This window comes from Neoarius graeffei, chromosome 5 (genome assembly GCF_027579695.1).
Source record: "Neoarius graeffei isolate fNeoGra1 chromosome 5, fNeoGra1.pri, whole genome shotgun sequence".
NCBI lineage: Eukaryota > Metazoa > Chordata > Actinopteri > Siluriformes > Ariidae > Neoarius > Neoarius graeffei.
Genome location: NC_083573.1, coordinates 10,568,331 through 10,640,419, shown reverse-complemented (window position 1 = coordinate 10,640,419; position 72,089 = coordinate 10,568,331). Strand labels below are relative to the sequence as shown.

Here is a 72,089-nt window from a genome sequence, read left to right as displayed (position 1 = left end):
GCTCCTCGGTGGCAAGGCACCGGGGGTGGATGAGATCCGCCCTGAGTATCTCAAGTCTCTGGATGTTGTGGGGTTGTCTTGGTTGACATGCCTCTGCAACATCGCATGGCGGTTGGGGACAGTGCCTCTGGAGTGGCAGACTGGGGCGGTGGTCCCTTTTTTTAAGAAAGGGGACCAGAGAGTGTGCTCCAATTATAGGGGAATCACACTTCTCAGCCTCCCAGGGAAGGTTTACTCCAGGGTACTGGAGAGGAGAATTCGACCAATAGTCGAACCTCGAATCCAGGAGGAATAATGCGGTTTTCATCCTAGTCGTGGAACACTGGACCAGCTCTATACCCTTCATAGGGTGCTCGAGGGTTCATGGGAGTTTGCCCAACCAGTCCACATGTGCTTTGTGGATCTGGAGAAGGCATTCGATCATGTCCCCCGTGGTATTCTGTGGGGGGTGCTTCAGGAGTATGGGGTTCGGGGCTCTTTGCTAAGGGCTGTCTGGTCCCTGTACGAATGGAGCAGGAGTCTGGTTCGCATTGCCGGCAGTAAGTCAGACCTGTTCCCAGTGCATGTTGGACTCCGGCAGGGCTGCTCTTTGTCACCGGTTCTGTTCATAATTTTTATGGACAGAATTTCTAGGTGCAGCCAGGGGCCAGAAGGAATCCTGTTTGGGAACCACAGGATTTCATCTCTGCTTTTTGCGGATGATGTTGTCCTGTTGGCTTCTTCAAACCAGGACCTTCAGCATGCACTGGGGCGGTTTGCAGTCGAGTGTGAAGCGGCTGGGATGAGAATCAACACCTCCAAGTCCGAGGCCATGGTTCTCGACCGGAAAAGGGTGGCTTGCCCTCTCCAGGTTGGTGGAGAAGTCCTGCCTCAAGTGGAGGAGTTTAAGTATCTTGAGATCTTGTTCACGAGTGAGGGAAGGATGGAGCGTGAGATCGACAGGCGGATCGGTGCAGCCTCCGCAGTGATGCGGTCGCTTTACTGGTCCGTCGTGGTGAAGAAGGAACTGAGCCAAAAGGCAAACCTCTCAATTTACCAGTCGATCTACGTTCCGACTCTCACCTATGGTCATGAGCTTTGGGTAATGACCGAAAGAACAAGATCGCGGATACAAGCGGCCGAAATGAGTTTCCTTCGCAGGGTGGCTGGGCGCTCCCTTAGAGATAGGGTGAGAAGCACAGTCACTCGGGAGGAGCTCGGAGTAGAGCTGCTGCTCCTCCACATCGAGAAGATTCAGCTGAGGTGGCTCGGGCATCTTTTTCGGATGCCTCCTGGATGCCTCCCTGAGGAGGTGTTCCAGGCATGTCCCCCTGGGAGGAGGCCCCGGGGAAGACCCAGGACACGCTGGAGGGACTATGTCTCTCGGCTGGTCTGGGAACGCCTCGGTGTTCTTCCCGAGGAGCTGGCTGAGGTGTCTGGGGAAAGGGAAGTTTGGGCTTCCATGCTTAGACTGCTGCCTCTGCGACCCGGTGCCGGATAAAGCGGAAGAAGATGAGACGAGACGAGACTCACACTTGCATAGTTTCTGTGCAATAAAAGCATTTAAGGCAACGTCTTTCATGTTAATATAATTTTTGGCTACTTGTGAGGTACAGACTGACTGAGACATACTGAGTCAATATTATGTGTCAGTCAGTAAAAGACTGTGAAACAACAAGAAGCCTGTTGCTCGCAGGTATATTATCTTAATTCTTTTTTGGATGGTAGGGGAGAATGCAGAGACTTGGGACAATGTTTCACCTTTTGTTGATGGTGTGAAATTCTTTGCAGGTATTGTCATTCACGTTGTAGTAGAGAGTATTTACTATACTCTCTTGCCACAACATTAGTTTCTCAGCTTGTCACATATACTGGCCTTCAGGCTTCACTTTTTCTGTCATTATTTTGTGCAGGGAGACATGAGACATTGAGGGCAGAAATGGGACAGTATGTTGGGGGACTTGGGACAAAGTGGGGAGACATGAAACAAAAATGAAACACCTAGGCCTACAACGTAGAGCCCTGCACTCCCGCGGGAGTCCCGCGGGACTCCCGCGGGACCCACTGCAAAGCAGTGCGGCGCGGGACAAATTTTGAAAGCTCATTTCGGGCGCGGGCGGGACCGGAAGTGCACATATACGCACGCGGGCGGGAGTGCACATATGCGGCGCGGGTGGGAGCAGTGATAAGCTGCAGTCCCGCTAACTAAAAACGTGCTTGAAATAAAATTTATAAATTATTAATTTATGTTTATCATATATAATTTGTGCTGGATATTTTATTTGGCATTAATAAAAACCTTTTAAGATGCCTAAATTTGCAGAGAAAGTCAGATTGCCAGATTGAGTGAGAAATAGCATCTTAAACATGCCATTGATCACCCTAAGGAGAAATTCTTTGATCACTCTAATGACTCACAATTCACACCCAGCTAGCAAGAGAACCATAAGTGAATTGATTTACTTGTTGCGTTAGTCTACAACTTTAATCAGAGAGACAGGTTACACAGTGACGGTAGGCTTGACTCAATGCTATCCCAGAAATCCTTCCTGTAATATGCAAATTTGGCTGTCCAATCAGAGGCGGTCAAATTTGCATATTACAGGAAGGATTTCTGGGATAGCATTGAGTCAAGCCTACCGTCACTGTGTAACATGTCTCTCTGATTAAAGTTGTAGACTAACGCAACAAGTAAATCAATTCACTTCTTTTATTAGCTCTATTTTGCAATAAAAAAATAAAAAAAACATTGGTACAAAACAAGCCCATTCACTTTTTTATGCTGATCAGAGAATTACACTGGTTTCTCATGTGATAAAAATTTGCAATTAAATATTTTAATTGTTTGACAGCACTAATTATTATTATTAGAGATACTACATGCTGAATTCAGAAACAAGGTAAACAATAACAAACGTGAGCTGTAGATATTTATGCTCAAATCCACTCAAAGCAGGGGGCAGGGCACCATCACGCTGTGTCAAAACAAGAACTTTCCTGAGAAATAATGCAAACGTCTGCATCATGCGGGATTTGCGGGCGGGAGCGGGACAAAATATGGCAGGCGGGGGCGGGAGCGGGACGGAAAATCATAATTTTTTTGTGGGCGCGGGCAGGAGCGGGACTGAAAATCATAATTCTTTGCGGTCGCGGGCGGGAGTGGGACTGCACAATGCGGGCGCGGGCGGGAGCGGGACTGAAAAATCTGACCCGCGCAGACCTCTACTACAACGTACATGTTTAATTTTTATTTATTATCAAAACTTGTAACATCTAAAATGTATGAACACAGTGCTGGTACAGCAATAGAAAAATGTCAGCTTACCAAACCCTGACAATACAAAAGAGTTCTGTTCTCAAGAAAGAATGAAATAAGCTTAATCTTCATCCAGGTTCACTCCCATATTTTTAACACAACATGTTTAAGCTATTTTGTTTGTAAACCACAAGAAAAAAAAATGTAACATGAATTCTCCGGACTTGCCCCATCTGGCCATTTAAAAAAAAAATAAATAAATATATAAATAAATCCTTCAATGTTTTCCCCAGAATTTCAGTTTAATAAATGATACTATATATGGTAACTCTAGATTCACCAGCATAAATTATAACAGGCTGGAGGTGAATTGTGACAGAGAAAATACAAGTTTTGGTTGAAACAAATATTTCACGGCAAATACATTGCTGCAGTGTCCGGCTTCATGGCTGCAAAGGATGTAGGTTACTCTAAGGGGCAACACTTCACTTCTGATGAAATCTAAAACCCAACTGTTTGAAAATACTTTTTGGGAATACAAACTGTTCCAAATCTCCATGCTCTCTGCTACCTGCCCCAACATGTACAGACCAGTGAGGTGGAAATTATTAATCTGAATGACCCTGTGGCAGCGGTGGCGTGGCCAAGCGTCGGTCTGTGAATGGAGGGCGGAGTCAGGGAAGGTAAGTGGTGGAATCATTGCACCTGATGGGGATTAACCTGTGTTTGTGTGTCTTCCCCAGTGACCGCACCCTTTAAAAGGAGAGGAGAGCAGAGAAAGGGGGCTCTTCCCAACCAGAACACGTGTGTGTGTGTGTGTGTGTGTGTGTGTGCACATGTGGCTGGGAAATGAGTGAATGAGCTGAAAAGCCACACATATTGTTAAAAATAAATAGTTCATTGAGAACTCAGTTCTGGCCTGCCGTGCTTCTGTGCTCCACCCAACTGGTCCATTACCACAGTGGTGCCGAAACCCAGGAAAGTGCAGAAGGGAATGGCCACATGGAGTCCTCCACCTTCCAGGACCTGGTCCATGCCCTCGCCACGGCCCAACAGAGCCAGCACCAGGCGCTGATCGCCCTCCGGAAGGAGCAAGAATAACGCTTCGAAGCCCTGGTGCTTGCGCAACAGGAAGATCGCCAGGCATTCCGGCACCTGCTCATGTCGGCGGGGGCCCCGATCACTACCACTGCGGACCCTCCCCACCTCACCCTAATGAAGATGGGTCCGCAGGATGACCCCGAAGCCTTCCTTGCTCTTTTCGAGCAGGCAGCCGAGGCGTGGGGTTGGCCGGTGGTACAGCGCGTGGAGCGCCTCCTCCCCCTGCTAATGGGCAAGGCGCAGCTGGCTGCACTACAGCTCCCCACTGACAGCTGGCTGGTCTACGTGGACCTCTGCAGGGCCGTCCTCCAGCGCGTGGGTCACACCCTGGAGCAGCAGCGGCAGCGCTTCCGTGCGCTGCGCCTGGAAGAGGTCGGCCGGCCGTTCGCATTTGGCCAGCAACTCTGGGCCGCCTGCCAGTGGCGGCTGAGGGCCGACAACCACGACGCCGAGGGAATCATCGATCTGGTGGCGCCGGAGCAATTCGTCGCCCGACTTCCGGAAGAAACCATGGAGTGGGTCCAGTGCCATCGCCCGGCGTCACTGGATCAGGCCATCGAGCTGGTGGAGGACCATATGGTGGCCGTTCCGATGGCAGGACAGCATGTCTCCCCTTCTCCCCTCTCCTCTCTCTCTCTCTCTCTCTCTCCCCCCTTCTGTTCCTCGCCCTCCGCCCATTCCCCCACCACGGAGGCGGGGACCAGCTCCACCCCAGCCGGCCCGCCACACCCGTGGTGTCCTACCGTTTCCTACTTCCGTGTCTGTGTCTTACCCCCTCAGGTGAGTGATCTCCGGAACACCGGTGCAGAGAGACAGCCTGGGCCGGTATGGGGTCATTTCACCGAGAAATCTTCCCGGAAGACCGAGCTGCGATCTCAGAGCATGGCTTGGTCGCTGCAGGTCATGCACAGTCAACAGTTGACCGAGGGTTGGTCACGCCTTGGTCTTCTGTGGTTGCACGTGGTCGAGGATTGGTCTCCCCGACAAAGAGATTGCAGCTCGGTTTTTTGACGTCAAAAAACTGAGCCTTGACCTAAAAGTTGCACAGAGAGCATCGAAAGAGCGAACAAGGTTGAGGAAAGGATGCATTGGTCGAGAGACAATCGAGGCTAGAACGGGGATGAGCGATGCTCAGTCTTCTCGAGCGAAAACTGATTGCACGCATGGTTGTGCTGCTCGGCCCGTCCTCGACACTCACACAATCTGTGCGATCTTGCTTCACTTTTGCGATCAAGCCTAGCTCCATGCAACCTGTCCCAGACCTTCCCTAGACCTGTACGCTCCCTATTCTTCCCATGGGCACGATTGGATTCTAAAGAGGATTAAGGTGTGACCTACTTCAACCAATAAAGATCGACCATCGCTTAAGTTGTGACCTATCTTTGCCTAATCTGATTAAGCTACGCCTACTGAACGTCATATAAATAGGGCACAATAGCATGATGCAGAGCGATTGGGTCCATGTTGTCTCTTCGGAGGCTGGTCAAAAACTGATGGTCCGCTACCGATCACTGGGCCTTTTTATACGGTCACAGTGGGTCGCATGCAAATCCGGGCGACCGTGACAAATTTGCGCGTAGCTCAGGCAAGAATCTGTCTCGAAAAGATCTAGAATTGAGCATACAGAGCAAGGCTAGAACGTTTATATCGCAGGCTAAATCGTATTGATCGAGGGTATGTTGCAACTCGTACGTAGCTAGATTGGCCAAGATTGAGCCTTGATCGGCCAAGGTCGTGCACTTGCGAGGATAGATCGCTGAGAGATCGACGCTACATCACAGACTGGTCGAACAGAACAAGCCTTGGTCGTGTTAAGATTGTATCAGTTTGAGTGGATAGACGCAAGTAGAGCGTATGTAAAGCATCTACATAGCATATAGGATGCAGGTAGAGCATACACATTGAAGGTTGAACGAGATAACATCGAACATAGAGCATACACAGAAAATAATGGGTTTAAGTTGCACGGATTTTGACCGCGACTATGGGGAAAAAATAGCTGCGATCATAGTCGCACATGGTCACATGCAATTTTTCCAGATCGTACTCAGTGAAATGAGGGGCTATGCTGGCAGTGCGGGGAACTGGAGCACCTCCAGCATCAATGCTCGGCGATGGAGCTGGACGCGGTGGTCCGGATCCCCAACGCGCCGGAGACCGCCCTCGATCGGGCTGGAGCGTATCACATACCAGTGAGAGTATCGAAGGGGATACGCATCAGGCTTTGGTGGACTCTGGCTGTAATCAGACCTCAATCCACCAAAGCCTGGTGCAAGACGAGGCACTAGGAAGAGCACAGTTGGTGAAGGTGTTGTGTGTGCACAGGGATGTTCACAACTACCCTTTAGTGTTGGTCCACATTCTGTTTCAAGGGGAGAAATTTAGAGTACAGGCGGCGGTTAATCCTCGCCTTACCCACTCGATCATTTTGGGGACTGATTGGCCGGGATTTCAGGAATTAATGATGCACTTAGTGAAGAGTGGGGCTTGCCATAGTTCAGCAGGGGGAGGTCCCGGAGTGGCATTGGTGGGAGCAGCTGTCACAGAGCCATCTACGTCATCACCGCGTCAGAGTGAGGAGCAACAGGCTCCTCCTCCCTCTCTCGGGGATCCCCTCATGGATTTTCCATTAGAGCAGTCGCGAGACGAGACTCTGTGGCATGCATTTGACCAAGTGAGAGTAATCGATGGTCAAACGCTCCAGCCAAACGCCACCCCGTCCTTCCCCTATTTTTCCATTCTTAAGGATAGATTATACCAAGTGACACAGGACACTCAGACTAAGGAACAAATAACCCAACTTTTAATCCCAAAGAGCCACCGGGAATTTATATTCCAGGTGGCTCACTTTAATCCCATGGCTGTACACTTAGGGCAGGAAAAGACACTAGCCCGAATAATGGCCCGGTTCTTTTGGCCAGGGATTCGCGGTGATGTCCGTAGGTGGTGTACGGCATGCCGCGAATGCCAGTTAGTAAATCCCACAGCCATTCCAAAAGCGCCTTTGTACCCTCTGCCCTTAATCGAGACCCTGTTCGAAAGAATTGGGAAGGATCTCGTCGGGCCATTAGATCGGTCAACATGAGGATATCGCTTTATTTTAGTTCTGGTAGACTATGCAACGCGATATCCAGAAGCAGTGCCTCTTTGCAATATCTCAGCACGTATTATTGATGAAGCACTCTTCTGTGTCATCTCCCGGGTCAGAATCCCCAAAGAGATTCTGACTGATCAAGGCACTACGTTTATGTCACGTACACTGCGCAAACTGTATGGGTTACTGGGAATTAAACTTATCCGCACCACCGTTTATCACCCACAAACAGATGGCTTAGTTGAACGGTTTAATTGCACCCTCAAAAACATAAATAGAAAATTCATAAGCGAGGACACACGCAACTGGGATAAATGGCTCGAGCCCCTGTTATTCACAGTGCGAGAGGTGCCACAAGCCTCCACGAGGTTCTCACCCGTTCGAATTACTATACGGGCGTAAGCCGCATGGCATTCTGGATGTGCTATGGGAAAATTGGGAGGAGGGACCTTCAACCAGTAAAAACGAAATTCAATACATTATTGACCTGCGTGCCAAACTCCACACACTCATGCACCTAACCCTGGAGAATTTGCGGCAGGCCCAAGAACATCAAGTCCGGCTGTACGACAGGGGTATGCGCCTTAGGGAATTCAACCCAGGAGATAAAGTATTCGTGTTGCTGCCCATGTCGGGCTCCAAATTGATCGCCAGGTGGCAAGGACCCTTTGAGGTCACACAGTGAGTCGGGGATGTGGACTATGAGGTGAGGCGAACGGACAGGGGTGGGGCATTACAGATATACCACCTCAACCTACTAAAACTTTGGAATGAGGAGGTCCCCGTGGCATTGGTGTTGGTGGTTCCAGAGAAGGCGGAGCTGGGGCTGGAGGTTCAAAAAGGGAAACTGACATTGCCCACCACTCCGGTCCCCTGTGGAGACCACCTCTCCCCAACCCAGCTCATGGAGGTCGCCCAGTTGAAAACAGAATTTTCTGACATGTTCTCACTGCTGCCCGGCCGCACCCACCTCATAGAACACCACATTGAGACACCCCCGGGGTTAGTAGTGCACAGCCACCCTTACAGACTGCCCGAACACAAAAAAAAGGTGGTTCGGGAAGAGCTCGAGGCCATGCTCGAAATGGGCATTGTCGAGGAGTCCCACAGCGACTGGAGCAGCCCGGTGGTCTTGGTTCCCAAGGCCGACGGGTCGGTCCGGTTCTGCGTGGACTATAGGAAAGTCAACATGGTGTCTAAGTTTGATGCGTACCCAATGCCTTGTATTGACGAGTTGCTCGATCAACGAGGCACGGCTCGTTTTTATTCGACACTGGATTTGACAAAGGGATACTGGCAGATCCCCTTGACTCCACTATCCCAAGAGAAAACGGCTTTTTCCACACCGTTTGGCGAACACCAGTTCGTCACACTTCCTTTTGGGCTGTTTGGGGTGCCCGCTACGTTCCAGGGGCTTATGGATAGGGTCCTCTGCCCCCATGCCGCCTACGTGGCCGCCTACTTGGACGACATTATTATTTATAGTAATGATTGGCCAGGCCACGGCATGTGGAACACCTAAAGCCTAGGTCACAACTGGATGTACAATTTTTTGGCCATGCGATATTTGGCGTTTTCCAAATTGCTGCGGTTTTTTTTGTTCATGGAAAAAGACGCACGTTGGCCGTAAGTTTGTCTTGCAACCTGAAAAAAACATAAGCGCCCGTAGACTTTGTTTGACATGACAAAGAACCTCTGCGGCCAGTCTGCAGCCAGTCTACGGCTCGAAAATCAGCACATCACACGCGCGCCCTCCGTGCATTTCTTGATTTTTGTGCACGTAGACCGGCCATAGGAGCACGTACAGCCGGTTGTGACCGAGGCTTAAGGGCATTCCTTAGGTTGCTGGTCTCACAGCCAACCTGAAGAAGTGTGCGATTGGGCGGGTGGAAGTACAGTTTCTGGGTTTCCACTTGGGCAATGGGCAGGTGCGTCCCCAAATTAATAAGACAGCAGTGATTGCGGCCTGCCCGAGGCCCAAGACCAAAAAGGGGGTGAGACAATTCCTGGGGCTGGCTGGCTACTATTATAGGTTTATACCTAATTATTCAGACGTCCCCAGCCTGCTGACTGATCTCACTAAAAAGGGAGCACCAGATCCGGTCCAGTGGATGGAGCAATGCCAGCAGGCTTTCTTGGAGGTAAAGGCTGCACTGTGTGGGGGGCCACTGTTACACTCCCCTGACTTTTCTCTCCCCTTTATTTTGCAGACGGATGCGTCGGACAGGGGGCTGGGGGCTGTTCTGTCCCAAGAAGTGTGGGGGGGGAGGACCACCCAGTGCTGTCCATCAGCCGGAAGCTGTTGGTCCGTGAGGGCAGGTACAGTACGATCGAAAAGGAGTGCCTTGCCATCAAATGGGCGGTCCTTGCCCTCTGCTACTACCTGCTGGGGCACCCTTTCACCCTCTGTTCAGACCACGCGCCCCTGCAGTGGCTCCACCACATGAAGGATGCCAATGCGCAGATGTGGCACTCCAGCCATTTAAGTTCAAGGTGGTCCACAGGCCGGGGGCACAGATGGTCGTGGCGGATTTCCTCTCCTGTCGGGGGGGGGGGGAGTCAGCTACAGGCCGGACAGCTCCCCGGCCTGAGTCGGGCAGTGGGGGTATGTGGCAGCGGGGGCATGGCCAAGCGTTGGTCTGTGAATGGAGGGCGGAGTAAGGGAAGGTAAGTGGTGGAATCATTGCACCTGATGGGGATTAACCTGTGTTTGTATGTTTTCCCCAGTGACTGTGCCCTTTAAAAGGAGAGGAGAGCAGAGAAAGGGGGCTCTCCCCAACCAGAACACTTGTGTGTGTGTGCGCGCATGGCTGGGAAATGAGTGAATGAGCTGAAAAGCCACACATATTGTTAAAAATAAATAGTTCATTGAGAACTCAGTTCTGGCCTGCCATGCTCTACCCACCTGGTTCATTACCACAGGCCCTCACCCATAACTCCATCATTGGTTGTTTACTGAAATACATTATGGGTGATATTTGGGGTCAGCTCTGCGATATTGTTTATATCACCTTTGTTAAACACCACTTTGCTCTGCCAAACCGGTTTTAACCATGCCTAAAGTGAATTGCTGCGTGCCTAACTACAACCCCGATTCCAAAAAAGTTGGGACAAAGTACAAATTGTAAATAAAAACAGAATGTAATGATGTGGAAGTTTCAAAATTCCATATTTTATTCAGAATAGACCATAGGTGACATATCAAATGTTTAAACTGAGAAAATGTATCATTTAAAGAGAAAAATTAGGTAATTTTAAATTTCATGACAACAGCACTTCTCAAAAAAGTTGGGACAAGGCCATGTTTACCACTGTGAGACATCCCCTTTTCTCTTTACAACAGTCTGTAAACGTCTGGGGACTGAGAAGACAAGTTGCTCAAGTTTAGGGATTGGAATGTTAACCCATTCTTGTCTAATGTAGGATTCTAGTTGCTCAACTGTCTTAGGTCTTTTTTGTCATATCTTCTGTTTTATGATGCACCAAATGTTTTCTATGGGTGAAAGATCTGGACTGCAGGCTGGCCAGTTCAGTATCCGAACCCTTCTTCTACGCAGCCATGATGCTGTAATTGATGCAGTATGTGGTTTGGCATTGTCATATTGGAAAATGCAAGGTCTTCCCTGAAAGAGACGTCATCTGGATGGGAGCATATGTTGCTCTAGAACCTGGATATACCTTTCAGCATTGATGGTGTCTTTCCAGATGTGTAAGCTGCCCATGCCACACGCACTAATGCAACCCCATACCATCAGAGATGCAGGCTTCTGAAATGAGTGCTGATAACAACTTGGGTCGTCCTTCTCCTCTTTAGTCCGAATGACACGGCGTCCCTGATTTCCAAAAAGAACTTTAAATTTTGATTCGTCTGACCACAGAACAGTTTTCCACTTTGCCACAGTCCATTTTAAATGAGCCTTGGCCCAGAGAAGTCGTCTGCACTTCTGGATCATGCTTAGATACGGCTTCTTCTTTGAACTATAGAGTTTTAGCTGGCAACAGCGGATGGCACGGTGAATTGTCTCGTCTCGTCTTCTTCCGCTTTATCCGGGACCGGGTCGCAGAGGCAGCAGTCTAAGCAGGGAAGCCCAAACTTCCCTTTCCCCAGACACCTCGGCCAGCTCCTCGGGAAGAACACCGAGGCGTTCCCAGGCCAGCCGAGAGACATAGTCCCTCCAGCATGTCCTGGGTCTTCCCCGGGGCCTCCTCCCGGGGGGACATTCCTGGAACACCTCCCCAGGGAGGTGTCCAGGAGGCATCCGAAAAAGATGCCCGAGCCACCTCAGCTGATTCCTCTCGATGTGGAGCAGCAGCGGCTCTACTCCGAGCTCCTCCCGAGTGACTGTGCTTCTCACCCTATCTCTAAGGGAGCGCCCAGCCACCCTGCGAAGGAAACTCATTTCGGCCGCTTGTGTCCGCGATCTTGTCCTTTTGGTCATTACCCAAAGCTCATGACCATAGGTGAGAGTCGGAACGTAGATCGACCAGTAAATTGAGAGCTTCGCCTTTTGGCTCAGCTCCTTCTTCACCACGATGGACCTGTAAAGCGACCGCATCACTGTGGAGGCTGCACCGATCCGCCTGTCGATCTCACGCTCCATCCTTCCCTCACTCGTGAACAAGATCCCGAGATACTTAAACTCCTCCACTTAAGGCAGAACTTCTCCACCAACCTGGAGAGGGCAAGCCACCCTTTTCCGGTCGAGAACCATGGACTCGGACTTGGAGGTGCTGATTCTCATCCCAGCCGCTTCACACTCGACTGCAAACCACCCCAGTGCATGCTGAAGGTCCTGGTTTGAAGAAGCCAACAGGACAACATCATCCGCAAAAAGCAGAGATGAAATCCTGTGGTTCCCAAACAGGATTCCTTCTGGCCCCTGGCTGCACCTAGAAATTCTGTCCATAAAAATTATGAACAGAACCGGTGACAAAGGGCAGCCCTGCCGGAGTCCAACATGCACTGGGAACAGGTCTGACTTACTGCCGGCAATGCGAACCAGACTCCTGCTCCGTTCGTACAGGGACCGGACAGCCCTTAGCAAAGAGCCCCGAACCCCATACTCCCCAAGTACCCCCCACAGAATACTACGGGGGACATGGTCGAATGCCTTCTACAGATCCACAAAGCACATGTGGACTGGTTGGGCAAACTCCCATGAACCCTCGAGCAGCCTATGAAGGGTATAGAGCTGGTCCAGTGTTCCGCGACCAGGACGAAAACCGCATTGTTCCTCCTGGATCCGAGGTTCGACTATTGGTCGAATTCTCCTCTCCAGTACCCTGGAGTAAACCTTCCCTGGGAGGCTGAGAAGTGTGATTCCCCTATAATTGGAGCACACTCTCCGGTCCCCTTTCTTAAAAAAAGGGACCACCACCCCAGTCTGCCACTCCAGAGGCACTGTCCCTGACTGCCACACGATGTTGCAGAGGTGTGTCAACCAAGACAGCCCCACAACATCCAGAGACTTGAGATACTCAGGGCGGATCTCATCCACCCCCGGTGCCTTGCCACCGAGGAGCTTGCAAACCACCTCAGTGACTTCGGCTTGGGTAATGGATGAGTCCACCTCTGAGTCATCAGCCTCAGTCTCCTCAGTGGAAGACATGATGGTAGGATTGAGGAGATCCTCAAAGTATTCCTTCCACCGCCCGACAATGTCCCCAGTCGAGGTCAACAGCTCCCCACCCGCACTGTAAACAGTGTTGGCAGAGTACTGCTTCCCCCTCCTGAGGCGCCGGACGGTTTGCCAGAATTTCTTCGAGGCCGACCGATAGTCCTTCTCCATGGCCTCCCCGAACTCCTCCCAGTTCCGAGTTTTTGCCTCCGCAACTGCCCGAGCTGCAGCACGCCTGGCCTGCCGATACCCATCAGCTGCCTCGGGAGTCCTGGAGGTTAACATGGCCCGATAGGACTCCTTCTTCAGCTTGACGGCATCCCTTACTTCTGGTGTCCACCACCGGGTTCGGGGATTGCCGCCACGACTCTGAACAGCTGCGTCCACAATGGAGGTAGAGAACATGGTCCACTCAGACTCAATGTCCCCCGCCTCCCTCGGAAGCTGGGAAAAGCTCTCCCGGAGGTGGGAGTTAAAGACCTCCCCAACAGAGTGCTCGGCCAGACGTTCCCAGCAGACCCTCACCATACGTTTGGGCCTGCCAGGTCTGTCCAGCTTCCTCCTCCGCCAGCGGATCCAACTCACCACCAGGTGGTGATCAGTTGACAGCTCAGCCCCTCTCTTCACCCGAGTGTCCAAGACATAGGGCCGGAGATCAGATGAAACGACTACAAAGTCTATCATCAACCTCTGACCTAAGGTGTCCTGGTGCCACGTGCACTTATGGACACCCCTATGCTCGAACATGGTGTTCGTTATGGACAAACCGTGACTAGCACAGAAGTCCAATAACAAAACACCACTCGGGTTCAGATCGGGGAGGCCGTTCCTCCCAACCACGCCCCTCCAGGTGTCACTGTCATCGCCCACATGAGCATTGAAGTCCCCCAGTAGCACAATGGAGTCCCCAGTCTGAGCACTCCTCACAGTACCTCTCCCAGGGACTCCAAGAAGGCCGGATACTCTATACTGCTATTTGGGCCGTAGGCACAAACAACAGCAAGAGCCCTCTCCCCAATCCGAAGGCGCAGAGAGGCGACCCTCTCGTTCACTGGGGTAAACTCCAACACATGGCGGCTGAGCTGGGGAGCTATAAGCAAGCCCACACCAGCCCGCCGCCGCTCACCACGGGCGACTCCAGAGAAGTGGAGAGTCCAGCCCCTCTCGAGCTCGGTCACCTCGATTCTCGGTGAATTCTCAGTGAATTGTGTTCACAGATAATGTTCTTTGGAAATATTACTAAACCCATTTTGTGATTTCCAATTCAGAAGCATGCCTGTATGTGATGCAGTGCCGTCTAAAGGCCCGAAGCTCATGGGCACCCGGTATGGTTTTCCGGCCTTGACCCTTATGCACAGAGATTCTTCCAGATTCTCTGAATCTTTTGATGATATTATGCACTGTAGGTGATATGTTCAAACTCTTTGCAATTTGACATTGTCGAACTCCTTTCTGATATTGCTCCACTATTTGTCAGCGCAGAATTAGGGGGATTGGTGATCCTCTTCCCATCTTTACTTCTGAGAGTTGTTGCCACTCCAAGATGCTCTTTTTATACCCAGTCATGTTAATGACCTATTGCCAATTGACCTAATGAGTTGCAATTTGGTCCTCCAGCTGCCTCAAAAATATCCAAAAAATTTAGTGTATTGTGCATCAGGATTGCTGGATCACCATGACATCTCATCAGAATACTTTTCGTGTCGAGGAACCATCAGGGCTGCACCGGCAGAGGATGAGGGGCATGTCAGGATGACCTGCAAAACAGCCATTAACTGCGACATTCTGGGGTTATGTTCCTTTATCATTTGCTGATGTTCTTCTAACAGTCGCCCCTGAGCATTGAGAGCAGTTTACTTCACTTCCTCTGCTGCATTCATTGCTGGCAAAGTATCCTGTCAGGGTGCAGGCACTTACGGATGCAAGCACAGGGGAGAGCGGGTGCATCGCAAACTCATAACCAAACCCAATACAGCAACCTGAAGACATAATCTGGCATGGGCAAGGGTCAGTCAATTCACAAACGAAATGGCAAAGGGCAGGCCATTTGAATGGCAACAGAATGGCAAATGAAGTCAGAAATAAACAACGTCGAAAGCATGAGAAGTCAGGCAGACTGTCAGAAGGCTCAGTATGATCAGGCATGGGGACACAGAACGATACTTTGCGGTGAGCGTTTGTGAATGCTGGGCTTATATAGGGAAGTAATTCTAGGGAAATGGGAAACAGGTGTACTTCCTAGAATTCTGGAGAATAAGGGTGCTGTGGTGCTTGGGAATTGTAGTGCGGAGTGGCCATGTTTGGAGGCTACTCTGAACTCAGTTTTTCAGTGCTATTACTGACTGTCAGATATATACAAACAGGGTTTTGCTGACAGGTAAATTTCAACAGTTTGTTGAAACACGTTTTCTGAAATAAGCAGCCCAAAATAATCTGACTTCAGAGTTTGTGGGTTGGTAGGCACTCCAGATACAAAATTGTTGTAAACAAGCATGGAAAAAGTAAGTTTTTCATAATACTTTCAAGCATCTATCTCAATTTAAAAATCTTTAAATCTTTATGTTGAAGGACTTCAAAGTATCTTTAAATAATCCACTTTCAGCATCAAATTTTCATATCAATAGTTTTATTTCCAAAAAGCTCATCATGTTTTGCACCTTGTTCCTATTATATGTTCAGGTTCAGGTTTATTATAAAGCCCTTTAAAAAGAACAACAGTTGACCGAAGTGCTGAACAGTCCAACTAAATAAAGAGTCATACATATGGCCTAAAAGCAGATCAAGGACATAAAAAGGGATACACACTACAAAGAACAACACAACAAAACACCACTTATACAGCGTCAAAAGCCAGGGAGAAAAAATGTGTCTTCAGGAGGGATTTGAAAATAGGCACTGAAGGGGCAAACCTTACATGTAAGGGGAGTTTATTCCACAGTTTAGGACCAATGACTGCAAAGGCACGATCCCCCCTACTCTTTAATTTTGAGGGAGGGATGGTTAACAGTAGTTGATCAGAAGACCTCAGTAATCTCGTGGATGTGTGCAGATGTAAGAGATCTGCTATGTAGGGTGGAGCCAGTCCTTTCAGAGATTTAAAAACAAATAACAGAATTTTAAAATGTATCCTAAAGTGCACAGGGAGCCAATGAAGAGACTTAAGAACAGGAGTGATGTGCTCTCGCTTGCATGTTCTGGTCAGGAACCGTGCCGCAGCATTTTGAACTAGTCTGTGTGCTCTCAATTAACAATCCTAATTGAGGCCAGGTCATGTGACTGCATTTAAGCCTCACCTGTGACTAATAAACAGATTCTGCTCATTTTCACCCAAACTTGTGTTGGTGCCTGTTCATTTTCCTTTTTGTTGCCAGCTAGTAGTTCAGTTTGTAACAGGGACCCTGGTCACTGACAATGTCCTCTGGGATTCCTGAATAATGGAAAATATGGTTGAACAGTAGTCCGGTGGTTTCTAATGCTGTAGGGAAAACTGGTAGTGGGATGAGTTTGAAGGTTTTGGAGAACCTGCCAATTACGACCAAGATGACCGTGTGACCTTGAAACTGAAGGGAGGTCGGTGAGAAAGTCCAGGGCAATGTGTGACCAGGGTTGTTGAGGTACTGAGAGAGGACATAGTTTCCCAGCCGGAGGAACTCTGGGGATCTTGGCTTGGGCACAGGCTGAGCAAGATGAGACATACTGGTTAAGATCTGATGTCATATTCTCCCACTAGTACCTGTGTTGGAGGATTTGGTAGGTGCATTGGCTGCTGGGATGTCTGGTGGCAGGAGAGGAGTGTGGCCAGGTGATCAGTTTGCCTCCAAGTTTGGATGGAACGTGCAAATGACCCGGAGGGCAGTTTTCAGGTGGGCTGGTGGGTTGAGCTTGTCTGATCGCTCTGTCAACATCCCAAGTGATGGCTTGCAGAAAACCTTCGGGGCGGAAGATCATTAGTTGGTTTAAACAGGTTGGGTGAGGATGTGCGAATTCTGGAGAGTGCGTCAGCCTTGAGGTTACTGGAACCTGGACGATAGGAAATGGTGAATTGAAACCTGGTGAAGAATAGGGCCCATCTGGCCTGACAGGTGTTTAGCTTGCTCAGATATTCCAGGTTTTTATGGTCTGTCAGGATTGTGAATGGGTGTGCTACGCCCTCCAACCAGTGTCTCCACTCCTCCAGGGCCAGCTTGACAGCCAGGAGCTCTCGATTCCCAATATCAGTTTCGCTTGGCAAGTGTGACTTTCTTTGAGTAGAAAGTGATTGGATGCAACTTGGGCCATTCTCCAAGGCACTGTGATAGAACCCCTCCAAATCCTGTTTCAGATGTATCCACCTCCACTACAAGCGGCTGAGAAGGATCAGGGTGTTGAAGGATAGGGGCTGTGGTGAAAGCATCCTTCAGCTGGCTGAAAGCCTGATCAGCCACTTGACTCCAGTGGAGGTGACGGGGTCCCTTCTTCAAAAGACTAATGAGAGGAACTGCGACAGAGCTGAACAGATGAAGTGGTGGTAGAAGTTGGTGAACCCTAGAAAGCATTGAAGCTCCTTGATGGAGGTGGGAGTGGGCCATGATGTTACTGCAGCGACCTTGGTTTGATCCATACTCACTCACTCCAAGCTGATGACGTATCCTAGGAATGAGATTTGGTGGACATGGAACTTGCATTTCTCAGCTTTAACATATAGATGGTGTTGGAGCAGGTGAGAGAGGATGAACCTGACATGCTCATGGTTGGTGCTTTCGTCTGGGGAGTAGATCAGGAGGTCATTGGTGTAGCTGATTACAAACCTCCCCATCATGTCCCTGAGCACGTCATTGATGAGACACTGAAAGACACTGGGCATGCAAGAGAGGCCATAAGGCATGACCAAATATTCGAAGTGACCCACCATGGTGCTAAAAGCAGTCTTTCACTCATCACCCTCACAGATCCTGACCAGATTGTAAACACTGTGAAGGTTGAGCTTGGAGAATATTTTAGCTGATCAGAGTTGTTCTAGAGCTGAAGGTACGAAAGGAAGAGGATAGGGATACTTTACTGTGATCTGGTCCAGGCTGTGATAGTCTATACATGGCTGGAGACCCCCTCCTTTCTTCCAGATGAAGAAAAACCCCGCTGAGGCTGGAGATGTTGAACATTGGATGTACCCCTGCTGCAGAGCTTCTTGCACGTACTCCTCCATCGCTGCTTGTTCCACTAATGACAAAGGGTAGGTGCGGTTCTGTGGACAAGTCATGCATGGGAGGAGGTCGATAGCACAGTCACAGGAGCAGTGAGGAAGCAGACTACAGGCTTTCCCTTTGCTAAACACCTTCTTTAAATCCAGGTAACAGGCTGGGACATTGTCAAGGGAATCAGGCTGTGGGCTCTTTACTGAGGTGGAGGAAAGTGTGATCTGGGGAAGTTTCAGGCAGTTTTGCTGACAGGAGGCTGACCACTGAAGGACATCCTGTTGTTGGCATGAGATCAGAGGGTCGTGTAGTTGTCGCCATGGATATCCTCGTATTATGTCATGATTGGAAGTTCAGGTGACAAGGAGAGTTACTGTATGTGGTCTGTATGGATCGCTCCTGCTTGAATCTCGAGGGGAGTTGTTTGTGTTGAGACTAGTCCTTCCCCCATGGGTCTCCCTTCAATGGCTTTTAGCTTGATATGTTGTAGGGGAGGGTGAGTGGAGAGTTGATACCTCTGTGCAAGCACACTGTTTATGAAGTTTCTCTCAGCCCCTGAGTCAATGAAGGCAGAAAGTACATGGGTCGAGTCTGGTAGCTTTAATAACACTGGTATTTGGAAAGATTGTGAGCTGCGAGACATTTCTGGACTCACCAGGTTAACAGAGCTTGCTTGGCTGACGATCCCGTGGGGGCCAAGTAGGGCACCTTGAGATCTGATGACCTGTCTCTTCACAGTAGAAGCAGAGGCCCTCTTTTCTTCTTCTTCTTCTTCTTCTTCTTCTTCTTCTCTCCCTCTCTGACTTCTGTAGTCATGTGCAGGAGATCTACATGGGAGTTCCCAAGTTTGTGCTGGGAGAGGAGGTTGGAGGCAGTTGGAATGAGGGTTGTTTGCAGAGGAGGCAATCCAAATGGATGGCCAGATCAATGAGAGAGTCTAGTGAGAGTCATGGCAGTCTAGTCATGGCAGGCTAGCTCACTGAACACTTCTGGATGCAACCCTTGTTGAAACGTGGCTTTTAAGGCAGGCTCGTCCCACCCGCTACCGGTGGCTAGGGTGTGGAAATCCAGTGTATATTTGGCAAAGCTCCTTTCTCCCCGTCAGTTTGTCAGTAGGCTCTCTCTGACATCTATACCCTCAGGTTGATGATCAAACCCTCTCGTGAACAACTCCAGAAAATGGTCATAGGATGTAGTGTGTTCACCCCTGTGCATCCATACAGTGTTTGCCCACTGAAGAGCCTTACCGGTGAGAAGACTGATGAACTGGGAGATCTTGTGCTCATCAGCGACTCCAGTGAGTGCAGAGACACACAGGGCATGTGAGGACGGCCTGCGACATCACAGCAGTGAGTTGCGACATCCTGGTGTTGAGATCGCTGATCATCTGCTGGTGCTCTCCTCACAGATGGCCCTGTGTGTGAATTGCAGTCTGCTTTGCTTCCTCTGCTGCATCTATGACGGTGAAGTATCCTGTCAGATCGCAGACACTTACAGATGCAAATGCAGGGGAGAGCAGGTGCGGTGCAAATTGCAGACAAAATGTGAATCAGGAATCGTAGTCAGGAAACAGGCGTGGGTTGATTGATCAGCCAACAGCGCAGTGCAGGGCAGAAGAGAAGACAATGTTGGGAGAAAACAGGAACAGAGGTCTTAACAGGAAGTCGGTCAGATAAACAGAAGGCTTGGTAAAGTCAGGTATGAGACATAGAACAATACCTCACGAGAAGTGCTTGTGACTGCTGAGCTTATATGGAATTGGTGATTGTGGAGTAATTGGCTACAGGTGAAGTGATTAGAATTCCAGTGATGGGGGGGGTGCTGTTGCTCTTGGGAAGTGTAGTCCAGAGCAGCCATGTTTGGGGGCTGCTCTGAGCTCTGGTTTTCAGCATTGTTACTGACAGGTTGTTTATATCCTCTGCTTACATCGTGGTTTTGCTAGTAGAGTTCGAACGAATCATCTAATGAGACGCTTTCATCTCCCAACAAAGAACAATGGATAATCTTGTTTTCGAAGACAAACTGCCTCTGTTTGGATTTCAACACTAACTGGTTCATCTGATTGCACAGCAATATCCCTCTTTCCAGTCAATTCTTGTTCCTAGCACATAAATAAAAATGAAAATGAAACTACCATGAAATAAAACTGAGGAAATTTCGAATGAGTGAGTTTCATGGAAAATGTTTGTGGAGGAAAAGTGAATAAATTGACACCTTCAGACCAGAAGAAAGCAGACAGAAATCTGACTTTATTATACTTTTGTGAAAGCAGGCTTCTAAGCAGTGAATACCAGCATTTTACCCAGGAAAGAAGTGCTTCCTGTTTACACGTGCACACTTTTAATACAGTCTCGGCATGCCAGATGTTTTTCCTTCTTCCCTTCATAGATGGTGGTCGGAGCATTTTGCTCTGCGGTTGTTGTCCTGCAGCTGCTTCTTTGGGGGTGTGTCAATAATAACAAGACTATCTCTACACACACGTACTTGTAATAACATTCCTTACCTTATATAGACTGTGTTTTCCTAAAACTTGCTTCTCTAAAAATCACTACTTTGCAAATTTCCTCTACATGTTCTGAGGAATTCTCTTAATTGGAGTATTAAGAGAATACTCCAATACCTGACCATACCTGAAGCTCAATCAAATGTGCCATCTCTTGATCCGTCAGGAATTATTCTTTAACATCAGTGATTTCTTTTTTCCCACATTTTCTTCCAGTATATGCTAAAGAGTCTGCAACGAATCAGAATACCAATTCCAATTCACCAGGTAAGACACCAATAATATACCAGGGATGGATCCAGACCGATGCAACCAATACACATGCATTGGTCAGAAATATATGTGCACCACTTAGCACTGGTCACGGGGCATTTGTTTACTGCTAGCCAGCTACATGGGCTATAGCCATGCTCAACCAACACACCAATGGTTCAGGATCTGACCACCTTTGGCAAGCGGTGATGCTTACCTGATGTAATTACCTGTATTCTCACAATGCTTTGTATAGCGTGACCTGAGACAAAGAATCTAAGTCAAACCAATAAAATGCTCCAGAAAGAGGTCAAAATTCAAAATTTGCCATGAAGAATGGGCAGAGCCACAGTCATAGCGGGCCGTGCCTGGGCTATTTCGAAAGGTCTCGGGGAGAGGGAGGTGCTTGTAAAGTTTGGCAGGGCTGGGACTTTCGGTGGCCAAGTTATGGATTTTTAAACCCCCTGTGCAAGAGCGGCTGGAACCAGGGCTCATATTAAAGTTTTCGGCAAGTCGCACTTGCGCGGGGGTTTCGGGGGCAAATAATGGACCAGGCTGCCCTCTTTGGAAAGAGCACAGCATGCGCCTATGAAAATCCATGTTGATCTGGTAAAATGAGTGAAAATATTTCTGCAAATGTGCATTTGTCAGATTCTTGGGCTGGATCTGTCCCTGTGTACTACAAACAATCATGGTAGAACAAAGTCGAAACTAACTTTGCTTGTGTTGTTGTCTCTGTTGCTGCTCAACACTGCATCAGTGGACTTTTGGAGTGGAACGATGGGCAAATATTGTTGGCATGGTGTCGTCTTTTATCTTTCTTTTTTATTCTGGAAGCACCCATTAATCTTGCTTTTAATTCTGTCGATTCATTGAAACAGGATGATTCAAAATGTTCGGAGCATAAGTAGGGCCCCGCAGGCAGATTGTTTTGAGGTCTTCCAAAGGCGTGAATCAATTTCTTGTGAATCGTCAGATGATTCCGGCCAGGCAAATGGTGAAAAGATATCTTCTCGTCCTTCTTTTTAGCATCATTTTGGCATTTATATGCTGCGCAATGAGGCACAACTTTACTTATTTAAAAACCTATAAATTCAGTAAAAATACTTGTAAAACTAGCAAAATCATATTGCAAGCAGAGGATATAAACAGCCGAGTTGCTACAAGCTTCCACTATGCCACCTCATCACACACGTCACTTCCGCGGGAGGCCCATCTGGTATTTTATTAAAAATAAATTTTTCTGGAAGACTATTTGGTCACCAAAAATGAATGTTTGACTGTTGAAATCTACAAATACTTTTACTTAACATGAGCTTAAGAGTAAATCCGCTGGAGGATCCCATTAAAACAACACAGCAACTACAACATCACCAACAGTAACAACCTCCACTTTTGACTCATGTCTTCTGAATTTCTTATTGAATAATTTTTTTTTCTGTTCACTTAAAATAGAACTGAACCTAAAAGATATTATTTGACTCCTTAGTCTGGGAATAGCCCTCGAAGGCTTCTCAGGAAGTTAAAAACAATGGTAAGCAGTGTCCAGAAATGAAGAAGAGTGCAATCTGATAACAGTAACTTGCTTACTTTTTGGAATGACCAAAAATAAATATAAAGAAGAAAGAAAACATAATTGTTGACTCAAGCCTTTTGTTAATTACTTTTTATTAGGTCAAGCACATTACACAGGTAGCTTGCACATCTGGGAAGGCTCCAATAATGATGAATGATATATACGGTACAGGTTTTGGAGCAACATGCTGCCATCCAGATGATGAGTTTTTCAGGGAAGGCCTTGTTTATTTCAGCAAGACAATGACGAACAACATTCTGCACGTAGCACAACTGCATTGCTCCATAATAAGAGAGCCTGGGTGCAAAACTGGCCTGCCTATAGTTCAGACCTATCTCCCATTGAAAATATTTGGTCCATTATGAAACGCAAAATATGACAAAGGAGACCCCAAACTGTTGAGCAACTGAAACTGTATATCAGGAAAGAATGGGACATTTCACTCTCAAAACGATAGTACTTGGTCTCCTCAGTTCCCAGTTTAGTGTGTTGTTAAAAGTCGAGGTGGTGCAACCCAGTGGTAAACATGCCCCGTCCCAACTTTTTTTTTTTGAAACGTGTTGCTGAGATCAAATTCAAAATAAGCATATATTTTTCAAAAAACAATAAAATTTCTCAGTTACAATATTTGATATGTTGTCTTTGTATTATTTTCAATGAAATATAGGGTTTCCATGATTTGCAAATCTTCACATTCTATTTTTATTTACAACCCCGATTCCAAAAAAGTTGGGACAAAGTAAAATTGTAAATAAAAACGGAATGCAATGATGTGGAAGTTTCAAAATTCCATATTTTATTCAGAATAGAACATGGATGACATATCAAATGTTTAAACTGAGAAAATGTATCATTTAAAGAGAAAAATAGGTGATTTTAAATTTCATGACAACACCACATCTCAAAAAAGTTGGGACAAGGCCATGTTTACCACTGTGAGACATCCCCTTTTCTATTTAAAACAGTCTGTCTCCTGGGGACTGAGGAGACAGACTTTACAACAGTCAGTCTCCTGGGGACTGAGGAGACAAGGTGCTCAAGTTTAGGGATAGGAATGTTAACCTAGTCTTGTCTAATGTAGGATTCTAGTTGCTCAACTGTCTTAGGTCTTTTTTGTCGTATCTTCCGTTTTATGATGCGCCAAATGTTTTCTATGGGTGAAAGATCTGGACTGCAGGCTGGCCAGTTCAGTACCCAGACCCTTCTTCTACACAGCCATCATGCTGTAATTGATGCAGTACATGGATTGGCATTGTCACGTTGGAAAATGCAAGGTCTTCTCTGAAAGAGATGTCGTCTGGATGGGAGCATATGTTGCTCTAGAACCTGGATATGCCTTTCAGCATTGATGGTGTCTTTCCAGATGTGCAAGCTGCCCATGCCACACACACTAATGCAACCCCATACCATCAGAGACACAGGCTTCTGAACTGAGCACTGATAACAACTTGGGTCGTCCTTCTCCTCTTTAGTCTGAATGACACGGCGTCCCTGATTTCCATAAAGAACTTCAAATTTTGATTCGTCTGACCACAGAACAGTTTTCCACTTTGCCACAGTCCATTTTAAATGAGCCTTGGCCCAGAGAAGATGTCTGCGCTTCTGGATCATGTTTAGTTACGGCTTCTTCTTTGAACTATAGAGTTTTATCTGGCAACGGCGGATGGCACGGTGAATTGTGTTCACAGATAATGTTCTCTGGAAATATTCCTGAGCCCATTTTGTGATTTCCAATGCAGAAGCATGCCTGTATGTGATGAAGTGCCGTCTAAGGGCCCAAAGATCACAGGCACCCAGTATGGTTTTCCGGCCTTGACCCTTACGCACAGAGATTCTTCCAGATTCCAGGTTAGGTTAACTGGTGACTCTAAATTGACTGTAGGTGTGAATGGTTGTCTGTGTCTATGTGTCAGCCCTGTGATGACCTGGTGACTTGTCCAGCATGTACCCCACCTTTCGCCTGTAGTCAGCTGGGATAGGCTCCAGCTTGCCCGCGACCCTGTAGAACAGGATAAAGCGGCTAGAGATAATGAGAGGAGATGAAATTAAATCTCACAAAGTTTTACCTTTCAGACAATGTATTTCTGAGTCAGTTCAGCAACATGAAAACAGGGCTGTCGTGGAGGCTAAATGCAGGTGTGGCAGCGGGGGCGTGGTCAAGCACCGGTCTGTGACAGGAGGGCGGAGTTGGGGAAGGTAAGTGGCAGAATCGCTTCACCTGAGTGTCATTAACCTGTGTTTTGTGTGTTCTCCCCAGTAAACCGCCCTATTTAAGGAGGGAGAGCGAGAGCAGAGGGAAAACCGGACGAGACGCTGTGTGTGTGTGTGTGTCTCTCGCGCTAGTGAAAACAGTGTTTGCAACTCTGAAAAGTGTGGCAATAAAGCCGGTTAACAAACCTGATCTCTGTCCTGCTGTCCTCTGTGCTCCACCCACACGCGATTCACGCTACAGCAGGTAAATGGCATTTACCCAAATCACATTTTTAAAATAGCGTGTACTCGCTTATAAATAACATTTTACACACCTTTAAATAGTGTTTAAAAGTGTTTAAAATTTAGACGTCGAAACAAGACCTAACTTAGACTACTTTTGCCATATTCCAGCAGGCCAGAAAGAAATATAAAGAAAAAAAAGAAAATATATTTGTTGAGTCAATGGACTCCTGAGTCAAGGGACACCCCAGCTGAGCTAAAGAAGGGTGGAGGATGGCCTCATATGCACAGTCAAAAAATTCACTTCGAAGATGCCTCTGTGCATTTATCGTTTTGCTATGATGGCTTCAGACTACAATTGCCATGATAATTTTCAGACTGCAGTTGTCATGAACAGTCTTGCACTCATGTCTCCATCAATGAACAGCTGATAACTTCAACAAAACAGACTTAATGTTAAAACTGTAATACATTTCCTGGTTACACAATTGCACTTGGCGGCACGGTGGTGTAGTGGTTAGCGCTGTCGCCTCACAGCAAGAAGGTCCGGGTTCGAGCCCTGTGGCCGGCGAGGGCCTTTCTGTGTGGAGTTTGCATGTTCTCCCCGTGTCCGCGTGGGTTTCCTCCGGGTGCTCCGGTTTCCCCCACAGTCCAAAAACATGCAGGTTAGGTTAACTGGTGACTCTAAATTGACCGTAGGTGTGAGTGTGAATGGTTGTCTGTGTCTATGTGTCAGCCCTGTGATGACCTGGCGACTTGTCCAGGGTGTACCCCGCCTTTCGCCCGTAGTCAGCTGGGATAGGCTCCAGCTTGCCTGCGACCCTGTAGGACAGGATAAAGCGGCTAGAGATAATGAGATGAGATGAGACAATTGCACTTTTTGACCATATGAACACCCACAGAAGTGAGTTATTTATTATCACATTATCTGTTGTCACCCAAATGAGGCTGCAAGTTATGTTAATTGGTGGCTCAAAATTGACCGTGGGTGTGAATGGTTGTTTGTCTCTATGTGTCAGCCCTGCGATGATCTGGCGACTTGTCCAGGGTGTACCCTGCCTCTTGCCCATAGTCAGCTGGGATAGGCTCCAGCTTGCCCATGACCCTGTGCAAGATAACCATGTCTTTGGACATGGGAAGAACCTGGAGCACCTGGAAGAAACCCACATAGGAATGGGGAAAACATGTAAACTCCACACATTGAGGCCCCAGTCAGCCAGGAGTTTTGAACCCAGAACTTTCTTCCTGTGAGACAACAGTGCTAACCACTGCATCACAACCCATCCTTCATGACAATTAGTTCGGTAATATGAAAAGACCATGTGACTGGACCTGCATTCCCTCCCACTGTCAAAGCTTGTTCCATAAAACACAAAACAAATAAGATAGACATGCAAATAAAGAAATCAAAGCATTGTGACAGTGTGACAAGTAATAATCTAAAAAGAACACTGAAATAGCACAATCTGATCCCAGCTTTTACAAATAAGTCTTTATCGCAGCTGGACACTGAGACTTGTTGTTTTGACATTTTAGTTGGATCAACTGATTCATTTCCTTTGAACATGTTCCTCCTTTCCTAGACTATCTTCTTCCTCTTCCCATAGCCAATAAGGACTGTACGGGCCTCACTGATGACATTTAACAGTCCATCATCGGTGTCTCTTGGGCATTTAAACTTGGTGGAGCCCATCCCTCTCCGAGCTTGATGAATGGACAGTTTAGAGTAGCCATTTAGCCTAACTGCATGTCTTTGGACTGTGGAGAAACCAGAGCACCTGGAGGAAACCCACAGCGACACAAGGAGAACATGCCAACTCCATGCAGAAAGGCCCCTCTTCAGCCATGAGGTTTGAACCCAAAAACCTCTTGTTGTGAGGCAACAGTGCTACCCACTGCACCACCATGCGGCCCCACCTATAGGACTATTAGTTTTATGTGAGCAAAGTGATTTGTGCAATATTACTCCAAAATAAACAGTGTCATTGATTTTTTTTTTTCCTGGCAAGATTTGAATCCAGACTCATGATTCTAAAAGCCTTCACCGTGGCAGGTTTGGAGAACATCCAATGCTTAAATCAGTTTTGGGTTTTTGTGAGAGAACAAGCCTGTACAAGTGCTGTCTGTTATTCTGTCTATAACATACTTCAAGTGTACTGGGTGTGAAATCTAGATGGTATTTCAGATTAGTAAGTTCCTCCGAACTCTAATGTACTCCATGTTGGAGCAGGTACACGCCAAACAATAATAAATATAATAATACCTGCCAACATTGTCCTTTGAGGTGAACCTGTCAAGCAATAATTTTTTTCCGTTGTGTCAGTCTTTCTTCCGTTGTGTCACATATATGAATCATACGACAAAAAAATGCAGCCAAAGAATAAAACTGAGCCATGGTTGAATGATGTCACTCGAGCATATACGTAGGTGTGAATGCAGAAGTGCTGAATGCAAGTGGAAGAAAGATAAACTGCAAATTTCTGTTGATATCTTAAAAGACTGCTGGGTCAAATATCAAAAAATGTTAAAAATGAAAAAAAACTAAATATTTTCTAATGTTGTCCAACAGAACTGCAACAATCCACACACATTATTTAACACCATTGATACTGCCCTAAATGCACCCCAGTCTACCTGGAGTGATGCTACTCCCTCTAGCTGTGAAAATTTTTTACTGTTTTTTGTGGATACAATTTCAAGCATTAGAGCTCTTATATCTCCCCCTTGGATGATCCATCCATCTCTGTTATGTGCCCCACAGTGTTGAGCAACTTTGAGCCTGTGTCCCTGTCTCTCCTCTTGGAAACCATTGGGCAGCTGAAACCTTCAACTGGGCTTACAGACACCATCCCTCCTCGTCTCATTCAAGACACTATTGATGTCATTGGAGCCAGTATTTTAGCCATCATAAACAGCAGTCTTACATCAGGCATTGTGCCCAAGCATTTTAAGCATGCTATTGTCCAGCCTTTAATTAAGAAGCTTAACCTGGACACTTCAGTCTACTCTAATCATAGGCCTATATCCAAGCTCTAAGGCCCTATCCTGTTTTCCCTTTACCTTCTGCCATTGGGTTCCAGACTATACCCAGATCTACATGCCACTGAAGCTCACAGACTCCCAGTCAGTTATAAAGCTCTTAGACTGTCTTGAGGACATTAAAGCTTGGATGTCTTTCAATTTTTTAAATCGAAATGAAAATAAAACAGAGGTTTTACTCTGCAAACCTAGTAAGGCCTGTAAAAATAGTTTGGACCTGGGCCCTCTGAGTTCTTTTGTTAAAGACTCTGTAAGAAATCTAGGTGTGATTTTTGAGTGGATATTTGCATCTGAAAAGAGCAAAATAAAAACAGTTTGGAACTTTATTCTGGCCTGCCGTCTTTCTGTGCTCCTCCCTGTCCTATAAATGGCTACACAAATCTTCATGTGGCAGCGGGGGCGTGGTCAAGCGCCGGTCTGTGACAGGAGGGCGGAGTCAGGGAAGGTAAGTGGCAGAATCACTACACCTGACTGCAATTAACCTGTTTGTGTGTGTCTTCCCAGTGACCGCGCCCTATTTAGGGAGGGAGAGCAGAGAGCAGGGGAGCTCTTCCTGAACCAGACGCTGAGTGTGTGTGTGTCTGAAAAGTGCATACCTAATTGTTATGCTGAAAAGTGTGGCAATAAAACGTTCTGTCAAACCTGATCTCTGTCCTGCCGTCCTCTGTGCTCCACTCACAAACACAGAACCATTACAGTGGTGCCGAAACCCGGGACCTGGAGCACAGCAGCCTAACAGCCCCATGGAGTCCTCCCCGTTTGCTGAACTGGTCCACGCCCTAGCCACGGCCCAGCAAAGCCAGCACCAGGCGCTACTCACCCTCCGAAAGGAGCAAGAACAGCGGTTCGAGGCCCTGGTGTTGGCCCAACAAGAAGATCGAGAGGTGTTCCGGCACCTCCTCGCGTCGGCAGGGTCCACCAGCGCTCCTACCGCGGGCCCGTCTCCCCTCACCGTCACCAAGATGAGCCCACAGGATGACCCTGAGGCGTTCATCATGCTCTTCGAGCAAGTTGCCGAAGCCTCGGGGTGGCCGATGGAGCAGCGCGCGGCGTGCCTCCTCCCCCTGCTAACGGGAGAGGCACAGCTGGCCACGCTACAGCTCCCTGCCGACTGTCAGCTGGCCTATGCAGACCTCTGCTGGGCCGTCCTCCAGCGCGTGGGGCGCACCCCAGAACGCTTCCGCGCGTTGCGCTTGGAGGAAGTCGGCCAGCCGTTCGCGTTTGGCCAGCAGCTCCGGGACGCCTGCTGGTGGTGGCTGAGGGCCGACAACCGCGACACCGAGGGAATCATCGACCAGGTGGTGCTGGAATAGTTCATCGCTCACTTGCCAGCAGGAACTGCGGAGTGGGTCCAGTGCCACCGCCCGGCGTCACTGGATCAGGCAGTCGAGCTGGCAGAGGACCATTTGGCAGCTGTCCTGGTGGCAGGACAGCAGATGGCATCTTCTCTTCTCTCCTCTTCTCTCTCTCTCTCTCTCTCCCCCTCCTCCTGTGTCCTGTCCTCGCCCCATTCCCCCACCGCGGAGGCGGGGGCCGGCACCACCCGAGCCGGCCCGCCGCACCCGTGGTGCCCTCCCGTTTCTCCCTTCTGTGTCTGTCTCTCCCCCCCTCAGGTAAGTGAGCCCCAGATCACTGGTGCAGAGGGAAAGCCCGGGCTGGTTTGCTGGCGCTGCGGGGACCCGGGCCACTTTCAACAGTAGTGCACGGCGATGGAGGTGGGCGCAGTGGTTCAGATCCCCGATGTGCCAGAGGTCGCCCTCGATTGGGCCGGAGCGTATCGCATACCGGTGAGTATCCAAGGGGATACATATCAGGCGTTGGTGGATTCTGGCTGTAATCAGACCTCAATTCACCAAAGTCTGGTGCAGAACGAGGCATTGGGGAGAGCACAGGGGGTGAAGGTGTTGTGTGTGCACGGGGATGTTCACAGCTACCCTTTGGTGTCAGTCCACATTTTTTTTCCGAGGGGAAAAATTTATAATGAAGGCGGCGGTTAATCCTCGCCTTACCAACTCTCTGATTTTGGGGACAGATTGGCCAGGATTTCGGCGTTTGTTGACACGCTTAGTTTGAGAGTGGGTCCTGCCATTTAGCAGGGGGAGGTCCCGGTGTCGCTTTGGCGGGAGCAGCTGTCACAGAGCCGTCTACGTCATCTCCGCGTCAGAGTGAGGAGCCCCAGGCTCCTTCTCACTCTCTCAGGGAATCCCTCGCGGATTTCCCATTAGAACAATCACGAGACGAGATTCTGCGACATGCGTTTGACCAAGTGAGAGTAATCGATGGTCAAACGCTCCCGCCGAATGCCACCCCGTCCTTCCCCTATTTCTCTATTATGAGGGATAGATTATACCGAGTGACGCAGGACACTCAGACGAAAGAGCAAATCATGCAGCTTTTAATTCTGAAGAACCGCCAGGAATTGGTATTCCAGGCGGCTCACTTTAATCCCATGGCTGGACACCAAGAGCAGGACAAGACACTAGCCCGAATAATGGCCCAATTCTATTGGACGGGGATTCATGGTGATGTCCGTAGGTGGTGTACGGCGTGCCGCAAATGCCAGTTAGTAAATCCAGCGGCCATTCCAAAAGCGCCTTTGCACCCTCTTCCATTGATCGAGACCCTGTTTGAGAGAATTGGGATGGATCTCGGCGGGCCATTAGATCGGTCAGCACGAGGGTACCGCTTTATATTAGTTCTGGTGGACTATGCAACGCGATACCCAGAAGCAGTGCCTCTGCGCAATATCTCAGCACGCAGTATTGCAGAGACACTCTTCCGCGTCATCTCCCGAGTCGGAATCCCGAAAGAGATTCTGATTGATCAAGGCACTACATTTATGTCACGGACACTGCGCGAACTGTATGGGTTATTGGGGATTAAGCCGATCCGCACCAGTGTGTATCACCCACAAATGGACGGTTTAGTGGAACGGTTCAATTGCACCCTCAAAAATATCATTAAAAAAATTCGTAAGTGAGGGCGCACGTAAATGGGATAAGTGGCTCGAAACCTTGTTGTTCTCAGTGCGAGAGGTTCCCCAAGCCTCCACGGGGTTCTCCCCATTCGAATTATTATATAGGCGTAAGCCGCGTGGCATCCTAGACGTGCTGCAGGAAAATTGGGAGGAGGGACCTTCACAAAGCAAGAATGAAATTCAATACGTTATGGACCTGCGCGCAAAACTCCATACGCTCACCCACCTAACCCAGGAGAATTTGCGGCAGGCCCAGGAACGGCAAGCCCGCCTGTACAACAAGGGCCTTAGGGAGTTCACCCAGGGAGATAAAGTACTCGTACTGTTGCCCACTTCGAGCTCCAAATTGATCGCCAAGTGGCAAGGTCCCTTTGAGGTCACACGGTGAGTCGGGGACGTCGACTATGAGGTGAGGTGAACGGACAGGGGTGGGGCGCTACAAATTTACCACCTCAATCTCCTTAAACTCTGGAAGGAGGAGGTCCCCGTGGCATTGGTGTCGGTGGTTCCGGAGAAGGCAGAGCTGGGGCCGGAGGTTCAAAAAGGGGCATTGACATCACGTACCCCCCTGGTCCCCTGTGGAGACCACCTCTCCCCAACCCAGCTCACGGAGGTCGCCCAGTTGCAGGCCGAGTTTTCGGATGTGTTCTCGCCCCTGCCCGGTCGCACTAACCTCATAGAGCACCACATAGAGATGCCCCCAGGGGTAGTAGTGTGTAGCCGCCCTTACAGACTACCCGAACACAAAAAAAAGGTGGTTCGGGAAGAACTTGAGACCATGCTCGAAATGGGCATCGTCAAGGAGTCCCACAGTGACTGGAGCAGCCCGGTGGTCTTGGTACCCAAGGCTGACAGGTCAGTCCGGTTCTGTGTGGACTACAGAAAAGTCAACACGGTGTCTAAATTTGATGCGTACCCAATGCCTCGTATTGATGAGCTGCTCGATCGACTCGGCACTGCTCGCTTTTATTCGACGCTGGATTTGATGAAGGGATATTTGCAGATCCCCTTGACTCCACTATCCTGAGAAAAAACGGCCTTTTCCACACCGTTTTTTTTTACAACAATTCGTCACCCTTCTGTTTGGGCTGTTTGGGGCGCCCGCTACGTTTCAGCGGCTGATGGACAGAGTCCTCCGCCCTCACGCCACTTATGCGGCCGCTTATCTAGATGATATCACCATCTATAGTAATGACTGGCAGCGGCACCTCGCACATCTGAGGGCTGTCCTTAGGTCGCTGAGGCGAGCGGGGCTCACAGCCAACCCAAAGAAGTGTGCAATTGGGTGGGTGGAAGTACGGTATCTGGGCTTCCACTTGGGCAACGGGCAGGTGCGTCCCCAAATTAATAAGACGGCAGCAATTGCGGCCTGCCCGAGGCCCAAGACCAAAAAGGGGGTGAGACAGTTCCTGGGGCTGGCTGGCTATTACCGTAGGTTTATACCTAATTATTCAGACGTCACCAGCCCGCTGACTGATCTCACTAAAAAGGGAGCACCAGATCCGGTCCAGTGGACAGAGCAATGCCAGCGGGCTTTTTCGGAGGTAAAGGCTGCACTGTGTGGGGGGCCACTTTTACACTCCCCTGACTTTTCTCTCCCCATTGTGTTGCAGACTGATGTGTCGGACAGAGGCCTGGGGGCGGTTTTGTCCCAGGAGGTGGAGGGGGAGGACCGCCCCGTCCTGTACATCAGCAGGAAGCTGTCAGTGCGTGAGGGGCACTACAGCACGATAGAGAGTGTCTGGTGATCAAGTGGGCGGTCCTCGCCCTCCGTTACTACCTGCTGGGGCACCCTTTCACCCTCTGTTCGGACCACGCGCCCCTCCATAGGCTCCACCGCATGAAAGATGCCAATGTGCGGATCACCCATTGGTATCTGGCACTCCAACCCTTCAATTTTAAGGTGGTCCACAGGCCGGGGATGCAGATGGTCGTGGCGGACTTCCTCTCCCATCGGGGGGGGGGGGGGGGGAAGTCGGCTGCAGGCCGGACGGCCGCCCGGCCTGAGTCGGGTGGTGGGGGTATGTGGCAGCGGGGGCGTGGTCAAGCGCTGGTCTGTGACAGGAGGGCGGAGTCAGGGAAGGTAAGTGGCAGAATCATTACACCTGACTGCAATTAACTTGTTTGTGTGTGTCTTCCCAGTGACCGCGCCCTATTTAGGGAGGGAGAGCAGGGGAGCTCTTCCTGAACCAGACGCTGAGTGTGTGTGTGTCTGAAAAGTGCATACCTAATTGTTATGCTGAAAAGTGTGGCAATAAAACGTTCTGTCAAACCTGATCTCTGTCCTGCCATCCTCTGTGCTCCACCCACAAACACAGAACCGTTACAGTCATCAGCTTGGAGTGAGTGAGTATGGATCAAACCAAGGTCGCTGCAGTAACATCATGGCCCACTCCCGCCTCCATCAAGGAGCTTCAACGCTTTCTAGGGTTCACCGACTTCTACCACCACTTCATCCGTTCAGTTCTGTCGCAGTTCCTCTCATTAGTCTTTTGAAGAAGGGACCCCGTCACCTCCACTGGAGTCAAGTGGCTGATCAGGCTTTCAGCCAGCTGAAGGATGCTTTCACCACAGCCCCTATCCTTCAACACCCTGATCCTTCTCAGCCGCTTGTAGTGGAGGTGGATACATCTGAAACAGGATTCGGAGGGGTTCTATCACAGTGCCTTGGAGAATGTTAAAACTGTAATAAATTTCCTGGTTACACAATTGCACTTTTTGACCATAGGAACACCCACACAAGTGAGTTATTTATAATCACATTATCTGTTGTCACCCAAATGAGGATGGGTTCCCTTTTGAGTCTGGCTCCTCTCAAGGTTTCTTCCTCATGCCATCTCAGGGAGTTTTTCTTTTCCACCGTCGTCTCAGGCTTGCTCATTTGGAATAAATATATTCAGGATAAATTTATTAATTCAAATGTTTAAACATTTATTTTTCTGTCAAGCTGCTTTGTGACAATGTTTCTTGTTAAAAACACTATACAAATAAATTTACTTCATATGTTTTCCCCCAGATGGCACGGTGATGTAGTGGTTAGCACTGTTACCTCACAGCAAGAAGGTTCTGGGTTCGAGCCCAGCGACTTACGGGGGACATCCTGTGTGGAGTTTGCATGTTCTCCCTGTGTCTGCATGGATTTCCTCTGGGTGCTCTGGTTTCCCCCACAGTCCAAAGAACTGCAAGTTATGTTAATTGGTGGCTCAAAATTGACCGTGGGTGTGAATGGTTGTTTGTCTCTATTGCCGCTTTTCCACTACAAACGCGGCTGAGCCGTGCCGTGCTGAGTCGAGCTGAGCGGGGCTGTTGGAGTTGCATTTCGACTACAACCGCGCTGAACCGTGCTGGCTGGAAGTGGGTGGACACATTGGGTGGAGTTAGCGAAAGTGGGTGGACGTCACGTGATGTCGTTAAGCAGCGCAAACAGTGACATCAGTGACAGTGGCGGAACAAGTCAGAGTCGGGCCGGGGGCGGGGCAAATGACTGGGCCCTTTATTAAAGCTTATCATAACATCATTTTAGGCTACAAAATGTCCGCAACTGCGGTGTTTACCAATTTCAACACTACCGGGTGCAACTATGTTATTTAGTACATCAAGTCCTTCAAACGAACATGTAACTCAGAAACAAAAAACATTAGGATACTGTACATGGCTCATAATAAAACATCAATAGCCTATACTGTGCACATTATTTGAAGGGCATACGAATGAGCGCTCAGAGGTTGCAACGGTGACAGGAAGAGTCAGAAATAAAAGGAGGGCAGTGCAAACCTCACTGAATGCACTGTGTTTACCAATTTCAACACTACAGGGTGCAACTATATGTTATTTTGTACATTAAGTCCTTCAAACGAACATGTAACTCAGAAACAAAAAAACATTAGGTGACATACTGTACATGGCTCATAATAAAACATCAGTAGCCTACTGCGTGCATTATTTGAAGGGCATACGACGAGCCTTGCGCTCCGCGAACTCGTCCACGATGCTCTGTATGTCACTGATTCAGTGAGCTTTTAAGCGGTAGTCTCACGACCCGAATAGTAAACAATAAACATGGAGGACATGGAGTCGTTAGTGTTGCTGGTCTTGGTGCTGTGGCTTGTTGTCACCGACAACGCCAACAGATACTGGGAAGAGCGTATAGATGAGGCGAGGCGCATAAGGCTTCAGAAATTCTCCTAATTCGTAATTCTTATTCTTCTGGGTTTGCGGTGTTTACAGATCCCAGCGTGCTCGCGGGGCGTGTGTGGGCATGTGAGGACACTCCTCCTCACCAATCAGTGCACAGGGGAGTGTCTGCTCACGCCCCCAGCCTCACTCGGCACGGCTTGGCTCGCTTCAGCCCCACTCCAAAACGGTGCGAGTTTTAGGGTCTAAGCAGGGCTGAAACGAGCCGAGTCGTGCTGGTTTTTGGTAGTTGAAACGCGAGCCGTGTCGGGCTGAAGTGAGCTGAAGCGAGCTGAAGTGAGCTGAAAAAGGGTAGTGGAAAAGGGCCATATGTGTCAGCCCTGTGATGATCTGGCGACTTGTCCAGGGTGTACCCTGCCTCTTGCCCATAGTCAGCTGGGATAGGCTCCAGCTTGCCCATGACCCTGTACAAGATAACCATGTCTTTGGACATGGGAAGAAGCTGGAGCACCTGGAAGAAACCCACATAGGAATGGGGAAAACATGTAAACTCCACATATTGAGGCCCCAGTCAGCCAGGAGTTTTGAACCCAGAACTTTCTTCCTGTGAGACAACAGTGCTAACCACTGCATCACAACCCATCCTTCATGACAATTAGTTCGGTAATATGAAAAGACCATGTGACTGGACCTGCATTCCCTCCCACTGTCAAAGCTTGTTCCATAAAACACAAAACAAATAAGATAGACATGCAAATAAAGAAATCAAAGCATTGTGACAGTGTGACAAGTAATAATCTAAAAAGAACACTGAAATAGCACAATCTGATCCCAGCTTTTACAAATAAGTCTTTATCGCAGCTGGACACTGAGACTTGTTGTTTTGACATTTTAGTTGGATCAACTGATTCATTTCCTTTGAACATGTTCCTCCTTTCCTAGACTATCTTCTTCCTCTTCCCATAGCCAATAAGGACTGTACGGGCCTCACTGATGACATTTAACAGTCCATCATCGGTGTCTCTTGGGCATTTAAACTTGGCGGAGCCCATCCCTCTCCAAGCTTGATGAATGAACAGTTTAGAGTAGCCATTTAGCCTAACTGCATGTCTTTGGACTGTGGGGAAACCAGAGCACCTGGAGGAAACCCACAGCGACACAAGGAGAACATGCCAACTCCATGCAGAAAGGCCCCTCTTCAGCCATGAGGTTCGAACCCAAAAACTTCTTGTTGTTAGGCAACAGTGCTACCCACTGCACCACCGTGTGGCCCCAACCTATAGAACTATTAGTTTTATGTGAGCAAAGTGTATGGGGCGCCGTTTGTAAAGCATGTCTGTGCTGAAAATTTCATGTCCGTGCTGAAAATTTCAGCAACATTTTGTCACATTTAGCTTAAAACAGTGTTTTAAAAACGGTGTGAATTTTTCAGACTCCCCTTTTTGCACTTATCACAATATTTGTCATCTTAGAGATATTTTAAATAGTTATATCTAAATGTTAAATGTTACAAATAAATGTTAAATGTTAAACCTAAATGTAAAAATATATGTTAAATTTAAATATAAATATAAAAATTAAATCTAAATGTTAAAAGTAAATGTTAAATCTAAATGTTAAATCTAAATATAAATGTTAAATCTAAATATTAAATCTAAATGTTAAATCTAAATGTTAACTCTAAATCTAAATGTTAAATCTAAATGTTAAATCTAAATCTATATTCTAAATGTTAAATCTAAATCTAAATGTTATATCTAAATGTTAAATGTAAATGTTGAATCTAAATGTTTCTGCTGAAACTAAATATTTAGCTAATATGCAAATAATTTAATATGCATAATAACTAATGTGCAAATTCCAGATGACCACAACAACCAGCCACAAGGGGGCACACTATTACCGACTTTGACCCAAGAGTTCTTCTCTCTCTCCAGTCCGCTGGTCTGGAAACAGAATCTAGCAACTCAACTGTTCGTGTGCACATGGACATGGTCAAGTGTGGTCGGTTGCGGGGGCGTGTCTACGGGGGGGGGGGGGGGCAGTGCCCACCCTGAGATAAGCCTTGCCCACCCTGATAAATTGGTTGCCCATCCTATAAAAAACGCCTGTGAATATCATCACAATATGCGCGATTTTGCTCGGAGGTGGCGTCTTGTGTTCTCCTTTAAATCCATTTTGCACTCTACTGCTTTCTCATTGGCCATTTCGAAAGGGAAGGGGAGGGGGGGGTGCCCTGCCCACCCTATATATAAAAAAGCTGCGTGCGTGCTCGCTCTACGCACATGCGGTAGTAGCAAAGTCAGTGTGTACGGCAGTACTGTAGATTCCGAGTTAATAGTTAACAGTAATACATTGCTTACTTTCCCTTCTGATAGTCATGCATAGGTTTCTCATTAAAAAGCAGACACCCTCACCCCCCGTGCCCAGCACTTCCTCCGATACTGAGGACGTTTCTCAGCCCAGCACCTCTGCCCTCAACCAAAGTTGCCTCAACACCGTGCTAAGCGCTGCATCTTTGTTGGCGGATGCTAACATCGTACATGTCTCTGTTCCCGTTGACGCTAGCACCTCTGCTACAACAGATATTATCGATAAAGATGCATTGCTCTGCACAAACGTTACAGGCATACAGTCTTCCGTTCCCCTTGATTTAAACACGGATAGCCCATCTCAGCCCATTCTAAAAATTTATCCAAAATGCCTTTTTGGCCAAACCTACCAGTCATTTATTGCAGGCTGGTTTCAGTCACGGCCATGGTTGGAATATTCAGTCTTGCAAGATGCCAGCTTTTGCTTTGCCTGTCGCAAATTTAGTTTAAATTCGGACAACATATCACCAAACGTGGGTACACTAATTAGAAAAAGGCTCTGGAAAAAGATGGTGGCTTTAACAAGCACGCTTCCAGCCTTGTGCACATTAGGGCGATGTCCGCCTGGCAGGAGTGTCAACGCCGTGGAGAGACAGGAGAAAGTATCGTTCACCTTCTCGGTCAAACTCAGATTGAAAAGAACAGATACTATGTGAAAAGTGTAGGTGAAGTCATACAATTCCTCACAGTAAATGAACTGGCTTTTCGGGGGCACACTCACGGGGCTGAGAATGAGGAAGGGCTTTTAATCCGGCTGTTCGAGTATACACTCATCAAAGATCAAAAACTGAAGGATATCGCAAAATGCATCCCTGAAAATGCTAAATACACGTCTAACACCATCCAAAATGAGATAATTGAAACTCTGGCAAAAATGGTTCTAAAAGAAATCAAAAGGAAATATGATGAGGCTGACACCCCTGGCATGAGCATCAAGTGTGATGGCACCAGGGACCGCTGTAACATTGAGAACCTGTCAATAATAATTCGATTTGTCCGGAATTCCATTCCAGAGGAACATTTAATTGGCTTAGTTGAATTGGACCAGCTTAATGCTGAATATATGTGCAATCAAATCCTTTCACATTTGTCTGATCGGGGTTACAGTGCAAATAATTTGGTCTCCCAATGCTATGATGGTGCTTCTGTTATGTCAGGAGTGAGGGGTGGTGTCCAGGCCTTGCTACAGAGCAAAGTTGGCAAAGACATCCCTTATGTCCACTGTTACAATCACCAACTACATCTGGCAGTGGTACATGCAATGCAGTCTGAGCCTCTAGCAAAGAAGTTCTTTGACTGGTCTGGTGCAATGAACACATTTTGTCACAGACATTATGTTGTACATAGATATGACACCCCCACACTGAAAAGACTCCTTGAAATCCGATGGACCAGTCATCATGATGTCACAAAATCAATTGTTGACAATGAGGATGCCATCAGGCAGCTTCTGTCTGAGGTAGCAGACGATAACACTGCTCCTTTTGACCTCTGTACAGAAGCGTGTGGTCTTCTGACCCAGCTGAACTGCCTGAACTTCTTTGACACTGGTAGATTTCTCCTTTGTGTGCTTGGTGCGCTGAAGCCAGACAATTCAATTCTCCAGTCACAAACAGTAGATTTATGCACTGCAGGAGAGGTGGTGGCAGCCTCACTGAGTACACTGAAGGAGTTACGTTGCGACTCCTTCTGGGAGGAGCATTTCTCTCACTGTGGAAGCACTCCTAATCCACCTAAAAGGAGACGGACAGTTAACTCCCAGCTTGATGGTAGCATTATTTTGTCAAGTATAGGGCATGGTGGGCGGCACGGTGGTGTAGTGGTTAGCGCTGTCGCCTCACAGCAAGAAGGTCCTGGGTTTGAGCCCCGGGGCCAGCGAGGGCCCTCCTGTGCGGAGTTTGCATGTTCTCCCCGTGTCCGCGTGGGTTTCCTCCGGGTGCTCCGGTTTCCCCCACAGTCCAAAGACATGCAGGTTAGGCTAACTGGCGACTCTAAATTGACCGTAGGTGTGAATGTGAGTGTGAATGGTTGTCTGTGTCTATGTGTCAGCCCTGTGATGACCTGGCGACTTGTCCAGGGTGTACCCCGCCTTTCGCCCATAGTCAGCTGGGATAGGCTCCAGCTTGCCTGCGACCCTGTAGAAGGATAAAGCGGCTAGAGATAATGAGATGAGATGAGATAGGGCATGGTGACTCCAACAACCTAGCAAGTGCTCCTAATCAGGCATTTAAAAGGGCCATGTACAACATTCTTGACAGAGCTATTGTGGAAATGGAGACAAGGTTCTGTCAAAAAAATGTTGACTTAATGAAGGTGACATCATTCCTCCTGCCCAAATCTGTGTCTTTTCTTGACCCCTCTCTCCTACAGCCACTTCAAGTGCTTGCAGGCCAGGAACTTAATGATGTGGGCTTACAAAATGAAATTGCTGTGGCAAAAACACTGTTAGTCAATAATCTAAGCACAGATGCTAACCTCTCTGAAGTGTGCAAATGCATCCAGCAGTACAAGGAGGCCTTCCCCATGCTGCATAAACTGTATGTCACCGCACTCATCATTGGTGTGTCATCAGCTGCATGTGAAAGCTCTTCTTCTACTCTGACTCGCATTCTCACACCTCTCCGAAGAACAATGCTGCATTCAAGGAAGACACATTTAGTCATTCTGGCACATGAAAACCAAATAACAAAGAATTTGGATATGAATGAATTTGTTTTAGAATTTTCCAAATCTAACCGCAGACTAATACTGTAGATATTCCAGGTTATACACTAGAAACTGATCACTTATCTAACTAGACTGAGAGCAATTTTCCACTATTCTTGTTCTCTAGTAGGTATAGTTCTTTAATACACCTATATTGCAGCCTATAAGTTCTGTTTGTATTCATAAAAAAGGGAAAAAATATTGATATAAAAATGTTCCATTGCTTCTATTAATCACACAAGTCTGTTAGGACTAGGACTGTTTTGGCCTCTAGAGGCCGCTGTTATTTCCTTTTCATGTCGTGTTTATTTTGGCCTCTAGAGGCCGCCACTGTTCCTGTGTTTTGTGTTTGTGTTAATTGCCTAATTATCTTCACCTGTGTCCTTAATTAGTTTGTCTATTTATACCCCTGAGTTCAGTCCTCTTGTCACGGAGTCTTTGTGCTGTTATGTTTATCTCCAGTTTCCTTTGTACTGTGTTTTTTGATCATCTTAGCTTTTGAATTTTTGCACTTTGCTTTTCTTTTGGATTATACTCTTTGGGTTTTTTTTGTCTTTTGTTTTGCCCTGTATATAGTGTATATAGTTTAAATAAACCTTTTGATTCTTTTTCTACTTCCGCCTCACGCCTCTGCATTTGAGTCATCCCCCTGGTGGCCTAGTGGGGGTTTGCTGGATTATCACACCTACGAACCAGGTTCGAATCCCAGCAAAACCCTAACAGAAAGACTCCGTCATGACCGACTCAGCAGAGGCTGCTTCAACTGTCTACCCGGCCAACCTTCAGGGAATTATGGCAGCTTTGACACGCTTCGGAGCGACCATGGACGCTCATGGACGTACGCTCACCAGCCAACGTGAGGCCCTCGCTCGCCACGAGGAACTGCTTCAGCAAATTGGGAAAACCCTGGCACAGCTGACATCTCTGCCTGCATCTCCTGCTCCTGATCCAGCTCCCACTCCTGCTCCAGTGCCTCCTGCAATGCTGCCTTCTTCACCTCGTGAACCCAGCCTTCCTGCACCACAGAGGTATGACGGCAAGCACAGTGAGTGCCGAGAGTTCCTTACCCAGTGTCAACTCACCTTTGAGCTTCAGCCTACCACCTACACTACGGATCGCCGCAAGATTGCCTTTGTGATCACCTTATTAGCTGGTAAGGCGCGAGCCTGGGCTACTGCTATCTGGCAAAGACAGGGACCTGAGTGCTTTGATTTCCAGCTGTTTTCTGAAGAGATGCTTCGGGTCTTCGATCAGGCAGACATCAGTACCGACGCAGCCCGAAAGCTCATGTCCATCCGGCAAGGAGGAAGCGTCGCAGATTACGCCATCTCGTTCCGAACACTCGCAGCAGTAAGTGGATGGAACGAGACTGCCCTGGTGTCAGCCTTCCACCATGGTCTGTCTGACCCCATCAAGGACGGTCTGGCCTCTATTGGATGCCCAAGTGACCTCGAAACCCTCATCTCACATGCTATTCGTCTGGACAACAGGATGAGAGAACGCCACCAAGCCTTGAGCCCCCCCAGCCTCCCTACCTCTACCTGGAGACCGTCTACCTCCTTCAGTGACTGTCCAGAACCCATGCAAGTGGGTCGTACTCGCCTCTCCGCATCTGAGAGGGAGCGCAGAAGGAGGGACAAGTGCTGCATCTACTGTGGCAAGCCTGGTCACTTCCGAGCATCATGTCCCGAACTCTTGGGAAAAGGACCGCCCCGTCCAGCCGAGGGAGGGTTGTGACGGGGCCTACCCTCTCTCCCGGACTCCCTGGCCAAGGAATCTACATCCCGGTCTCCATCTCCTGGGGTGAGTCTGTCCACTCTTGTCAAGCTTTGATAGACTCAGGGGCGGCTGGGAACTTTATGGATATTCACTTCGCCCAAAGCATCAATATTCCGACTGCACCTCTTGAAGTCCCACTGTCTGTGTCTGCCCTCGATGGCCAAGCGTTAGGTGATGGAAGAGTCACCCAAGTTACTTCTCCAGTTTTCCTCCAGTCTCAAGGTCACAAGGAAGAAATATCCCTGCACCTGATTCCTTCACCTGAGTTCCCAGTTATTCTAGGCCTTCCTTGGCTTACTCGCCACAACCCTCGCATAGACTGGGTAACAAGCCAGGTTGTGGAATGGGGTCCTGCATGCCATGCCTCTTGTCTGCTCTCTAGCTCTCCTGTGTCTCCTGCCGAGCCCCCTGATCTCACCGAGTTATCTCAAGTTCCCACAGAGTACTGGGATCTCAAGGAGGTATTCAGCAAGAGCAGGGCCGCCGTTCTTCCTCCGCACCGGGCCTACGACTGTGCCATCGACTTGCTCCCTGGGACTACCCCTCCTCGTGGCAGACTGTTTTCACTCTCTCAGCCAGAACGCAAGGCCATGGAGGAATACCTCAAAGATGCCCTGGTCTCTGGGTTTATTCGACCCTCCACTTCACCTGCTGGAGCCGGCTTCTTCTTTGTCGGCAAGAAGGATGGGGGGCTCCGACCATGTATTGATTACAGGGGCCTGAATAAGATCACTGTGCGCAACCGATATCCCCTTCCGCTGATGTCCACAGCTTTCGACCTGCTCCAAGGCGCCACCGTCTTCACCAAGTTGGACCTACGGAACGCATACCACCTCATCCGTATCCGACAGGGAGACGAGTGGAAGACTGCCTTTAACACCCCGTCTGGGCACTACGAATACCAGGTGATGCCCTTCGGACTCACCAACGCACCAGCTGTTTTTCAGGCCCTAATCAACGACGTCTTAAGGGACATGATTAACCTATACGTTTTTGTCTACCTCGACGACATCCTTATCTTTTCCAAGACCGTGCAGGAGCACGGCCACCATGTCCGCCAGGTTCTCCAGAGGCTGCTACAGAACAATCTGTTCGCCAAGGCCCAGAAATGCGAATTTCATGTTCGCGAGGTCTCCTTTCTGGGATTTATTGTACGGACAGGCCAACTCCAAATGGACCCTGCCAAGACCCTGGCCGTCCAGGATTGGCCTACTCCCAAGTCCGTTAAGGAGGTTCAGCGGTTCTTAGGATTCGCTAACTTCTACCGCAAGTTCATCAGGAACTTCAGTTCTGTGGCAGCACCCATGTCAGACCTCACCAAAGGGACAGGTGGATCTTATGGCTGGTCTCCTCAGGCAGAAAAGGCGTTCAAAGACCTCAAGGACCGCTTCTGCACGGCACCCATTCTGGTTCTCCCGGACACCTCCCAACCATTCATCGTGGAGGTGGACGCCTCGGACAGTGGTGTCGGCGCGGTGCTCTCTCAACGCTCGGAAGGAAAGCTGCACCCCTGCGCTTACTTCTCCCACCGCCTGAGTCCTGCTGAGTCCCGGTACGATGTGGGGGATCGAGAACTGCTAGCGGTCAAACTGGCCCTTGAGGAGTGGAGGCACTGGCTGGAGGGAGCACAACATCCATTCCTGGTTTGGACTGACCACAAGAACCTGGAGTACCTCCAGCAAGCCAAGAGACTGAACCCTCGACAGGCTAGGTGGGCCCTGTTTTTCAGTCGGTTTGACTTCACCCTCTCATACCGCCCCGGCTCCAAGAACACCAAACCTGACGCACTGTCCAGACTGTTCTCTGCCACTAACAGGGAGAATGAAGTCGGGCCTATTATCCCTGTGTCCTGGATTGTGGCCCCTGTCCGCTGGGGTATTGAGGAGGCTGTCCGACGAGCCCAACGCCAGGACCCCGGTCCTGGGACGGGGCCACCAGGCCTCTTGTACGTCCCACATCAAGCCCGGGCCAAGGTTCTCCAGTGGGGTCACTCTTCCCCTCTCACCGCCCACCCGGGAGCTCGGAGGACCCTGGACTTCCTGAAAAGACGCTTCTGGTGGCCTAACATGGAGAAGGAAGTAAGGTCATTTGTCCTGTCCTGTGAGGTTTGCACCAGAACCAAGAACCCACGACAGCGTCCCCAGGGTCTCCTGCATCCTCTGACCATTCCCCGGCGTCCCTGGTCCCACGTGGCAGTCGACTTTATCACGGGTCTCCCTGAGTCACAAGGTAACACGGTCATTTTGGTCTTAGTTGACAGATTCTCCAAGGCCTGCCGCTTCATACCACTGTGCAAACTCCCCTCTGCTCTTGAAACTGCGAAACTTTTGTTTAATCATGTCTTCCGAGTCTTTGGTCTTCCACAGGACATCGTCTCAGACCGAGGGCCCCAGTTCTCCTCCCGAGTGTGGCACGGGTTCTGCAAGGTCATCGGAGCCACTGCCAGCCTCTCCTCTGGGTTTCACCCACATTCCAATGGTCAGACGGAGAGGCTCAACCAGGACCTGGAAACCACCCTGCGAGGCCTGGCTATGGATAACCCGACATCGTGGAGCACCTGGCTGCCATGGGCGGAGTACGCCCACAACACCCTGCAGTCATCGGCCACCAAGCTGTCGCCATTCCAGTGCCAATTCGGGTTCCAGCCACCTCTGTTCCCGGACCAGGAGGAGGACGCGGGGGTGCCCTCGGTCAACCAATATGTGAGACGGTGTCGCAAGACCTGGAGCAAGGTCAGGAAGACCCTCATACAGACCTCCAGAACCAACCAGACTCAGGCCAACCGCCATAGAAGACCTGCACACGCTTTCCGCCCTGGGCAGCGTGTTTGGCTGTCCACTAAGGACCTTCCACTGCGGGTGGAGAACCGCAAGCTTGCTCCTCGCTACATTGGCCCCTTCAAGGTGGTGCGCAGGGTGAACCCTGTCTCCTACCGGCTCCAGTTGCCCCGGACTCTGAGGATCAACCCCACTTTCCATGTTTCCCTGTTACGGCCCGTACTGACGTCTACGTATGCCCCTGCCCCTAGGAACCCCCCACCCCCCCGCATCTTCCAGGGGCAGACTGTGTTCACTGTGAATCGCCTGCTTGACTCCCGCCGGGTCCACGGCGGGTTGCAATATCTGGTGGACTGGGAGGGCTATGGTCCTGAGGAGCGCTGCTGGGTTCCTGCTCGGGATGTCCTTGATAAAGAACTATGTCGGGACGTCCATTCGGCCCATCCGGATCGCCCTGGGAACGTCAGGAGACGCTCCTAGAGGGGGGGGTCCTGTTAGGACTAGGACTGTTTTGGCCTCTAGAGGCCGCTGTTATTTCCTTTTCATGTCGTGTTTATTTTGGCCTCTAGAGGCCGCCACTGTTCCTGTGTTTTGTGTTTGTGTTAATTGCCTAATTATCTTCACCTGTGTCCTTAATTAGTTTGTCTATTTATACCCCTGAGTTCAGTCCTCTTGTCACGGAGTCTTTGTGCTGTTATGTTTATCTCCAGTTTCCTTTGTACTGTGTTTTTTGATCTTCTTAGCTTTTGAATTTTTGCACTTTGCTTTTCTTTTGGATTATACTCTTTGGGTTTTTTTTGTCTTTTGTTTTGCCCTGTATATAGTGTATATAGTTTAAATAAACCTTTTGATTCTTTTTCTACTTCCGCCTCACGCCTCTGCATTTGAGTCATCCCCCTGGTGGCCTAGTGGGGGTTTGCTGGATTATCACACCTACGAACTAGGTTCGAATCCCAGCAAAACCCTAACAAAGTCCATGTAATGACAGGTCCTTTCCTTTTATCACTAGATGCAGATATGGTGCATAATGAAGCCCAACCTTTTTTTCATGTGTCTGTTTTTTTCATGTTTGACCCTCTGAATGTTTATGTGTGAGTATGGATCTCAACTTACACTACATTTCAAATTATTATGCAAATGACTTTTTTCACTGATTTTCCTGAAGAGTCAATAGAAATGACAATCGTCCTAATTTTCAAGTCATCAGCCGTCAGTGTACAAATCAACTGTTTTTGAACGAACCTTCCAATGCTAACTGTATTTTTTTAAATTAAAAAAAACTAAAAATGGACTGTTCCAAATTATTACGCAAAATAGAGTTTCAAAAGATTTTTGTTCTTGTAAAGAACTAAAAATGGCCATTTGTGAAATTGGAAGCATTAGTAGGTGATAATTACTGGAATCAAAACCTAGTTCAATCAAAACATCTTATAGTTCAAATTGCATTACTGGATTTGTAGCAGATTCAGAGCCCAGTGGGGCTACCCAACTCCCTGGGGTCAAGCAGATGATGATGGTGAGGACAATGATGATAAAAAGTAGCAAATGTCACAAGAGCAATAAACAAAACCTCTTCCAAGCAGTGCAGATTTCCCACCATTATGTTATTTTATCCACTTTGCTTCAACCAATCACCAGCAACTATCATTTAGGAAATCTTTGTCCTATTAATTTGCTCATACCCATCTGAATGCGCTATTAATCATGGGAAACACGTCTGATCACAAAAATGGGGGACTTATACACACATACATACACATACATTACAATAAGAAATGTAATTTGTTGCCCCCCCAAATAAACCAAATGCCCACCCAAGCATGACATCCTGGCAACGCCTCTGGTCGGTTGTCTTCGTGTCCACTGTTCCACGGTTATAATAACTGGCAAACATGTCGGACTCATTGGCAGAAAGCATCAGCAGAGCAGTTCTGGTGGCTATTCAAAACTTCTCTGCAGGGACGACAGCGACAGCAAACCCCACAGGGCTACCACAGGCCAGCTTGGTAAGTGTCTAGCTGCTACTGTGTATGTGTTTTCCAAATCACACAGGATGATTCTTGTAAGACTAACTAAACTAAACCAGCGACCGGCAGCTGGTAGAAAATAGAGATTTGCGTTAGGGTTGCAGCTAAGGAGGCTAGGTGCTACTCATGGCTTGGAATTAACTGTGTAATAATTATGTAATTGGAGACAAAAGTTCACAAGGTTGTCGTTTGATCATAACGGTGCCATGCTAACATTACACAGAGAGCCTTCTCGTGTTAAATAAAACATTCACGGCTAGGTCGTAACTCTAAAGTTTGAGTGCTCCTTAGGGTCTTAAATCGCCCATTTGCCCGACAAACTTCTGCTATGACGGTAATATATCATTATGTGGTTATATAGATATGAATAGTGGTTTGTAGACGTTTTAGTATTGCGTGCTGTGCATGTACTGTATTTAGCATCTGTTAATTGCTTATCTGGTGGCGCACTCTATTTGCAAGTCGACATTAGCTATTATTTTCACGGCGCTTGGTTTAGAAATGACAAAAACCTGACACATAAACAGACGCTTTTTCTGGGGACAGGGGAACCTTCAGACTAGAGCATGACACGGGAGTGGATTTTCACTCCCATCCCATCCCGCTCCCAGAGAAAAAAATCCCATCCCGTCCCAATCCCGTGGCGGAGTAAAAAGACAAATCCCATCCCGTCCCACTCCTGTAGAACGATTCCCAATCCCATCCAGCTCCCACTCAAAATGACTCCCACTCCCATCCCACTCCCGTTTTTTTTTTTAAATAAGTTAAGTCATTCAGACGGTTAATGGTTTTTGTTTTTAGATTTAGATGTTTTTCATCCAGTTTCATCAGTTTATCATGGGTGTAATCCATGGTTACATATCCAAACAAAAATAGGCAGCCGTGGGCTAGGGAGTTGGTCTTTAGATCAGAGGGTTGCTGGTTCAAATCCTGCCCTTATCATGGCTTAAGTGCCCTTGAGCAAAGCACTTAACCCCACATTGCTCCAGGTTGTAATCAATACCCTGTAGTAACTAAGTTGCTTTGGATAAAAAAAAAGCATCAGCTTAGTGTAATGTAATAATGCAATGTAAATACCTGTAGTCGTTTGAGATGGAGGCCAGTTAAACCAACACAGTACATTGGTCACACCGTATCTATTTATGTCCATCTTAATTAAATTAATCCCAACATGTTGCAAAAATGTAGCATTTTTATTTGGTTCCCTTAAAGCATTAACATTGAAGTACCAATCTTAGATTGGTGTAATAAAAAAGTGCAAAGTGACAACTTTTTGCCCAATGAATTCTAACATGTGTGAACCTAAAGAATCACATCACTTAACTTTGATCAGGTTTGCAAAATGTGTATTTTTTTATTTCTTTCAGTCAATTTCAAATAGATTTTTAACCATTTTTAAGACACTGGTTGTTACACCTAGGATAGGTCACAAACAAAAAATAAGCGCCCATCACTATTGATATGTTGTCCTGCCCTTTAATGTCTGTCTACGCATAGGATAACTGAGAAACTTCCTTTTTATGAACAGGGCATGCGAAGAAATTGACAAAACTGAATTTGACTTTGCCCCTGAAAACATCAAATGGTGCAACCACAACAAAAGTAAAAAAAAAAATATATATATATATCATTATGTACAGGGTGTCCCAAAAAATGTATACACACTTTAAATCATTGTAAAGTAGGTGTTTAGAATGTACAGACCTTAATTTAGTATTTTGTCATCACTTATTCTCAAAAACTGACATTCAGTCTGGTCAAGGCACTGCTGAGTACGTGTAATCACAATTCTCTTGGAATTACTGCACTGACCTTCAGTGACTCTTGCAGGTCTCATAACAAACTTTAAACATCAGTTTGAGAATAGGTGGTGACAAAACAATAAAATGATGTCTGTAAATTAAACTTTGAATATTATGTACATTTTATTAAAGACCAACATTACAGTGATTTAAAGTGTGTATGCATTTTTTCGGAACACCCTGTATTTATTATACAGTGTGCAAGTGTATGTGTGAAAAACTGTTACTTAATGCCATTACATGTTGCTGTGAAGAAACAGAAGTGCATTAACATTCTTTGGGTGAAGGGAGGTACGCCTTGTACCTACGAGTTGTACTGAGGTGTCTTTGTTTTTCACCTTACTTTGCAGGTCACTCTTCATTTTTTCTCCATTGCATCAGAGACCGACTTTGGTTGCATCTCGTGTTCTTCATTTGATTTTGTGCCGCCTTTACAGCATGCAAGTTCCGGTAGCGGAAGTCAAAGCATTGTTGGAAGTGTAGTTCTTTAGACTGTTTTTGGTTCATTGAAAGAGGACTGTAAAAACGACGTTCCCACTCCCGTCTGCTGTAAAAACGACGTTCCCACTCCTGTCCGCTCCCGTTGATTTTTATTCCCGTCATGGGAATAAATCCAATCACGGGATGAATAAAATTTTGATTCCCATCCCGTGGGAATCCCACGGGATTCACGTGACCCGCGGGAATTCCCGACAAATGTCATGCTCTACTTCGGACTGTTCGTGTACCCAGACCAATACAGATTATAATTGCCGTTCAGTGTGACTGACTGGTGGTACTACTGGGCTACTTCTCACCGTTGTGCACGGCAAAGATGGGGCCAGTAGCCTGGGAAATCCCATACTGCTTTGACTAGTATGTGATATGGTCTGGCGATAGCCAGGCTAGGGGACCGGAGCATTATGACACAATCTATAGGGCAGAGGCAGCCACGCTGGTAACCTTTAATGTAATATGAATAAGGCACTTCGAAGTTAGCTATTGTTTTCATGGCACTTGGTTTGGAAATGACAAAAACCTGACACATGAACAGACGCATTTTCTGGGGACCGGAGAACGTTCGGTTTACTGTTTGTGCATCCTGGGCAATACAGACTAGAATTTGGGACCATTGCTGTACAATGTGACTGCTGCTACGAGGCATGCAGGTTACTTACAGTATCACCGCCCTGCGAGGCAATGGGGATGGGGCATAGGCTGCCACGCTGGTAACAACTTTTAATTTAATATGAAGAAGGTACTAGGAGGCATTACAAACATGAACAGTGTCTCTTTTCCCCTAGATTTTCCTATATTTGCTTTTTTGTCCATTGCCAAACACATACTCGTGTTTTTAACTGCTTTGTGTATAAACCCATGAAAGATAATGTTCCTAATATTTTGTTAATGTCTCTTCAGGCTTCCACCAGTGACAGTTACACACCTGGGCCAGCCACACCCACCACCTCCACTGCAACATCACACCACTCGGTATAATATACTTTCTAACCTAGCTGGCTGCTGTTTTTTTTATCTGTGTGGTGTCATTTTCTGCATGGTGGGATATTTTACAAAACACTAACATGTGACAAGCTAATGTCTTTTATGTTTTGTTTATATTTTAAAATTCCCCAGGGCCCCAGCACCGGTGCTACCATACCTTCAGCAACAGGCCTTGCCCCAATGACCTGTGTCTCGGTACTTATTAATATTCATATTCAAATTGGTTTGATTTACTTCTCATGTATCTCTCATCTCTTGATAGTCCATTCTATTTTGTTTAACATTACTTAAATAAGCCTATGATCTGTGAGTCATTGTATAATTTTAAGAGAAAGATGGTGGGAGTGCTGCCGTCTATAATTTTTTCCCCTTCAATTACCCTTTTAACCAATTTCACTGCATGTCCTACTCTACCCACTACAGTTGTGCTCATAAGTTTACATACCCTGGCAGAATTTTTGCTTTCTTGGCCTTTTTTCAGAGAATATGAATGATAACACAACAACTTTTTCCCCCACTCATGGTTAGTGGTTGGGTGAAGCCATTTATTGATAAACAACTGTGTTTTCTATTTTTAAATCACAATGACAACAAAAAACATCCAAATGACCCTGATCAAAAGTTTACATACCCCAGTTCTTAATACCGTGTATTGCCCCCTCTAACATCAATGACTGCCTGAAGTCTTTTGTGGTAGTTGTGGATGAGGCTCTTTATTTTCTCAGATGGTAAAGCTGCCCATTCTTCTTGGCAAAAAGCCTCCAGTTCCTGTAAATTCCTGGGCTGTCTTGCATGAACTGCGCGCTTGAGATCTCCCCAGAGTGGCTCAATGATATTGAGGTCAGGAGACTGAGATGGCCACTCCAGAACCTTCGCTTTGTTCTGCTGTAGCCAATGACAGGTCGACTTGGCCTTGTGTTTTGGATCGTTGTCATGTTGGAACATCCAAGTACGTCCCATGCGCAGCTTCCGGGCTGATGAGTGCAAATTTGCCTGCAGTATTTGCTGATAACGTGCTGCATTCATCTTTCCTTCAACTTTGACCAAGTTTCCTGTGCCTTTGTAGCTCACACATCCCCAAAACATCAGCGATCCACCTCCGTGCTTTACAGTAGGAATGGTGTTCCTTTCATCATAGGCCTTGCTGACACCTCTCCAAATGTAAACGTTTATGGTTGTGGCCAAAAAGTTCAATTTTGGTCTCATCACTCCAAATTACCTTGTTCCAGAAGTTTTGAGGCTTGTCTCTGTGCTGTTTGGCGTATTGTAGGTGAGATACTTTGTGACATTCGCTTGGTTTTAACAGAGCCCCTGATTTTCCATTTGTTAATCACAGTTTGAACACTGCTGACTGGCATTATCACTTCCTTGGATATCTTTTTGTATCCCTTTCCTGTTTTATACAGTTCAACTACCTTTTCCCGTAGATCTGTTGACAATTCTTTTGCTTTCCCCATGACTCAGAATCCAGAACCGTCAGTGGCTGGATGAAAGATGCAAGAGTCTGTCTGGATCCCAGAAACTCACTCAGCTTTTATGCACACACACTGATTACAAGCAAACTGATCACAGGTGAGGACGTTACCTTTAGCAGCCATTCAAACCCAGTTGTGTCAACTTCTGTGCATGTTATCAGGCCAAAATCACCAGGGTATGTGAACTTTTGATCAGAGTCATTTGGGTAGTTTCTGTTGTCATTATGATTTAAAAAGAGAAAACACAGTTGTTTGACAATAAATGGCTTCACCCAACCACTAAGCATGAGTGGAAAAGATGTTTTTGTGTTATCATTCATATTCTCTGAAAAATGGCCAAAGAATCATAGATTCTGCCAGGGTATGTAAACTTATGAGCACAACTGTATGTCTATGCATGTGACAATAAACCATCCTTGTCCTTCTTTGTTATAGAACCATGCCAAATACCTTATTCTTTGCTTTGTTCTAGAATGACTTCCAACAAAGACATCAGATTTCCCAAGAGGAGCTTGAAAATATTCTTTCACTAAGAACAACCTTCACAGAAGCAGCATCTATTCTTTCAATCTCAAGGCCAACTTTCTACAAGTTACTGCAAGACTTTAATATCCCGACTTCAAAATTTAATAACATCACTGATCAACAACTGGATCTTGAAGTGTCACAAATAAGAACGGAACACCCAAATGTTGAAGTAATGCTTATGGGGCATCTTCGCTCTAAAAACATTGTGGTACAAAGACACCGTCTAAGAGATTCATTGCGAAGGATAGACCCAATTGGTGTCCTGGACAGGAGAAGACCAGCAATAGCTCGCCGAGTATACTCTGTCCCACATCCAAATTTCATATGGCATGTGGATGGAAATCATAAGTTGATTAGGTGGAAATTGGTTGTTCATGGTGCCATAGACGGCTACAGTAGGATGTTGATATTTCTTCGCTGCTCCAACAATAACCGTTCTGAAACTGTGAAAGAGCTCTTTCATGCAGCTGTTGGACAGTTTGGCAGACCACTACACATCAGGACTGATCACGGAGTAGAGAACATTAAGATTTGGGAGGACATGCATGCGAGCAGGGGTGAAGGCTCTGTCTTAACAGGAAACTCTGTACACAACCAGCAGATAGAGCGTTTTAACCAAGATTTGAACAAAAACTGCAGCCAGATTTATGCACCCATTTTTTATGAACTGGAATCCCTGGGTATCCTAGACATAGACAATGCAACAGACCTATTTTGTCTCCATTATGTCTATGTACCCAGAATCAACCGCACTTTAGATGAATTCAGAGCTGGGTATAACAATCACTCAGTGTCATCTGAAGGAAATAGAACACCAGTACAGCTTTTTACTCTGGAAAGTGATTTGCAGTATCTTCAAAACACAGAACTTCCAGCAGCAGGGGTAGTTTTTTGTTCCCCACCTCCAAACTCTCAAAGAGGATTTTCCCCACTGAATGACAGGGATTTGCAAGAACTGAGTGCTGCTATTAACCCTCTTGAAAATGACAACAACAGTGGCAAAACATTGTTTCAGAGAGCCCAACAGTTTATTTTTGATAAACTTGTAAATGTGTGATCTCAAACTGGACAACCACTAAATGAGTTTTTTATGTGTAGCATGATAAAGAATGTAATGCGAGAATAGTGCTACAAGAAAGTGAAAAAAGATTGATACATTGCAATACTCTTTTCCTGAAGTGTACCCTGAGTAACAAGTTTTAAAGTATTATAAGAAACATGCACCGTAATATGCACAGTAACACTACTTCGTAAAAAAAAGTATATTTTATACATTACATATTGCTGACAGTGAGATGAAGAATGAAGAACGCAATAAAAGTGCTACAATAAAGTGGAAAAAAAGATGGACAACTACATTGCAGTACTCTTTTCCTGAATTTTACCCTGAGTAACAAATTTTAATGTATTATAAGAAACATGTACCTTAATATGCATAGTAACACTACTTAGTAAAAAAAAAGTGAGATCACAAACGTTTGATATTGAGATTTAACAACTGTTTTCAGAGTACCAGTATAAAAAGGTAAGACCCTGACATTTGTTTAAATGGTACTGAATACAGAGCCATTCATTAGTGCTACGAGGAAGTAGTAGTTGAATTCATCATCATCAGCCATTGTTTTTGTGTTCACAAAAAGGAGTAGCTCATTCGCACAAGTGTGTGCAATGGGAAGATGTTTGTTGTCATCATGAATGAATATTAATTTAGGAGATGGATGAAAACCAATGGCTGGGACTTTGCTGCTCCCTGTAGCAAACGCCAGGATGTGACCAGGGCTCAGAGTCTTCAGGAAGTCCTCCTCATCCTTTGTTAGAGTTCTGTCCCCAAATGTGTCTCTCAGCTCTTTGTCTGAAAGCAAAGGGACAATAATGTTGACTCAGAGGAAGATAGATAAATACTAATGTTTAAGAAACATGATTGGCTGACTGAATGGATTACTGTATATGTATTTTGATGAAAAGGCAATTATATTCCTAGAAGCAAACTATAATTTTGTTTGTGGGCCATACACGTTAGATGGGCTCAGCTTCATGACTTGTAAAGGATTACGTTTCCTGGAATGCCTTATCGTATGATATATAGTGCTCTGCATTAAGTTTTGTTAAGTAACATTGTGAACCATATTTCAATAAACACAAAATACAGTATATCTCCCACATTATGCAGAGACTAAGTTTAGTACAATATCTGTTGAACTTACAACATAAAAGTAAGGTTCATAATATATCCAACCTGTATTACATATTTTTTCAGTTTTAGGCAAATTAGGGTGGTGCAGAAATGAGTACACCCCAATGAAAGTTTCAGAGAAAAGATTCATTTTAATAATTGAACAAGCATTCAGTATAAGTTGAGTTTAAGGAGTCATCACACAGTTTTCCATCAGACAATTGGCTATAAAAGAGTTGTTATATAGAGCAAACCTCTTCCCATTTCTTGCTATAAGCAATGGCACCACATGGAAGAGAAAGGATAAAACAAACGGAGAAAGAAAATCATTCGTTTTACACCAGAAAGGTCAATGATATTAGGAGACCATCAAAGCTTTACTTACAAAACACTATGTAAATTGGTCCAAAACTTTAGGACAGATGGATCTGCAGTGGTCTCACAGAGACGTCCAGGTGGGCCACAGACTTAAACACCTCGTCAGGAGCATCTTTTGATGAGAATGGTTGAAGAAAAGTCGGTATGCAAGTTCACTGCAATTATCTAAGGAAGTAGAAATCTAAACTGGGGTGATTATTTCCCATGACACAATACACCGCACATTGAAAAGGAATGGTGTGTGTGCGTGACGTCCACTAAAGAAGCCTCTCCTAAAGCCCAGTCACAAAAAAAAAAAAAAAAACTGCCTAGAGTTTGCCAGGTCCAATTCTGACAAAAATGAAGGCTACTGGGACTCATAATCTGGAGCGATGAGCCCAAAATCGATCTTTTTAGAACTGATGTCATAAAAACTGTATGGAATTGGAAAGATGAAGGATATGAAAAAATGCATGGTGCCTACAGTGAAAGGTAGGGACTGCGCCCTTCTGTGGGGTTGCATGAGTGCTGCTGGTATTTGAGAGCTGTTTTCATTGATGGGATCATGAATACATAGATGTATTTCTCAATGAATAGCAAAGATGTCACCATCACTCCATGCCCTTGGTCATTGTGGGGTTTTTTTTTTTCAACATGACAAAACACACACCTATGGCCACTGCTGATTTTCTGAAGAGGTCAGAGTGATTCAGTGACTAAGGATGACACCTGATTTGGAAAACACATACACAGTAGCAGCTAGACACTTACCAAGCTGGCCTGTGGTAGCCCTGTGGGGTTTGCTGTCGCTGTCGTCCCTGCAGAGAAGTTTTGAATAGCCGCCAGAACTGCTCTGCCGATGCTTTCTGCCAATGAGTCCGACATGTTTGCCAGTTATTATAACCGTGGAACAGTGCACACGAAGACAACCGACCACACTTGACCATGTCCATGTGCACACGAACAGTTGAGTTGCTAGATTCTGTTTCCAGACCAGCGGACTGGAGAGAGAGAGAAGAACTCGTGTCAAAGTCGGTAATAGTGTGCCCCCTTGTGGCTGGTTGTTGTGGTCATCTGGAATTTGCACATTAGTTATTATGCATATTAAATTATTTGCATATTAGCTAAATATTTAGTTTCAGCAGAAACATTTAGATTTAACATTTAGATTTATATTTAACATTTAGATTTAACATTTAGATTTAACATTTAGATTTAGATTTAACATTTACTTTTAATATTTACTTTTAACATTTAGATTTAATTTTTATATTTATATTTAAATTTAACAGATATTTTTACATTTAGGTTTAACATTTAACATTTATTTGTAACATTTAACATTTAGATATAACTATTTAAAATATCTCTAAGATGACAAATATTGTTATAAATGTGCAAAAAGGGGAGTCTGAAAAATTCACACCGTTTTTAAAACACTGTTTTAAGCTAAATGTGACAAAATGTTGCTGAAATTTTCAGCACGGACATGCTTTACTAGCGCCCCATAAAAGTGATTTGTGCAATATTACTCCAAAATAAGCAGTGTCATTGATTTTTTTTTTTTTGCTGGCAAGATTTGAATCCAGACTCATGATTCTAAAAGCGTTCACCGTGGCAGGTTTGGAGAACATCCAATGCTTAAATCAGTTTTGGGTTTTTGTGAGAGAACAAGCCAGTACAAGTGCTGTCTGTTATTCTGTCTATACAGGCCCGGCGCCAGGAACAGTTTACTAAAGGCTCGGTCCCACTGGCCGATGGACACAAAACGTATGCAAAAAGGACACAGCGGACGAGCAAAATTTCGGGGGTGGCTCTATCCGTTTTCATCCGCTCCAGAAATGGACAAAAATGGCGAAAATTTGCGAAAACAGAACGGAAAAGAACGGACGTGGGTAGTATATAGCGGGGATGTTAAACGCATGTTCATAGGAAGCCTAGCGGATGAAAGCGGATGGAAGTGGATGACAGCTCCGAAGGGGTTACCGGTGATAACTGAGAAGCGGACGCATAGCAGAAAGAGCGGATGCATAGCGGATGAAGAGGATGCATCACGTACGCCTAACGGAAACAAAGGGGATGTTGCGCGGATGTATATCGGATGCAGACCGTTCACTGCGCATGCGGGGGGTATGAATTGCGTCTGCTCCGCGGATATAAAGGGATGCAGCACGCACGCCGTCAGCATAAAGCGGAAAGACGTGCTGGCGGCTACATCTCGTTTTTGAAGAAGGCTACATTGATACATCTCTACTACATCTTGTATCAACACCATGGCTGTTCGACTCGTACTGAGATCCAGATGATTTTCTCCCCCCTTTTATACAAAATATCGATTGTCCGCTAGGTGTCCTTCTACATACTCTATACATACTCCAGACATCCTAAATATACGAGATACATCACAGATATAAACGCTTTGTCCGTTTTGAATACTTTATATACGAGATGCATACGCTTACATCCTTTCTATTTCCGTGCTACTAACGATGAATAGACGTTTCATGTACCTTATCTTTCCTCCCTCTTTCCGTTTTCAGCTGCAGCGGATGTGAGTTGCGAGGATGCCCAGAGGATGCAGAGAGGATACAGCAGACGTTTAACGGATGATAACGGACATAGAACGTTTGTTGCTCGTATATGTCGCGGATTTACATCGTACACGGCGGAAAGTTCATCCGTTCTAAAAGTTTTGTGCAGCTCAAAACTTTTTGCGCGGATGAAATCACAGTGGACGGATGCTCGATGGATAGAGCGTATGAAGCACGTATGCAATGAGTACACAACGGATGCGTAGCGTTTTCCAACGGATGGCAAATATTTTTTTACGTTTTACATCCTCTTTGCATCCGTAAGTGCAGTGGGACCGGGCCTTAAGGGGGCAATTAGAAATCGCAAGGGGGCAAATATTTTTCATATAGTGTGTAGTAGTGATGGCGGTCTGACAACGTGTTTCAAACAATTAACTGCGCCAACCTCAAAACCACGGCCCCGAAGGTTGCTTTAGTCCGGGAAAATCATGTGACATATATTACCAGGGCAGTTGCGCTTTATCAACACCCGTGCCCACCTGTTAACCCTCCCCACCTGTTAACCCTCCCCTCCAGTTTTCTCACAGACACGCGGTACAACCGGAAAGATGCCAAACATAAAACAACACACACAAACCTACAGGCAAGTCCTTTAAATTTAAAATACATACAAATAGCTCCGCGGCATGAAAACAAAACGTCAGTGCAAGTCTAAGGTACTTGGCTCGGCGGCCAAAATCATACTAATTTAAAAAAAATCAACAGACCCCTTGCTGCACCAGTAATAGCCTTCCTGACTCGCACCGAGTCAACGCTAACCACTTAATCCGCGACCCTAGTTTAGGCGTGTAGGGGACTAAACACTCTGAAGTGATGAATTTTCACCCCCGCTGCATGGGGGGTGACGTCAACGACACATATTCTTACGCTATTTGCGCACAAAGCGGACCATATATGAACACATACACCAACATAAACGGAGATAAACTTAGCCTACAAAGAAAGAAAATGGATTCACAATGTTGTGATTGAATTCGTTTAATTCGGAAGGGGAAAGACTACTCCCGTAAACTGACTGCATATTGCAGGATATTGCAGAGACAGTGCACTTGTAAGTGTACATGTAAAACCCCCGCCCGCACGACCCCTCCCCTTGTCCTTATCACAGGTCTGTGTGTGCGCGGCTGTGTCAGCATTTCACACACACACCCACAATAACTAGTCCCCAGTAGTTAGGATTGATACATATGTCTAAAACAGGGTTAATATTAAATTCAGGCTTTTTGAAATAATCCTACCTTAATACAGTTGAATTCTACGATTGCAACGTAAGAATCATAACAACCAATCAGATTTGTCCTACCGTGCCAGTTTTAGTAGTGATTTACGTGAAATGTATTTTTGTGCAATGCGCAACCACTTAATATTTCGTATTTGAAAATGCAAATTATTAATACGTCTGTAATACATTATATTTTCATAAGAAAACAATTAAGTGATCTGAGTCTCCGTTGAGGGGGCGGGGCTGTAGCCACGAGGGGGCGACGCCCCCTTTCGCCCTCCATGGCGCCGGTGTTCTGAAATTTCTTCCTACCTATAATTTCTTCCTACCCGTAGCGGAAATTTATAGCTGTATCTGAAATTTCTTCCTACCTATAATTTCTTCCTACCCGTAGCGGAAATTTATAGCTGTATCTGATATTTTGTCCTATGAAAATATCCTACCAGCACATATATCTTCTTCCCTCTGTGTTCAGGGTGGTAGCAAATTATTATAGACATCAAACCCCTAGAAATATCTGCTTCCCTCCACCTTTTAGGTGGTAGCACATTATTATAGATATCAAATCCCCATAAATATCTGCTTCCTCTGTGTTGAGGGTGGTAGCAAATTATTATAGACATATAACCCCTATAAATATCTGCTTCCCTCCATCTTTTAGGTGGTAGCACATTATTATAGATATCAAATCCCCATAAATATCTGCTTCCTCTGTGTTCAGGGTGGTAGCAAATTATTATAGACATATAACCCCTATAAATATCTCCTTCCCTCCATCTTTTAGGTGGTAGCACATTATTATAGATATCAAATCCCCATAAATATCTGCTTCCTCTGTGTTCAGGGTGGTAGCAAATTATTATAGACATATAACCCCTATAAATATCTGCTTCCCTCCATCTTTTAGGTGGTAGCACATTATTATAGATATCAAATCCCCATAAATATCTGCTTCCTCTGTGTTCAGGGTGGTAGCAAATTATTATAGACATATAACCCCTATAAATATCTCCTTCCCTCCATCTTTTAGGTGGTAGCACATTATTATAGATATCAAATCCCCATAAATATCTGCTTCCTCTGTGTTCAGGGTGGTAGCAAATTATTATAGACATATAACCCCTATAAATATCTCCTTCCCTCCATCTTTTAGGTGGTAGCACATTATTATAGATATCAAATCCCCATAAATATCTGCTTCCTCTGTGTTCAGGGTGGTAGCAAATTATTACAGTACAGTGAATATGGTCCAACAACTACTTCAACTTTGCCGCGGTCTTTAGCCGCCCAGAGTTCCTTCACTAAAACAAATACAAAGAAAAAGTGTGGCAAAATATATTTATTAACTTTATGAAAACGTGAATAAATAGGCCAAAGAAACTGTTAATAAAAACATAATGAACTAGCACAGACAAGGAGGCGTATACATTACTCAAACATAACAGAGGTGGAAAACTGTTTTGACCCAAGGGCCACATTGGGTTTTAAATATCGTCTGAAGGGCCAAATGTTGCAGGTAGGCTAATTGATAGGAGGGCTTGGATGAAATGGCCCAGCAGGCTGCATGTGGACCATGTCATGTTTCAGAACACCCTCCCCTGTGTGTGTCTGTGTGTGTGCATGTGTGTGTTTTAGCAGTGAACAGGCTATGCTCATCCTGTGCCCACTGACGGCTTCTGCAGTTGTTTGCACATCATAAATGTGTCCACTCTGAAGCAATTCTTCGGTGTACTGTAAATTAATTATGAATGTAATTATGGGATTGATTTTGGTACATTATCTACATAATACCACATAGGCTTCTAGATACATAATCTATGCAATGAAATACTATTAGCTAAATCTTCAAAGGACATAAACATAAACGTAGGAAAATAGTACCTTCAACACTAGAACCCCACAACTGCTGCCATCCATCTGGTTGTTGTGGTTCATGGTTTTCACCGTCCACGCATATTTGGACTCCTCGCTTGTCCTATTCCTCAGAAAGTTTCTATTAGAGCATTAAAATTATTGTTTTAAAACTTCATTTTTAGAAAAAATTATCTCGAAAAAAGAAAAAATATTCAAATTAAGCAAATTATTCTATATATTACTGCCAGTTCCTCAGAATCTTCCTGTTGTAGGCATCCTCATTTCCCATTGGGTCAATTACAGTAAGTGACTTCTCTGCCATGTTCACAACCTAAAGTAAAGTAATTTCATATTTCATATCAACAAACAAGCTGTATAAGGACTTTCTTTACAAAGCTAAATGATTATTCTACAGAGTCTTGCACAGCCTGCTTAACTTGTTCAAACCGAGAATTTGTTCAAATCTGTCCACATAACAAAAGACAGAAAATCTTTCAAAGTACTGTGTTATCAAAAACAAACATTTAGGAAACAGTCCACAAGAATCCAATGTGCTGTAACATTCACAGGACACAGCCAAACATCCTCAGCTGGGAATTTCATCTGTAACAAATAATATAGAAATAATATGATTAATAAGGATGAGTAGAACCCTACGTCAAAAGAAATTACTTACTTTCTTAATAGGTACATTACCTTATGGAGACATCTAAACTGTCCATTAAAGAAGAGGGCGCTTGCCACAACGGCACTGAGATGAAATATGGCTTCCTGATAAAATTATCAACATATTTGTTAGTGCAAAAGTACATTCATAGACCATGTCAAGTAATTTCCATTCAAAAGTAACACATACCTTGTGTTGTTCTAGCAAGTGGTGAATGTACGCATCAATAACCTAGCATAAAAGAGAAAACAACAATGAAATAACAAAAAAAAGTAAAACAGTTTTGTATTCAATTACAGTAGTCATCTATTACTTCATCTGAAAGCCATCCTGATCCTTGCAGCGTACGGAAAGAGGACTGGTACAGTGAATATGATCCAACAACTACTTCAACTTTGCCGCGGTCTTTAGCCGCCCAGAGTTCCTTCACTAAAACAAATACAAAGAAAAAGTGTGGCAAAATATATTTATTAACTTTATGAAAACGTGAATAAATAGGCCAAAGAAACTGTTAATAAAAACATAATGAACTAGCACAGACAAGGAGGCGTATACATTACTCAAACATAACACAGAGGTGGAAAACTGTTTTGACCCAAGGGCCACATTGGGTTTTAAATATCGTCTGAAGGGCCAAATGTTGCAGGTAGGCTAATTGATAGGAGGGCTTGGATGAAATGGCCCAGCAGGCTGCATGTGGCCCCCAGGCTGTAGTTTTCCCACCTCTGGTATAACATCAAGTTAGTGGGTGAGGGTGGGGTAGTGTTAATAAAAGTATAATAATGAATTGTTAGTAAAATGTCATTGTTAGTAAAAGCCAAAAAATGACTTGTTAGATGAAACAGGACAGATGAAACATCTTGTTAGAAATATGAAAATAGCCAACAGGCTAACCTGAAGAAGAAAAGCTCCAACATCTCCACCAGGTAGAGAACAAACCGGTGGAGAAGGTTTGACCAACGGGTCAGAACCAAAAACCCAAAAAGTTAAGGCGCCAATCAAACCTTCTTGCTGGATGCTGCGGTTAATCTTTGGCGGAATATGGTCCATTTCCTGCACTTCAGCTACTGTACTGTCTACCTGTTTATCTGTATCAGTGTGTTCTGCTGGCATTTTGCCACAAAACTGAATAACAGAAGGCCGTTCAGACTGTTGATTTGTTGAAGGCAGAGGGCAGATTTCAGGGAACACATCAGATGTCTTCGTGATGTCAACCTTACTAGGCACAGGGCCAGTCTGGTCTCGTACATCTGTAGATGCGCTTCTTCTATAGGGTTTTATGTGGTTGATGTTGTATTTGTTTTTCAGAGTAGCTCCTTGAGATGTACTTAGCGTGACAAGCCTACCGCTAATTGCTTGTATCATATAAGGTCCAGAGAAATCCGCTTCAATCCTGCCTCCCTTCCTTCCATGCTTCCTCATGTTACACAGAAGTACCTCATCACCAATGCTGTACTTAAGGTTTTTGAACTTCTTCATTACTTTTCTTGAATATGCCTCCTTCTGTTTCTCTTGGGACTTTCTAATGTTTTCCTCAGCCTGTTCTTTAACTGCTGTCATTTCTTTTGCTTTTTGCTCCACTACTTCACTGTATTTTTCTTCTGCTGGGACAATATCTAAAAGCTATAATTAAAACAATTTCATACAATGTAATTAATTACTGGCACAAAAGAAAATTAAACTTAACAGCTGTGTTTTATAGTTTATAGTTCAGCACCTGTTCATACCACCATTTAAGAACCCTGTTGCCACACTTAAGAGACCAAGCATTACCCCTGAATGTGTTCTTGTTTGCAGTTTCCACTTTGACTACCAAAAGCAAACCCACAGAAAAGAAAACATAGAAGCAACCCCGTAATGGCAGTGACAAAATAACAGTTTTAAACAGAAAAAAAACAGTTTTTGTAAACATAAAGTCAAAGCACTGAGTGGCCATATCATAATACTTACCGGCATTTCAGCAGGTACCTCTGACAGAAATACTGCTTCTCGTCCATACATCAAAAAAAATGGAGAGTACTTTGTGGTAGTGTGAATTTTGGACCGCAGAGAAAACAAAGTTGCCTCAAGATAAATCTCCCAGTCATTTTGTTGGTCATTAACCAGTTTCTTGAGGGCTCTAAAATAAAATAATTATCATGAAAAACAGCAATAATACAATATTATTGCAATAATAAATATGATGACTTGCACATACTATAAAAGTACCGTTTGATGTTGTCATTTGTCTTTTCATCCAGACCATTTGTTTGTGGATGATAGGCTGTGGCCACGCTTCTCTCTATGCAGAGCAACTCACAAAGTCTGTTGTTAAGCTTTAAAAAATAAAAAGAAAAAATAAAAGTGAAGACTAAACTAATTACCTGACATTATTGGTTGATTCACATTAACAAGGCAATTGTCAACTGTTGATAGACAACTGTGCAGATGTTTTGAATACTTGTTATTTAAATGTACATACGTCATTCACAAACTCTCTTCCCTGGTCAGAGAGAATGCGCTTTGGGCAGCCATGCCTGTATATAATACTGCAAATACATCTTGCAACTTCTGCAGCTGATTTGGACTTGAGTGGAAAAGCTTCCACCCTCTTGGAAAAAAAATCAGTAGCTGTCAAAATGTATTGAAAGCCATTGACAGTTTTGGGAAGTGGTCCAGTAAGGTCGATCCCAATCAAATCCCACACGCCAGAGACCTAAAAAAAAGTAATATAAAGATAACCATAACACTAAACTGTTCACCTCCCATAAGGACATAGGGAGAATGTGATTTCACACTATTGTTACCTACTGTATAGTTTTGCACGAGTATTAATATGTATTTACCTTTATCGGCTGCAACTCCCCCACTGCAGTCAATGGTTTTCCAACCTTTTGGCATCTGTCACATTCTAAGATCTTGAAAATATATAAACTACATTATTAACATTATTTGTGTGTGACAGTCAGTTTATATTAAACAAACAAACAAAAAAAAATTTAAAAAAACATACCCAATTTTTTATGTCTACAGACATCCCGGTCCAGTAGAACCTGGAAGAGATTGCTGCCCATGTTTTAAGGATGCCAGTATGACCTCCCATGGGGGAGGAATGGAACTCCATGAAAAGTCTCCTGGCTTCCTCCCTCTTTTTCACCACCTTCTTATTACCAAACCAGAGATCTTTTTCTGTTAATGATACATTACTTTAATAATGCGTTATCGCCACATACAGTATTCTAAATAACATGCATCATAGACTTGTGATACTAACCCCTTACTCTGAATTTGGAGGCATATCTCCTCAGGTTTTGCCTCTGACTTTTTCCATACCCCGAGGGGTATGTGCCTTCTGTCAGGAGGGCATGCACCTGATCCCATTTACTTTCCATGTCTGTACAGTAATGTTAAAATGACTGTAGGTCAATACACTCTCAAAAGAGATGTGTTAAAAACAACACATATTTAACACATCAGCGTGTTTATATAAGGACAACACAGTTTGTGTAAATAAATGTGTTGAACTCTATAAAACAGTAACTGTGTTGAACTATTTAACACACTAGTGTGTTAAAACAACAGTTTGTGTTTTATTTATTTAAATAAATAAATAAAACACAAACTGCGTTGTTTTAACACACTAGTGTGTTAAATAGTTCAACACAGTTACTGTGTTATAGAGTTCAACACATTTATTAACACAAACTGTGTTGTCCTTATATAAACACGCTGATGTGTTAAATATGTGTTGTTTTTAACACATCTCTTTTGAGAGTGTATCATAGAGACTTGCAAACGAGCCTATGTAATACCAGAGACATGCAAACCCTGCGCTAATGTAAAGGTAGGCTACTGAGTAAGTTTCGAAACAGCTGGTAAACAGAGCTATTACACATCGAACTGCATGCTCTCAGAAACAATCATATCATGTATCATAAAAACGTACATCGTCTTGTAAACTAGCTTAGGCTACACAGTGAGATAATGTATTGTAAAGATGTATTTCGTCTCGCAAACTGCAAAGTCTGGGCTAATTTCGTAGGCGCATGAGCAAGTTTTATGACTACATGAAAATGACAATGCTTCGCAGTATTAGCTATTCAAACTGCATTCAAACACATATCATGCATGTGGCAAGTTGAACTATTTGACTGTCAAACATATGCATTGAATACTGGTCATAGAAGGTATTACAAATACAAGAAACTAACCTTGTGTAATACAGTAGCAGAAAATTATGGCCCTGTGAATTCACCGTTGTACGCATGCGCAGTTAACTCGGGTAGGACGTTTTCATGGGTAGGATGAAATTTCAGAACACCGGCTTTTGCTCCAAAACCCACAAGGATGGGGTAAGTTTATTCAAGTTTCCCAAAGATCCCGAGCTGCATGCGAAGTGGGTGAAGCAAGTCAGGCGCACTCGTGACAAGTGGGAGCCCTCACCAACATCCGTCCTGTGCTCTGAACACTTCGATTTGGATTGTTTTGACACCCTTCCCAGCTAAAAGGAATCTCTTGGGTGTTCAGTTCAGCACAAACGTGTGCTGCTACCATCAGCAGTGCCTACAGTATTCCGGAGGGGGTCTACTAGTAGCTATGCCGGATCCAGCAGTCGCCTGGGACAAGGCGACTCCTCCAAAGACAGTCCTCCTGTCAGAACATGTGTTGAGAAACGACATAAGATAAAGGTACGTAGAGCTATAGAGTGCTCCGACATGATGCTAAAAATAGTAACCATGCGGTCTGCGCGGCCATCTTGGAAGTGACTCGCTCCAGAGCGCTCATAGAGTACACATCATAGAGTACACATTCATGATAATCATAAATGTAATCATAAAGTCGGCGTGATATCAGTCATGTATTTGCTTGTGAAAGCTTGCGGTTTTCATGTAACTGCCGCCTAGCAACGAGAGGCAAAGGGTAAAGAGGGTAGGCTATCATAGATTCTATTCGGAAGAGATCAATACATGATTGCTTAAAAATTAGGTATTTTAACAATTTGCATCTGTTTTGTGATTATTGTGACACTTGTGTGTTATATAGAACTGTATGTCTTATCAGCACATCGAGGATCTTCCACCGGAGGCTTTAGCAAGTATTCATAGCAACACGACACTTTACCCTTTGCCATGCGTTGTTAGGGAACGGTAGCAAGTACCCCGATGACCGACTTCAAGAATATGTAGAAAAAATTTAGAAATTATACTTTCCAAAAGTCATTTTAGCTTAGTGTATTGCATTTCCATTTATATTGTAGGTTCTTGCTGATGTTTTTGCGGAGTATGACGCAGCTGCTGAATCAGAAGCTGCAGAGTTTGTATGTACTAGTTGTGAACATTCACATTATTATCACTCATTTATTTAAAATCAGATAAAATCATGCCATCATGATCACTGCTTAAAGTACCAGTATTTGGTTGTTCTTTTGTTCAGAGGAAGAGCTAGCACTAGAAAGTTCACCGGCGTTTTCATGCGCCATTTCCATTGAGTAGACAGCCAGTGAACCGCAGCGTGTTCTTCCGCTGACGTCACAACATGGCCGCGAGCCACGGACCCAGTTTTCTTGCGCTGTGCAATTAAAAGTTGGATATTCGCGTAACAACAGCTTCTTTTCACGTAATTATAACAGAAATCTAACATGTTTGCCATGTTGTATAGTTTATTTAAGAAATTGCATAGAGTCATGTTCGTGTCATCAGCACTTTAAGATTTATTTAAACGGTCTACAGAGGATTCATTCATTCATCTTCTGTAACCACTTCGTTCTCATCAGGGTTGAGAACTGGATCTTGTTTATGCACCAACTGGAACATCCAGAGAGTAGGTCTTTACAATAATCCAATCTAGACATCACAAATACATGAACTAGTTTTTCTGCATTTTGTAGTGACATTATATTTCTTATCGTAGCAATATTTCTGAGATGAAATAAGGCTATCTTAGTTATATTATCTACATGAGCTTCAAATGAAAGACTGGAGTCAATAATCACATGGAGGTCTTTTGCTGCTGCCCATGAAGAAACAGAAAGGCCATTCAGAGTTAATACATAATCCTAAAACTTGCTTCTAGCTGCATGTGGTCCGAGTACAAGTACTTCTGTCTTGTCAGAATTAAGTAGAAGGAATTCAATAAGCATCAAGCATATATTTTACACATTCCTCAATTTTATTAAGCTGGTGTCTTTCATCTGGCTTTGCTGAAACATGCAACTGTGTGTCATCAGCATAACACTGGAAGCTAATACCATCCTATGAATTATATTACCCAGAGTTAACATTCATAAAGAAAAAAATAGCTGACTAACTTTACCTTAGTATGCATAGAGAAGTCACCATTTACATCTTCATAGTCATAACGATCAGTTAAATGTGACCTGAGCCAGGAGAGAGCCATTCAATTAACTTCAACATTTTCTCATCTATCAAGGAGAATGGAGTGATAAATGGTGTCAAAAGCTGCTCTAAGGTCAAGTCACACAATCAAGGAGACACAGTCCTGATCAGAGACCAGTAGTTGGTGATGTTTCTATGTGATGAGGCCTAAATCCTGACCAACACATTTCATGAATGTGATTACTACATAGACATGAGCAGAAGTGCTGAGCTCCAGCCTTTTCTAGGATCTTGAAGATAAAGCAGAAGTTTGATATTGGCCTGTAGTTGGACACTTGAGAGGGATCAAGGTCAGGTTTTTTGTTTGTTTATTTTATTATTTTTTGTTTTTTTAATCAGGGGTTTAATAACTGATCGTTGAAAGGATTTAAGGACAGAGCTGATGCTCATGGAAGAACTGATTATTTTTCAAAGAGATTTGATTGCATCTGTTTGTATCTTTTTGAAGAAACATTTCGGTAAGAGATCAAGTACACAAGTTGAAGATTTTGATGAGGAAATTAGTGAAATTAGTTCAGTCTGTCAAAGGGGAAGAAAACATTCTAATCACTGACCTGCTATTGGTATGTAATCTCGAGAGTCACTTATTAAATTGTCTGACTTGAAATTAATAGTATTAAAAAAATTACATGTTGAAAGATTAAATATGCCCTACTAACCCTATTAGCTCTATTAAATAGGGCTAAATATGCCCAATTACTGGGGTAAGAAGGTGCTTTGTTATACACGTTTATGTGCTTATGGTCTAAACCATATGGTCTGAATCTTTTCTGTTGTAGTTCTGTCATTTTTAGTTGTCTCTCCTGTACAGTTTGAATGTGAAGGAAATTGATTACATGTAGTTTTTTTTTTTGGGGGGGGGTTGACAGAAAAAGCTAGCAAATATCTACACCATGCTCTCAGTTATGCTTTTTATCATTCATACTTCAAGCGTATCGGCTGCTAACTCTAGATGTTAATTCAGATTAGTCATTTCCACCTAACTGGTCTGTATATGTTGGGGCAGGTAGCAGAGAGAAGGGAGATTTGGAACAGTTTGTATTCCCAAAAATAATTTTCAACCAATTGGGTTTTAGATTACATCAGAAGTGAAATGTTGCCCCTTAGAGTAACCTACATCCTTTGGAGCCACAAAGCTGGACACTGCAGCAAGGTGTTGGCAGTTAAATATTTGTGTCAACCAAAACATGTATTTTCTATTTCACAATTCATCTCCAGTCTGGCAGCGGCACGGTGGTGTAGTGGTTAGCGCTGTCGCCTCACAGCAAGAAGGTCCTGGGTTCGAGCCCCGGGGCCGGCGAGGGCCTTTCTGTGTGGAGTTTGCATGTTCTCCCCGTGTCCGCGTGGGTTTCCTCCGGGTGCTCCGGTTTCCCCCACAGTCCAAAGACATGCAGGTTAGGTTAACTGGTGACTCTAAAATTGACCGTAGGTGTGAATGTGAGTGTGAATGGTTGTCTGTGTCTATGTGTCAGCCCTGTGATGATCTGGCGACTTGTCCAGGGTGTACCCCGCCTTTCGCCCGTAGTCAGCTGGGATAGGCTCCAGCTTGCCTGCGACCCTGTAGAAGGATAAAGCGGCTAGAGATAATGAGATGAGATGAGATCTCCAGTCTGTGCTGTAATTTGTTAGGAATTAAAGTATGTAGCCTAGAGTTACCATATATAATATCATTTATTCAGCTCAAATACTGGAGAAAAACATTGAAGGATTTTTTTTTTCCAAAATGGCCAGACAGGGCAAGTTGGGACAGTTCATGTTACAGTTTTTGTTTTTTCTTCATCTCATCTCATTATCTCTAGCCGCTTTATCCTGTTCTACAGGGTCGCAGGCAAGCTGGAGCCTATCCCAGCTGACTACGGGCAAAAGGCGGGGTACACCCTGGACAAGTCGCCAGGTCATTACAGGGCTGGCACATAGACACAGACAACCATTCACACCTACGGTCAATTTAGTCACCAGTTAACCTAACCTGCATGTCTTTGGACTGTGGGGGAAAACGGAGCACCCGGAGGAACCCACACGGAGAGAACATGCAAACTCCACACAGAAAGGCCCTCGCCGGCCACGGGGCTCGAACCCGGAACTTCTTGCTGTGAGACGACAACACTAACCACTACACCACCGTGCCGCCCTGTTTTTTTTTTCTTGTGGTTTACAAATATAAAATAGTTTAAAACATGTTTTATTTTAAATATGGGTGTAAACCTGCATGAAGATTAAACTTATTTCATTCCTTCTTGAGAACAGAACTCTTTTGTTTTGTCAGGTAAGATTTTTCTATGGCTGTACCAGCACTATGCGTTCATACACTTCATATGCTCAAGTTTTGATAATAAATAAAAATTAAACATGTAGGCCGAGGTATTTAATTTTTATTTCATGTCTCCCCACTTTGTCCCAAGTCTCCCAACATAATGTCCCATGTTTCCCCTCAATGTCTCATGTCTTCCTGCAAAAAATAATGACAGAAAAAGTGAAGCCTGGCCAGTATATGTGACAAGCTGAGAAACTAATGTTGTGGCAAGAGAGTATCGTAAATACTCTCTACTACAACATGAATATGACACTACCTGCAAAGAATTTCACACAATCAACAAAAGATGAAAAGTTGTCCCAAGTCTCCCCATTCTCTCCAAACAAGAATTAAGATAATATACCTGCTAGCAACAGGTTTCTTGTTGTTTCAGTCTTTTACTGACTGACACATAATATCTACTCAGCAGTGGCGGCTGGTAGTCTTTCAAACAGGGGAGGCTGGTCAGTTACGATATTTCCAGATTTTAAAAGAAAAAAGAAAAAACACATCAATTTTGCCCATACTCTTGCCTCTGATCTGGCTGATTGTTGGCAGGGTCAGAAACTGTGAAATAACAGGTTATTTTGGCCCATTAGCCTACTGTCCAATATACATGATGGTGGTGTTGGGGGGGGTATATTTTAACATTTTATATTTTAAAATTGTGGCACGTTGTTTAAAAATTGATCATTATTGAAAGCAGCTCTTTGTCAGGAACCTCAGCAGTAACAGCAGAGTGTTCTGGAATAGGCACAAGCACTGACCTTGGGGAGCCAAATATAGAGCTGGGTGCCAAACATTTCATTCAATGACACTTTCCCTATATTTTATTTATTTTGACTGAGAAATGTTTTATTGACAATTTTGATAACCCTTCACTTTTAATCCAGGTCTGTAGTGTGAAATATTCTTGGCTGTGTTTTTGTTTAAAAATGTTTTCCAAATTGTAGCTGTGTTTAATTCATATCCAGAAAAATATATATTCCAATATAATATACTCAGCATAAACATTTTAAATAGATTCTATATTTTTGGTCCATCCATGACATATTACTAAAGTAGCCTATTTACTGTTGTTGATGTGGGTCACTTGCTGTTAGCCAATTCACTTTCTCGTACCAGGAGAGCTGAAAGGAACGAGAATTATTCCCTACCTTTTTCACCAAGTCAATTTGAGGCGTTGGTCTACCCTGCTCTTTAATTTTAATTTTTTCCTTGAAAGGAAGACTGGCAAATAGCTTTGCCAAAATTAAATCAGCAATGCTTGGCATCCGTGCACAGCTTTCTTGCTAGCTGACTAGCCCCCTCAAGTTCAAGTTCAGTCACTCAAATAAACGAAATTTCTGGAACTAAGATAGCAAACTTGACAACACTATATTTACACTTTGTTTACAATGAAAATATATACAAACTAAAAAAGCTGGTAGAAATGGTATGTAATGAATGAAATCGAAATGTAAGCCGATCTCTTGCAATACACCACAGCACTTGCGAATCCGCATGGGACTGAACTGAAATTCACCGCTGCCTGTCTATATTTGAAACGAGCTGTCAATCAAAGAAAATATCACCAGTCACCAGTCTCCTCGCGGAAAGCTTTGCCATGTCCCTCCCACTGTGAGGCTGGGAGTCCTGTGGGCGGGCGTTTTCGCAGTATTTGTCCAATAACCGTCTTGCATTTTGATATTGAAAAGCGCATAGCTCCCAAATGCCATTGAAGTCCACTGAGGCTGGGAGTCCATGGGGCAGGAGTTTTCGCAGTATTTGTCCAATAATCGTCTTGCATTTTGAGACTGAAAAGCGCATAGCTCCCAAATGCCATTAAAGTCCACTGAGGCTGGGAGTCCGTGGGGCAGGCTTTTTCGCAGTATTTGTCCAATAATCGTCTTGCATTTTGATATTGAAAGCGCATAGCTCCCAAATGCCATTGAAGTCCTCTGAGGCTGGGCTGCATCGCACTGTCACGAGGGGGAAAAAACTCACGCACACATTAGGCGAACTGGGGAAAGTTATAACGGAATGATTTCACACTGTAGTTGGGTTGAGCACATATTTCTATGATTCTGGATCTGAAATAGCAATGTTATAAGGTCGGCTATAACATAAGCCTAGCACAATTCATCCTACATGATGTTCGTCATTTTTAGAGGAGGCTGAGCCTCCCTCGTTGTCTTAGAGCAATCACCCGTGCTACTCATTATGTGTCATGGCAGTCTGGACCTCAAAAGGAGCCAAAAAATATACTAACATGAAAGAAGTTGCCTGAAATGCTTTTATTGCACAGAAACAATGCAAGTATGAGTGATTCCCAAAAAAACATAAGTTTGAGTTTTTTCCATTAGTTTTTAAGTCAGGTCCCTTTTTGGGAGACCCACTCAAGGACTGCCCCAGGACCGGCGCAAAACAAAATAGCGGCTCCTATTAAAATCAGTGTAAAAGAACTTTCCTTGTTGAAAACAAAGACTTCTGACTGG

General features: G+C 45.4%; 2 protein-coding genes across 3 annotated transcripts; one reads left to right on the top strand and one right to left on the bottom strand.

Moving 5' to 3' along the window:
- Positions 1-46,080: 46,080 nt before the first annotated feature.
- Positions 46,081-53,204, top strand: LOC132885875 (uncharacterized). Of its 2 annotated transcripts, none has more exons than XM_060920397.1 (4): positions 46,081-46,773; positions 49,995-50,066; positions 50,211-50,273; positions 52,026-53,204. In XM_060920397.1, the coding sequence occupies exons 1-4, from the start codon at positions 46,660-46,662 to the stop codon at positions 53,136-53,138; spliced, it is 1,362 nt and encodes a 453-aa protein (XP_060776380.1). In that variant the 5' UTR covers positions 46,081-46,659; the 3' UTR covers positions 53,139-53,204. The 2 variants fall into 2 exon arrangements, with proteins under 2 accessions (XP_060776380.1, XP_060776381.1); XM_060920398.1 differs by lacking the exon at positions 52,026-53,204 and adding an exon at positions 51,543-51,636.
- Positions 53,205-53,373: 169 nt separating this feature from the next.
- On the bottom strand, positions 53,374-64,368 carry LOC132885828 (uncharacterized). The gene is made up of 9 exons (XM_060920344.1): positions 64,199-64,368; positions 63,938-64,113; positions 63,771-63,842; positions 63,484-63,640; positions 61,259-61,374; positions 61,135-61,176; positions 60,521-60,609; positions 55,383-55,612; positions 53,374-53,933 (listed from the first exon to the last, which is right to left on the bottom strand). Exons 1-9 carry the CDS (start codon positions 64,314-64,316, stop codon positions 53,626-53,628), a joined length of 1,308 nt encoding a protein of 435 aa, XP_060776327.1. The 5' UTR covers positions 64,317-64,368; the 3' UTR covers positions 53,374-53,625.
- Positions 64,369-72,089: the final 7,721 nt, after the last annotated feature.

Bases quoted from the DNA above. Each gene is read 5' to 3' on its own strand.
- LOC132885875 (XM_060920397.1), top strand. From the start codon at position 46,660: ATGTCGGACTCATTGGCAGAAAGCATCAGCAGAGCAGTTCTGGTGGCT. The intron at 46,774-49,994 runs GTAAGTGTCTAG...ATGTCTCTTCAG, and splicing joins GGCTACCACAGGCCAGCTTG to GCTTCCACCAGTGACAGTTA. The intron at 50,067-50,210 runs GTATAATATACT...AAAATTCCCCAG, and splicing joins CTGCAACATCACACCACTCG to GGCCCCAGCACCGGTGCTAC.
- LOC132885828 (XM_060920344.1), bottom strand. From the start codon at position 64,316: ATGGAAAGTAAATGGGATCAGGTGCATGCCCTCCTGACAGAAGGCACA. The intron at 64,114-64,198 runs GTTAGTATCACA...TATCATTAACAG, and splicing joins CTCCAAATTCAGAGTAAGGG to AAAAAGATCTCTGGTTTGGT. The intron at 61,177-61,258 runs GTAATAGATGAC...CTTTTATGCTAG, and splicing joins CAGGATGGCTTTCAGATGAA to GTTATTGATGCGTACATTCA.